Genomic DNA, 59,555 nt, shown 5'->3' on the forward strand with positions numbered 1-59,555 from the left:
AAATCAAATTAACTATCATATTACGAAGTTGCTTTGCAGTTGAAAGGTCCCCCTTTGCGCGCTTGAAGTGTGAAAAGTCGTCTGACGCTCTTTTGTAAAAGCGGCACAACACCGCCATCTCGTGACTCAAATACACCACTACACAGTAGAAACTTTTGGAATGACCAATGGGCCTGCACTTCTTGTTAGTTCATGCCTAATATGTCTAGGTTCATGCACTGTGCTAATGTACATTATATATAATAAAGAGCCAACAAAATGTAGTAGAAAAGATGTTTGGTTTGTGCAGATTGAACCACATAAAAGACATGGATAATTCTATACATGAATACAATTAAATACACACAAGCCTATATGTTTTGTAATAAACATTTGAATGTATCAGCCTGTTCTTAACAAAAAACATTTGCATAATGACACCAGAGACACAAGCACAATCCGGAGTGGATCGTTCATTTTATTTCTCACATTCAGTCTTTGTAGCATGGCCAAGGCAATGCCAGGCATGTTTCATGTAACAGGATTTAGTCAGTTATACAAAGGAGGTCCTCAATGTGTGAAAAAATATATTTGTGCAGCAGTAACCAATGCTTTGATCAACAAAATCTGTAGGGAGCATCCAACAGAGGAGCCAAGTTTGAGGGAGAGAGAGAGTGGTCTGCCAGAAACAACGGTATCACACAGCAGGCGGAAGTCTACTGCAAAAAGTTAAGCAAAATATTTTTCTAACCGTTTTCTGAACTGGTTTTACAAGGAAATTCAGAGATGAGATGTTGTAACTGATAGTCTGACCAGATTTGACATTGAGCTCGTCTCTCTCTTTTAAAGGTAAATATTGTGGCAAAGTCTTTTGAAGATAGCTTGAGGATTTATCAGTAACACGTGCCAAAATACTACTATTTGGTTGGCACTCAAGCTTTGAAGTAGTTGATACTACTGGTATACAATGCCTAATCTTTGGCAATCACATTGTTTGGCTTTAAATTACAAATAACAATGGCGGATTTTTATTAAATAATACTGTTTACTGATGCTGCTGTCTGTACGTATTAAGAGATGCCACAATGCTGAGAGTTTCACTGTTTTGAGCCCAATTGTATCTCCACAGTTTCCATATTACTTGTGTGACAGTTATTCTACCAAGTACCAACATTGGATATTTTTGCTGCAGACTGATGAGGTTTAAATTATTTGACAATAAAAAAGTATGATGCAAATTACAAAATGGACAAAAGTTAAGAGAATAAACCTTTACGAGTTAAGCAACCGTTTTAGTACGACAATTTCTAGTAAGTTCATTACAAAATCACCTTTGTGGAGCTGTAAGGCTTGCACCCCAAAGCGGTAATTTGTTTTGACTTTCTTCTTTTTACTGTTTCAGGTCAAATTACAAGTGCCCTAGTGAAACACGGCAATTACGAGTCAAATTCGTCGGACCATTTTAAGTACACAGTTTACAAACTAGGACTGAAGAACGTAGCACAAAAAAATAACATAAGAGTTATTCAAGAATTACGCTGTATAGTCACCTCTTTGATAAACATGTGCAAAATACATTGACCTCTACATTTCAGCTTTAAAAAAGAAACAAAAGAAAACACAAAAATAGATGTGCACAGCGCTGGGCAGGCCCCATCCTACATTTGACATGTATTCATTCTTAGCCCCATGTCCAGCGCATGTCAGGAGTTGCCATTCATCGCAATAAGACCGTATCAATAGTCGTAGAGTAGATAATACTGTTGACTTGTGCTAAATCCCATCACTCGGCGCCTTGCTGATCCCACTCCTACCAGTAGAGGGCACTGGAGCGATCACTTCAGCTTAACAGCGCTTCATATCGACAGGCGAAGCAGTAACACTGTCTGGTCTCAAAAAAAAAAAAAAAAAGAAAAAAAAAATGGCCTTGATTTTTCCAGAGCTATTTCAAAATGTAGAAAAGCTCTGGAGAACCCCAGCCCCAATCGACACGAGATAATCATGATTCGTACAAAGCAACGTGAATGCGTTATACATAACACACAAGTATTGGGCTTAAAAGGAGAGCCACGACTTTGGAGCGTTGCTAGTAGAAAGAACATTAGTGCAAATGCGATCCAAACATCTAAAAAAGTGGCAAAAACAAACAGTAGCAAGGGTAGCATAGCTTAACATAGAGAGAATATAAAGGGCATAGTGGCAGCGTGCAAGCTCTGTATACAAGCGTGCATCGAGCTATACATCGAGTATATTTGAGACACTTCAAAGACCACATTTCGTTGTCATCCAACACACATTATGCTGGAGTGTGTCTATATAATATCAAATTAGCTGGTAATGACAATGTCAATTCAAGTGAAAAAGGGACACATTGTTGATTCATAAGCAGGGCATAGTTAAGTGATTAAAGAAGCAATGCCCTCACGTTTGTACAAGCGCGAAGGATCTTTGTATCTAAGCTGTGAATGAGTACCTCAGAACAACTAAGCAGTGTAACAGTGACATGCTAACATTTGGCCATGACAATGTGTTTTGTTGGGACCAGCCAAACAAGGTAGATTTGAGCAATGAGTAAAATGATACAAGTTTGCCATATAAGGGGTTAAAGGTGCAGTGTGTTCGCTCTTCTATCAAATCTACGCCAGGAAAGTTCTGAGCAGAGGAGCTTTACATAGTCATAGTCCAGGTCTGTACTTGTAAACCGTTTAAATATCTATTTTGTAGTATTCAAAGAGAAATCATATTGTTTTGATATATTGAAAACTACCATACTTTTTCAATTGAACACACTGCATCTCTAAACTAAAATAAAAGCTTAGCACCAGGTTGTAGGTCATGAGATGGCAACGAGAATCTCGTGATATCGCTCTAAAAACAAAATAACAGAGTTTATGAAATGTCAAGACCATTTGAACCATTTGAAATTAATCTATAATAACTTATTGATAGTCTCCAAAACTATTTCAAATCATGGCACATGCTGCAGAGGAATCTGTACACTATAAAACATAGAGCAGCAGTGACAGAAAAGCTGTGAAGATAAATTCAAGGATTTGAACGAAGCTTGAAGCATGAAATGTTTAGAATTAAATAGGAAGGATGAATTGTAAACTGATTAAAAAGCTTTGATGGGAGAAATCAAACTTTAGTTCCATTTAGGATTTCACATTTCCTGGACGATGCAAAATGAAGACCTTCTTGAAAATCTAGATACAAAAATCCAGATGCACTTTTTGGAAAATAAAAAAAATCTAGGCGCACCTGAAATGCTTGAGCCAATGGATCTATTATCCAAACTTTACAACACAATGCTTGGATAGGGAGTTGAAAAATAGATTGAGGATTTTGAATAAGATGAAATAATGTGGCTCAGTGGTAGTTTTCTTCTGCCTCCACTTCCTCTTTGGGACACTCAGGTGGGCTGGGCTGTGATGATAAACCAGTGTTTGGGGAAAGCTCAAATTCAGAGCTGGTCACACTTGCTGTAGCATTAGCCGTTAGCTCTGAAGAGGAACTACGAGAAACAGAGGGAGAGGCTGAAGAAGAGTCCTGCTTGTTTAATATATCTGGTTGTGAAGGAGGCTCAGAATGGGAGGTAGACGGAGATGAAATGTTGAAATTTGGGGAATCCGTGGACTCAGTTTTTGAAGAATCATAACCAGTATCTGCCTCCACTTCCTTCTCTTCCTCTTTCTGTTCATTTTCTGCAGAGGTACAATCCTCTTCCTTGGGTTCAACTGCCCCCTGGTCCTGTTCAGCTGCTCCCTGGTCCTGTTCAGCTGCTCCCTGGTCCTGTTCAGCTGCTCCCTGGTCCTGTCCAGCAGGGTTGGGGTCAGCAGCAGCGAGACCATCCTGGTTGGGTGCAGTCGCGGCGGGTGTTGGGCACTTGAGTTGTGAGTGACAGAGAGGACAAGTCTCCTGAACATAAAGCCACTTCTTCAGACAGCCAGCGTGGAAGAAGTGACTGCACGGAGTGATCACTGCACTGTTCATCTCCTGCAAACACACAATATAATGCAAGTCTATTAGGCATGTTTTACTGCGCTCATAATATTAGCCTCTGAACAGTCTCTGAAGACTTTACACCCACGGCAGCAGTTAAGCCTAAACGTTAATGGGCAAAACTCAATATGTAACGGAAGTTTATTTGTACAGCACTTTTCACATGACACAAGTCACCCAAAGCTCTTGAAGTCATCATGACTGGAACAGTTACGTTTGAGTCTCAAAAATTGGAGATATATAGAATGTTTGGTGGTTGCACGAAGTAATGAGTTACGTTCCATTTCTTTTATAGATTGATATGTGGATGCTTCCACTTTCATCTTTCTTGATATTCAGATTCGAATAGCTAATTTGAGAAGTGCTATAATCACAGGTAAATTGAAGATAATCAGAGCTGTTATTTATATATGTAACAAAGTCCTTTAATTCACCGTCTGTTCCCTGCCAAAATAAGAGGATATCATCAGTGTATCGTTTGTGAAGTTTGATCTTTGAATAGTGTATATTCCTCTCTGTGCTAAATAGAACATCCTCTTCCCGTCTTTCTATGACCAGTCGAGCCACAGATGGCACTGGCGCTGTTCCCTTGGCAGTGCCAGCTTGTGGAAGGTAAAAACTTGATTCATATTTCATGTAGTTGCAGCTGACTCCCTCTTGGATAGGTAATAGGCTGCTGATTCTAAAGCCTCATTATGAGGAATGCATCCATACAGGTTTTCTACACCAGGAGAGGCCCATAGTGTATCATCATTAGGTTTAGCACTTACAAGATTTGAAGATATGCAACTCCCCTCCCTTGATAATATTATTTATTGCCACAATAATTTGACAGTGTGACGTACGCTTCAAAAACACAGGTTGTATAAAAGCATTTGAAAGTGTGCATATAGATCAATAGGTGAGGATACCTGATAGCAGATAGCGCAGATGTCGTTGTACTGCTCCAGCTGAGTGCTGCTGGCCGTGGGGAGGCTCTTGATCTTGTTGACTGCATCTCTTCGGAGTAGAAAGCTCTGCCAGCCCAGTTGTGCCCTCAGCCACACGTTGTAATACGAGTGCACCAAGATGATGGTGCTGCCCATCACGCTCCACTCCCCGAAAACTGTCTCGGAAACGCCATAGCACACCACGCACACAGCAACCTAACACAACGAAAAGAAGACAACTTTTAGACAATGGTCACTTCAACATTTTAGGCATGAAGAGTTAAGGCCTAACCAGGAACTCCAGCAGTCGGTAGGTGCCATTGACGCAGTATATGACCTCATCCATGTTTTCAACTGGAGCTTTACGGAACTCCTCCACCATAAACAGCACATAGATCAGCAGAGTCCCCAGCACCTGCAGCACAGAACAGCAATTAGTCAAAGAAAAGACATAAAAAAATAAAAAAACATCTATCCAGTTTAAGTTGTGTCAGCGTATGCTACCTGCAGTGAGGTGAGGATGGAGGAGGAAATGATGATGAGGAGCCAGAAGTCCATGTGGAAGAACTGACAGATCATATAGGCCATGTAGGCCGGGAAGATGAGCAGGAAGAGGCACAGGGACACCGCTCGGAAGTGCTTCCACAGACTCCTGCAACACAGACGGCATTTTATGGTCATCATATTTTCCAACTGAAACAAGATTGAATATGCGCTCTTACTTGTCTCTTGATGCACCCAGGGCCAGGACAATGGGGTCTGCTATTTCCAGCATGGATTGTAGAATGGAGGCCACAACTATGAAGAGAATGATGGAGAGGAGGAAGGCTCGATGGATCACCTGCAGCTCAATGAGGCCAGTCTGAACAGCCAGGATCAGGAGCGTGATGCCCTCAGTCATTCCCCTATGAACAAGAAAGGTTTATTAACTATATAAACCTTTTTAAAAACCTTATGGCATTTGCGCAGTATCTGAAGTGAGAAGAGTCCGTCTACTTGGACTCTTAAGCTGAGTAAACCTGAGGCAATGTTAAGAGATTTTGTTGATTCTAACCGGTGCATGGTGTTGTCGTTCATAAAGGCCCTGTATCCTTGCAGGTAGAACTTGCAGAGCGTTAAAACTCCCAAAGCAATGAAGGACACGGTGAAGACCAGCCCGAGTAGGGAGTATGGTGTGCTACAACATTCTGCAACACTGGAGGAAAAAATCAAGAGACAAATGTTAGGTTAAAACACAACTAAGACGAGAGACCTCTATGTGAAATCATTCCTATTGATTTGAATTGCACTGTCCAATTCAATATGCTAGCTTCTAACCAGGGATTGACAGTATGGCTTTTATGTGCACTGACCATTGTAGGAGGTGTTATTCAAATGGTATTAGACACTTTTTTTCTGCTCATAATTTACCCTTTCAAGACATAGACAGTGTATCATAGAATAGGTTAATATCACTTGTTTTTGTAATTCTTCACTAAATGGACAGAACGCTTAAGCAGAATAGTAGGTATTTGAGACTTTTAAATCAAGTTAAGGACATTATGCATAAAACTACAGGCCAAAGGTGTAAGTAAATACAAGCCAAAGAAAACATCTAGTTTGTGGTTAGCGTCAATCTCCCTCCCTGCCTTTGAATACCGATAGAAGTATTGACCTGGTGAGAAACAGGAAGAGCAGTCTCTCCCTGGAGGTGGGCTTGTCGCGGGTGCTGAAGTAGGAATAGATTTGCAGAGCGAAGAGTACGAGCCAAAAGCACATGAAGAGAACAGGCAGCACCAGCTGGTTCCACAGAGACATGCCCAGAGCCAGCAGGCCGTATACCTCCACCACCTGCAGAGAGCAGGGAATTACTATATGTATCAAAACCTAAACATACCAAAATATATTACACACAATCTATGTTATATCCTCATCAAACGAGGTCCTTTGTTTCATTCCTGCGAGTTCTCCGCTAAAACAAAGTTTCCCCGGGTCTGATCCTTTGAGCCCTGCCAATATCCCACTAGTGCGGAGAGACAAGCATGGCTGAGGTGCAACATATAACTCCGCCCCTTTCCCCTTGAGTCTCCACGGAGACGGCTGTCAATCAAAGCCGAGCTCAAGGGGATGAGAATTTTTACTTTTGAGAGCACACAAGGAATATTCAAAACAGAAATAGTTAATAATGATAATGATAATGACAATAATAATAATAATTTTAAATGGGCCTATTTCTAGGCTATATATAAACCTTAATATAAATGAGCAGGACTGAGCAGTTTTTTTCATTATGAAAGATCAAGAGACCTTTTAAGTTTACTTCCAATAAAATCGATTAAAATCTTAATCGACTAAACTGAGAAAAAAAAATCGAGATTTTATTTCACCCAACCCTAACTAAAGTGTATCAAAGTAGATTAAAAGCCTGAATAAAGCATAATATATGATATTTAAGACAAACCATTTACCTGAGCCAGCTCACGGTAGGCAGTTTTGGCAAGATTGTATGGTACCAGCAGGTTAGAGGCCAAGAAGTAAATAACCTCCAGACCGGTGAAGATCATAGAAAACTTATTGATGAATACAATGGTCTCCAGCGGCACAAGACACAGTCTGGCCACAAGAGGGAGCAGATGAGCAGAAAATAGCCAAATCCTCTTGGTCTGCATCACACAGGAGCAGAGCGTGCACACCACCAACTGAGCTGAGGGGCAGAAGCAAACGTCATGTTAACAACCGGTTTACAGCTTGTGAGTACACAAAGCACAGGTGTGAGATTCAAACTATTGTGTGTGGCATGCAGTAAAAGGTTTACATGCAAATTAATATTTAATAAAAATGAAATGGATCATGCAACATATTCACACTCGCAATGTTTTCATGCCTCAGACAATGCTCAGTAGCTTAATATTGCAATACACTGCTAGAATAATGCACTTGCATTGTCCTATGGTATCTCTCTTAAGAAAGAGAGAAAGAACACAGGTCTGAAGTGAGAAGGATCTATTTCCAAATCAGTATTGAGGCCTGAGCAGCTTGCGTCTCCACTTACTTTCTAAAACTCAGTTTTCTCAGATGATAGACTTGTATATTGTTTTTGCATGAACTCCACCAGGTACTTATGAAAAGGTACATGCTTATTGAAGTAGTAATGTTATACCTATGAGTGCAGTGGTGAATCTGTTCATGGACAGAGGTTCCAGGTAGACCGGTCCTTCGTAGCCTGAATCTAGTTCACTGCGGACGTAATCCCTGACAAAGAAAGGTCAAGATGATCAAATTACTTTTCTTTTACACACACGCATAGTAAAATATTGGTGCATAAATTATCCCATGAGAAGTACAGACTAGTTACTAGAGCTGGGACGGTCCACTTTTGTCACGATCTGATACGTATCACAATACGTATTATGATAAGCAACATGTTTACCTTAAAATGTGTAAAAAGTTGTGTGTTTAAAGTTTATAAACCAAATGCCATTTGACATTTATTGAAGCACGAAGATTGAAAAGTGCAATAACACAAAATGTAACAAAGTGCTGTGTGTGTGATGATAAAAATGTCTCCAAACACAAGTATTGAAAGTTTTGCGATTTGCTTGATAAAGTATCGACACTTGGTATTGCAGCACAAAGTATTGTGATCCCATCTTTTATTATCCCAGTTACTGGTATGTTCATTTTTTGTTATTGCCTGAAAACATATGAAACACATCTTCCGCCTGGCGCGAGCACAGCCCTGCTCCAAACGCATCGTTAGACAGGCGTCATCTGGCTGTTGCGCTATTTGTCTGCACCATGACGAGAGGGAGTCACTTAGGCTATATATATATAAAAAAAGAGGTCGACTGAGGCATGGTTTATTACAAGCAGCACTGATCGCTGCTCTCCTCCAGCAGCCTCATATTCTTTCCTCGTTTACATGGCACTGCCTTGTGTTCTTCCTTTAGCATTGACTTTTATAAGCTCCATTGTGCTTGAGTTAAACATTGTCCGTGTCCGGTAACAGCCGCTGTGGCACGGGTCTGCACTCCATCAGCCATAATTGCTTTAATGCGACTAAAACAAAAGCACATGTTCACCCTACCACTCCCCCACCACCCCTCTCCCTTCCCCTTGCGGAGTCTGGTTGGAGGAAAAAGGTTGTTCAATAGAACATTGCCGTTGGCCATGGGAGTGGCCATACACTTTATTTTATCTATTTATTTTTATTTATCTATTTATTTCTTTTCTTTTCTTAAACACCAGCCTCTGTCATCCACCATGGCACTTCCCATAATCAATATTGTTGAAATGGACACTCGCCCACAAAACACACACACAACTTCATGGAAAAACAAAACAAAATATACAAAAGCAAATTCTTCCAAATCCATTCTTATTGTCTTTTGTGGTCACCCCACCCATTAATGTATGCACGTCCCTTTCCTTCAACTCTGTTGTCTTGTTTTTGTCCTGTTTTTCATGTACAATAAAAATAAAAAATAAAAATAGGAATTAAATTATATATAATTATGTTAGTGATCTCAGTAATTATATATGATTTAATTCTATATATATTTATTATTTATTTTTTGTTTTTTGTTTTCCTCACAAAATTGTATTGGACATTATAATGTTATTCACGGATATAATTACATAATTACAGCTCCTTTCGGTTCTACACAGCCATTCATGTTGCTTTAAAAACTCGTTGCGAGTGGTAAATTGATGCGTTGATGCGGTGAATTGGTTCAGGTACTCGTGAATATCAGGAGTTGAAAACTGTGTGATATGAATGATATGACACAAAATCCATAAACCCATTTTAAATGACTGTACCTCGACACTTGGTGTCCAGCGAACAGGAGCATCGCTGTGAGGACGTACAAGTACAGTTTAACCAGGTGCTGCCGAGGCAGAGTGAGCAGCACCAGGCTCAGAATGTAACCTACAAAACACACAGATAAAGTTACGACTGGAACATGTGGGAAAGAAGTATCAGGAAATATAACGAACAGTTTGGTTGTTGCTTTCAGGGTTCTCACTGTTCAACGGCATTTTCCAGTTGAGTCATTACCAACTGCAGCCAAGCACAAAATGAGACCTGAAATAATCACTACACTTTCTCTATTATAAAAATACTGAAGCTCAGGCCAAAAAAAACAACACTAATGGATATGGCTATCATGTCATCACGAAATCCGAAACAAAAAAGTATTACACCATTGTTACTGTTTGTTTACATACTTTCAAAATGCCCATGGTTCACTATATAACTGCTCCAGTATAGAAGCTTCTACATCACACTTTCACTGATAGCAGCGAGACAGTTGAAACACAAGTCTGTGATAAAGAGATACGTCTGATACACTAACTGTAACGTTCCTTCTACAGTGTGTGCGTGTGTGTGTCGGTACTGACCTACATAGTGCAGGTACAGGGCCAGGTACTTGTACTGAAACAGGGGGTTATTGGAGAGGCTGGATCTCTGCACCTTCTGGAAGAAAGAGCTGACGTCCCACCGGTATAGGACGTCCAGCAACATGATGCTGGGCACACGTAGCCCCACATTGAGAACAGACTCCACCCGCTCCTTCAGCGCCATGCTCCTACTTTAGGCAGGCCGAACTGACCACCACCACTCACTCTGCACAGTCAAACAGTACAAACACAGAGGGAAAAATGAAATAAAAACACAGTCTCAACACAGTCTCAAAAACACAAGCTCAAGTCTTTGATATAAGTAGTAAGGATTTGGCAATATACCAGAAGGCAATCAAACACAAACTCTCTCAACTACTTCGTAAATATTTGCATAGACAAGAGGACTGTCACTTAACCCAAAATCTACATTTGCGTCATGTATAATCTATGTGTGCCTTCCTTTCTGTGCAGCTTCCGGTAAACAAAGTAGAAGAAAGTAGTGCTGATCTGATATTTCCATCCAGGTGCAACAACACCTGCACCCCGAGTTTGAGCTTTCCGTTTGTAGAAGATATTTTTCTTTCTGCTTTTAAAGTAGTTCAGTGAAGTCTACAGGGTCATTAGACGAGTGGTGGCTCATGGTAGCTACAGTATAAGAGATCTGAATTCTCATTTCACCTTAGACTTGAACGCGCCACTGAATGGGACAGCATCCTGGCATTACATAACTGAACTTAAGACTATATCGGGCCAAACAGAGATCACAACACTGAATTGCAGATTATATAACCCATGGCCTAGTGCCATATTTAAAACCCATGCAGGTTACAGGTTTGGAATTAAATCGTATGGGAGACAAACATCCGCATTTCTAGTTGAACTTGCAATATACCACAATGGGTGAGCGCAGCATCAATCGAGACGCTCATGAACTCAAGTAACCTCTTAGTCTGTCTGCAAAAAAACTCAACTGCCTTCGCCTTCACCACAGAGTGTTTAACTATCACACAAACTAGCAGTTCGTGTAAAAAATCTCCTAAACGATCGTTCTGTTGATTATCACCATGTTGGGTGAAACGCATTTAAAAGGCAGGTGAATAACACAGCTATGACAGAGTACGTGCCGTGTGGATGTGAGCTGCATAGAGCACACAGGCACGGAGCCAATAACTCGAGCTAACATTAGCTACGCTCAACTAGAATCAACAAGAGAGCACATGATACAAAAATGTTCAACTAGCTACTGATTCTATTCATATGCAAGTATGCAGCAAGCCTATAACTCCACTTTGCAGAGCAACTCCCTATCAACACGATCATGTTTGGCACTGGACAGCTGGCATATCGACAAGCAGAAATTCCAATCAAGCTAGCCAAGGCACACAGCAAGAAGTAGTAAATAAAAAGAACTTACATTTTAAGGATGATATTCGCAATAGATGCTTGGTTCTGTGGTGCTCCTTCGCTTGGACAAAAAACATTTTAACTCGGCGTCGCCCGAGTTAATTGTCCTTTATAAGGCAGCGCCTCAGACTCAAAGGATGCGGCCCATCCGCTCATCTCAGCAGCAGCCATTAGCCCACCACTGCTATGTGATGTACTGAGCATGCGCATTACTTCAAACTCACTCACTCAAACCCCCAACCGTGTGATTTGGCGCCATTTAGTGGCCTGATCATGCCATTGAATGAGAAAGCAAAAGAAAAATATGGTCAAATAATGCCGTTCTGCATTATTTTTTTGCTACATTTTACAAAGTAAATAGTGTTCATTAAATAAGGGAAAGTAATAAGCTTCGCTCATATTGTACAGACCTTCATTCATATCGGTCGAATTATTTACTATATAAATTCGCAATGGCGGTGTTATTGTTGTTAAATCACTCAAATCTAGACAAATATTCAGCAATAAAATTAAATTGTGAAAAATTTTGGAGAGTACTTTCGTCCCCATGGTAACAGAGCTTTGTTCTACGTCACTTCCGGCGCTATTCAGGACGATAGGAAGATGTACCCCGATGAATGAAGTGACCAAAAAAACTTCAATCCTTTATTCTAAATACCTAATAAACTACGCTGTTTGACTACTACACGCAGTGTGGTACCTGTACACGGTAAGGACTGTGAAACTATGTCACTTTATTGGCTACCGTAGGCTCTTTAGCTTATAGTGTTTTCTTTTTAAACGTCGTTAGCCTTGCAATGCTAAAAACATAAACATTATGGATTCTAAAGTGAAGACAAATGAACAACACTATAGCGGTGTCAACTCTTTGCATGTCAGACGCTATTTTGTGCCATGCTCTTTGGCAAATTGAATTATAGAACAAATATTGTCTGGCATTAAAAAATCCCAAATCCCTTTGTTTAACTATTTGTGTGTTTTACAAAGTTTGTTTGCAGATACAGTATTTTGACGTAGGCAGGTGTCTCTTCCTCGTTGTGTCTCTTCCTTCTGCAACTGACAATGTTTTTATGTGCTGAAGATCCCGTGTGGCTATGTCTGTGTCCGTGATCATAAAGTGGGGAGGTCAGGAGTACTCCATCAGCTCTCTGTCTGAAGAGGACACGGTGCTGGACTTGAAACAGTCCATCAAAACCCTGACAGGAGTGCTGCCAGAGAGACAGAAACTACTGGGACTCAAAGTCAAAGGTGACAACACTATTGCTACAGTAATCACATTTTTCTGAATGTATCTCATTTGTTTGCTTAGATTGTTTTGCGATTTAAATATTGGCTATTATTTTTCTCATCATTTTTATTACAACCTATTACATGGTGTATGAATGTCTGAAGCCTCTTTTATGCAGATTTATGCTGTGACCGAGAAATTATGTTCTCAATCTTTTACAATGTACAGACCCCCAAAAGACTCCTCTTTCTTCCTTATGCCATTTTCTCAGGTAAACCTGCAGAAGATGAGGTGAAATTGGGTTCTTTAAAATTGAAACCAAACACAAAAATCATGATGATGGGCACCAGAGAGGAGAGCCTGGTAAGTAAACACAGGTGCTAGAATTAACACCGTAAATGTTAGAACATAAATACAGCAACTCTGTTGTATGGTCTTTTATAGGAAGAGGTTCTTGCCCCTCCACCGGAAAATGACGATGTGGTGAATGATTTTGACATTGAAGAGGAAGTGATTGAAGTGGAGAACAGGTCAGAAATTGTAAAGATCGCAAGTGCATTGCTCAAACTTAATCAATAGGTTGGATTCCGTGACTAAAGCAGGGGCGGGCAACCTCAGGTCTCAGGTGGATAAGGGTCATGTGATTTTACGCGACGTGTCATGTGGCATTAACTTGATTGACAAGTGCTGCATCTTGGCGACCGCTAAGAAAAGGAAGGTGGATCTTGAATGCCGTGTATTCCACGAAAAGTAGACAAATGATTTCTTCTTTGTCAAAGTGAAAGGCAAGCCAGGGTGCCTAGTATGTGGCGAGGGGCTGGCAGTGATAAAGGAGGCAACCCTCCAGCGCCATTACACCTCGAAACAAATGCGTTTGGATCAAATGAATGTGTTTGGGCCCAGCAAGTAGCGTTCACAAGACTGATCCAAACTTGGAAAACTAGCTTCGAGTAGCATCATCATCATCACTGCCAGCTGACATCAGACGCCTCAACAACGATACACAATTCCAGCCATCGCATTGCGTGAGTCAGACATGCAGATCCTCCATACTATCCGTCCGACCTCAATGTTGTATGTAGACCCTTGAAATGCTTTATAAAAAATGATTTGGCCCTTGATGTGAAAAAGGTTCCCCACACCTGTTCTAAAGAGCCTATAGTTTATTATTAGTATTTTTATTGAGTGGAAGAACCGGTAGATTTCAATGGAAGAATTTGCCTTTTTACTGTCAAAACAATGTTTTATCAGGTTTATGGTTAATATATCTGTATCTCCCCACAATAGGACCATATTGGTCAGAGAAATTTGCTGGATATGCTGTCAGAAAGTCAAATAACAATGTCCTTTTCCAAATTTAGAGAAAGATTGTCTGTGTGAGTGTCCTGTAGTTTGTTCAACATATGGGTCATTATTGCCATTTGAAAGACGAGATCAGATACAAGCGGCCAAAATGAGTTTCCTTCGCAGGGTGGCTGGGCGCACCCTTCGAGATCGGGTAAGGAGCTCAGTTACCCAGGAGGGGCTCGGAGTCGAAAGGAGCCAGCTGAGGTGGATGCCTCCTGGCCGTCTCCCTCAGGAGGTGTTCCAAGCATGTCCTATTAGGAGGCCTTGTGGAGGACCCAGGTTGCGCTTGTGGGATTATGTCTCTGAGCTGGCCTGGTGTCACCTCAATGTCCCCCCAGAATAGCTGAAGGAGGTGTGCGTGGATCGGGAAGTCTGGTCATCTCTGCTGAGACTGCTGCCTCTATGACCCATTTTTTGCTTAAATATTTCTTTCAAAAGTGAATCACTCACAGAGATATATACGCCCTCTCCCTCCATTTGAAATTAAGACGTGACGTTTATTGTATTCCTGGAGAATATAATTGCAACCAAGCATCACTGCAGGGTCATAACACTTTATTTGTAACCTGGGACACATTTAAATGCAGAGTTTTATTGTACTTTCATTTATCTTAATGCCGCACCTGGCTATACCACGACATTCATGTCACCCTGATTAGGTTTACTGCTCTCTGTAGCCAAATGAAAGAGCCTAATGGTGAGGAAATTTATGTGCATTTTTATATAAATGAATACCACTATCTGTCTCTAGAGAGGAGAACCTGGCCAAAATAGCGCGCAGAGTAAAAGACTACAAAGTGGAGGAGATTAACCCTCCAAGAGAAGGGAAGAAGCTCTTAGTGCTAGATGTGGACTACACTCTATTTGGTGAGTGTTATAATCTTATGAAGTGTTTTATTTTCTCTACATTTTGCATATGTTGCTCTTATGGTGCCAATTGTTCTTGTTCAGATCACAAGTCATGTGCAGAAACGGGACTGGAGCTCATGAGGCCGTATCTCCATGAGTTTTTAACATCTGCTTACGAGGACTATGATATCGTGATCTGGTGTAAGTGCTGTATTACTGATGATTAACCGTTCATTAATTTCTTAAATATAGCAATGCCAAGATTATGAGATTGCTTGATTCTCATATGTTTGTGCCTAGTCAAAAGAACAATTACATTTCGTATTGGTTTATTATTATTCTGTTTTCTTGATTATTTTGTGTATCGTATCACGCATGTGTAAGGAGTATAATAAGGTACTTAACAAGCTTTGTGAATCACTTTAGCCGCAACAAGTATGAAGTGGATTGAAGCCAAAATGAAAGTGAGTAAAATAATTATCAATATCAACCTGGTGGCAGTGTTAAAGGAGAACACAATACAGTAACGTTGTGTTTGTAGGAGCTGGGAGTGACGGACAACCCAAACTACAAGCTCACCTTTATGTTGGACAGCGCCGCCATGATCACAGTGCACACCCCTAAGAGAGGAGTGGTAGAGGTCGGTGCAAAAGTGTTGAAATATCTGGATCGAACCCATCAACTTCCTGTGTTTCCATGAGTTCGAACTAGTGACTCCTGTTTCCCAGTGTGTCTAAATTACCCAGATCGAATTGTCGTCTATCTGAGTATCTCTATATGTCACCTCTACAACGCTACAGGGTCACTTGTTTTGAAGGTTTACTGATGAGAGGGTCCGTCAGCAGGGAAAACCTTAAAGACCACTGTGATGGAAAGTAAATGGAATAGAAGAAGAAGCTCTTGTCACCCATGTAACGAATGAGAAAGTGAACATTTTCAATGTTATTGTTCCATTTTGAGTCATTACTGCGCATTTCACATATAGTAAAAACAGGCCTTGCCACTTTAGGACACGGTGACAATCATGACAGTCATGTAGACATTGAGTCAGACTCCCAGATTTAGAAATGCCATATTTTTTTATTGCTTTTCTTGCCACTCTCTGCTTCAGGTCAAACCGCTAGGTGTAATATGGGGGAAGTATGAGGAGTTTTACAATAGGAAGAACACTATTATGTTTGATGACATCGGACGCAACTTCCTCATGAATCCTCAAAATGGACTAAAGGTCAGCGCCTCGACCTTTACCGTTTATTTGTCGTTTTGTGATTATGTTCCCTGCACAATGAACACTAAGCAGTAAATGTGTTTGTTTAGATCCGACCTTTCATGAAGGCCCACCTGAACAGAGAGAAGGACAAGGAGCTGTACAAACTAGCTCAGTACCTCAAAGAAATCGCCAAACTGGATGACTTCTGCGGACTCAACCATAAACACTGGGAGAGGTGAGACCGGTTTGATCTCAGGGCCAGCACACAACCAGGGAAAGAGTGTACCGCAGTTTGTCTCGCACTGTAAAACTAGTCAAGGTCCTACTTGAAGCTACACTATTTAGCTTATTTATTTGTGCTGTTCTTTCTCGCAGATATCTCTCAAAGAAGCAACACCACTGAAATAAAGACTGACTTCTACTCCATAAGCTGCTTCAGAAACCAACAAGAAAACACGGCTATTCCCATTTTTCAAACCCCTAAAACGGCTCCTACAACTATCAGTTCTCCGGCTCAGGACTCTATGGGCTTCCCTCTTTATACATTTTTGCATGTTGTCTCTCCTCTGAAGTTCAAAGCCACTGCAACCACGGGATACATACTTGAACGAGGTGCGTTTTAATGCATCTGACAGTATTTTAGATGTTTCCTATTTTCAAAACATATTGCAAACTTTATATCTTTTACAGAATGCAAAGTATGGCAATTGCATTTTGTTTGGTCATTTTGTTTCCGCTGCACCCATGAAGTAAACATTAGCATTCAACGTAAAAAAAAGAAAGGCTAATAGGCAATACTTATTTGTCATTTGTAACTGCACAGAAACGTAACTCTTCTACTGCTATTCCTCTGTTAATTCTACACTCAAATGCATTTGGCAAGGAATATAAAAAAAAATGAACATTTCCCTTATTTTCAATATTTTAGCCCTGAAAATGACGACTAGCACTAATTTAAATTTGTTTTAATTTAGAAACAAATATCTTGGGGTTTTTCATGTTTTGTTTACAGGGCTCCGAGCATTGGGTTGTTCATTTGATGTAAAATAAAACTAGTCTGTTTGTGTTATTATCTTAACTACATCTTTACATGTAAATATGACTAATAAACCGTTTTTGTAATAATATCTGTGAGCTCCATTTTGATATTTGTAAGTATGTTTTGGATCTTCAGCTTTGTTGGGCAGGACGTTCGGTCTATAAATCAGTCTGACCTGAACAGTGGGGAGAGTAGATTGCGAGAGAACTTGAACTTGCATTCATGCGCTGCGGTTTCTTTTGTTAACATGAACTTGAAAATAAGATTTGTCTCAAGGATCTAATCCTCTTGATAATAAAATGTCAATGCAGTTGTTAAAAACTATCACCCCCCCATTTATCAACAGTCCGTTTTTTAACATGCAGGGATAAATATTTAATTGTTTTCATTCGCCTTCGTTCAGCTATGGGCTACCTCTACTCACCAATTTACTTATAATAATACATCAACTGTCTACAGTCTATATGCCACTATGTCTTATTATGTAATAGGAGAAAGTGATTATGAGTAATCTAACATTTGCTTCTACCTCAATATGAAAAGAGCAAGTTTCTTTTGTTTATCAATATAATATTTAATGTAGAGAAAGTACTGGCAGACCTACAGGTCAAATAAATACTGTACATATACATACATCGATATATTCAGTAACACTACGTTTCAGAGCATTTAGAGAGGGAAATACATTTGGAAGCAGCAACAAAGGTTATCAGATGCTTTTACAATCCACAGATGAAGTCATGATTCATAGATGACTGTACGATTTCACGGTTCACGCTGCAAGGAAGGAAATAGAAAAATAATTAAACATGAAAGCCTCGGTTTTATATAGTGGTTTCCTGGACACTCAAAGATGCAGACCAGCAAAGTGGGCTGGAGGTTTGATAGAGAATGGTGACAATTGGTTTGCCTCATCATTATTATGAAATACCTACATGCAGTGGTTCCAGTGTCCCCATGGTCCTCCTGTGTGTTTGTCCTGAGCCCTCACACAGAACACATATCTTTTGGATATAGTGGAGACTTCGTATTGAGTTTTAGAAGTGGTATCATTCTGCACAACATGTTTTGAGATGTCAATACTTTTTTTCCTCCCATTTATCTTATCTTTAACTTATTATTCATGATTTTGAGTCTTACCAGGATGGTTTCATGGTGGTCGCAGGTGTGTCCGTTGTGCACCACTTTGACCTGGAAGAGAAGACTGAAGAAACTACAGGGCCTCTCCCAGGACTCGGGATAGTTCCATTTGAACAAATTGCCTTTAGAGAGTTGAAGATGTGGGAGCCTTGCTGGGGTCACTGCAACAACACCATCAGAGTAATACAACATGTAAGACTTTGGTATAATTAATCAACGTAAGTGAGACCGCTGTCCTAGTGTAAATGTTTTGTACATAATTGTCCTGGTAATTTAGTGACTCACCTATATCTCTGATGTAAAAGGCTTTGGAGTAGCCTTCCAGACGGAACACACTGTACATATAAACTTCGAGAGTGACCCGGTGCTGTTCCTCTTTGTACGGACAGTTACTATCCTCGCACGTCATCCCAGAGCCATCGGGGTGCACCTCGCACGAGACAGACTCCTGATTACTGCAAGAAAACATTCATCAGAGAAAGCCATATTGCACTAATTCAGGTATTTTGTGCTGTCGTCTTGCTTCATGTTTGGATATGTTGTTCTTGTTGTTGTTTCTTTTTTTCAGAAATTTAGGAAAGGTGTCTATTAAATGATGTAATTGTAAATCATGGCTTGGCAGTCATAGCTTTGAGGTTAGAAGACTGCTCGTACAAAGTTGCACAAAAGATAACTAAGCATTAAGTTATTGACCTATTTTTATGAGGCTATTGTTTTATGTACATTGGTCATTTGATCGTGATTATGTGTTTATGTGTTTTGTTTTCCCCTGAATTAGTGTGTTCAGCACTTTGGTCTAAATGTGCAATAGAAATCAAGATTTGATTGATTCAATGTAGGGCTCATAGATTGTAAAAGATTTCTCACCGCTGTCCTCTCACGAGCAGCACAGCGGTGTTAGAGCGATCCTCAGAGCGGCTCCAGCTGCAGTGAAACGAGCCTCTGTAGTTTGGGGTCGAACAGTGAATGTAACCTGTAATGAAAATATATTTCACGTTATCAGTACTTGTATAACTGCAAGTTTAGATACCTTTGTGTAGTATGCTCTTCTAGCAAAACTGGATAGCCTTCAAAATAATGTAACATAGGCTAGATTTTATTCTATTACAATAAGCTTTACATTAAATTCTGACTTTCCAATCATTCTGTATCTTCTTCTTTCTTTATTGCTCTATAAAACTGCCATAGGAATCATAGTTTGATCACTCCCTCTCACCCTGGTCGTGGCCCCTTTGCTCCAGGATCACGGTCCTGTTGTCAGGCTCCAGTTGGATCATGACCAGTGTGTAGTTAAGCGGCGCCCCCTCTGGTCCCAGGTGGCAGGTGTAGTTGCCTCCGTCCCACTCCGCCACCGTCACCTGGATGTGGTTCCCCTGCAGCTCCGATTTATGGACTCCTGAGCACAATTAAGCGCATTGAGACAAAGCTGTTGTAAGTAAGTAAACTCAGGTGTAGTCGAAACAAAGTAATTCAATAAAGAAGTACTGTGAAGTTCACCTAAAATACTGTGAAATGGTTTAGACCAGTGGTTCTCCATCCTTTTAGTCAGAATCAAGTAAAACTAACAAAAGCAACTGTAACCCCGAGTATTGTAAATAAACACAATGCTTTTTCACATAGAATAGAGTTAAAGTTTTACCGTCTTTCTTCCAAGTCACTGGTTGACCTCGAAAGGCGTCTCCACAGCTGATGGGCACAGTCACTGGGTCATAATCGATGTCTCGCACTCTCAAAACCACAACTGTAACACACACAAAACAACTCAATATTGTTTTCATTCATTCCTCTGCTTTTTCTGCGGTGGGGACTGGGAGGGGAATACCCTGCCTCTTGGACATAGCATGATGTTGGCTCAGCGTTATTTACTACAGGCAATGTGTTATATCAGTGTAGATCAAAGCAACAAACAAATGCTCAAGGTAAGTTATTAAAAGCAAACATCTGTGGTCTTTGTTCAAATGTTTAACTACTACAGGCTATTTATATCTAGCCTCTTTTTCCCCCACTTTTAACAGGTTTTATGTAACACTGATCATCAGAGGCAGGTAGTGCTCAGTTACATTTACTCAAGTACATGCACTTGAGTCACTTTTTGAAGGAACTGTTCTTATGCTAGTAGTTTTTTTCATACTTTTTACTTCTACTTGAGTAATATGACAATAAAGTATCTGTTTCTTGCTTGAGTAAAAAAAAAGTAACACGGCCATTTTAGTAAATCTTTAAGTGGCAAATCTTCATTTTGATTCATATTTTGTGTTTTGTTTACTTAGTTCTTTTATGTTTTTATTGTATTTTCTTTGAAAACATTAACATTTAACATTTTGATTTCAGGTTTTTGTCACTACTGAAAAATGAATCAAACGTTTATTCAGCACTCACACTCAATTTTCTTAAAGTATAAGAAAGTAGTAGAGTAAACTTGGGCCACTGCTTTTTACTTCTTGTAAAATTATGGAGTAAAATGATCTTAAAGTAGCATTACTGTTCATGATATAAATTCAGATTATCATAAAAATTACAAGATTTTTGAATGTACCATTTCTGTATATTACAATTGTTATCATTTAACCAGGATGAGTCCCACTGAGATTGAGGATCTCTTTTTCAGGGGTACATGTTTTATTGATAACCTGCGCGCTCCCCACAGAGACGCCTTACACATGGTCAGGGAATCACGCCTGGGCCCTTCAGTCTGTGAGTGAGGCGAGAGTGCCAAGTACTGCGCTGGCTATAAGACTTTACTGTGAATTCTAGTTCCAAAAATATAAACTTACCATTGTCCATGAGCGTGTCAAAACGTGCTGATAGACTTTTTGAGGAGAAGCAAAGTATCCCCAAAAGACCAAGGAACACAAGTTTACACATCTGGAAAAAAACAAAGCAAAAACAATCTTCAATCTTTCATTTTTGTTTCATCTTGTACTGTCCATTTCATCTGTACAGTTTTCACTTGACACAATGTAAAATAAAAAAGCAGCCGCTAAGAATCTTACCTTATCTGATCTTTGATTTCCAACTTTGAAAGGTGTGCAGTGCTGCTTGTTGTTGCCTTATCTGTGTGAACCTTTATGGTCTGGTATTTAAGCGCGAGAAAGCAGAAGGCAGAAGGAAAAATCCCCAATAGAAGAGGAACTGTACATACGTCGGACACTTCAGTGAAATGAATACACCTGAGAGCAGAGGGTTATAATAAAACACAATAAATGGGTCATGGGAAGATCCAAGAATAAACTTGATATTTAATTGTTATTTTCTTCAACATCTTCTATCAATGATTCATCAGTCCTGAGGGAAGTTGTAGTTCAGGCTCAATCATGATTAACCCCTGAAAATAAGTTGTTTGTCATCTGACAATGAGCTCAGAAATGAAAACTGACGTGGAGCATTGAAGACTTTAGTATAATTTAACTTTTAGCTGCTAAAAAACAGTCTCTTGTCCTGGATTATGATTAATGTCTGTAATTCCAGGGTTTTGTCACATGAAACAAAAACTGGTGCAAAGTTCAAAGTCTTCTCTGTTGACACATATGAACAAAGTTGAAATAGAATTGGAAAATATGGTGTCTTTATTCTGAATGTTAAAATGTTATGGTAACATTTTATTTTACACTACCCTTGATACATTGTACCTGCCACATTAAGTACAACGTAATGTGCTGTGTAACAATGTGTAATCACTTGTGCCCATGGGTTACATACACAATGGAATAATGTGTAATTGTATTTTGGTGTTACATAATGCAATAAGATATAAGACCCAAACTCTAACCCTAATGCACCTAAGTACTGATACACATTATTACATTCTGTATGTACTGCATAGATACAAATTAGTACACATTGCTACATTACATTATAGTACTAAATTTAGTTGGGTACAAGGTATCAAGGTGTAAAATAAAGTGTTACCAAAAATGACTATGGCACGTTTGTGGACCCAGCACATTATTAACTATTGAAGTGTTCAGTTGCCAGAAAAATATTTCAGTTCTATTTTTTGTTTTTTTCAAACACATCTGCAGGTTTTTTTTTTCCTCTCCCGGATCTGCCACCTTAATGTGGCGGAGGCCGGGGTTTGAGCACCTGAATGATCCTGCGAGCTCTGTTGTCGGGGGCTTCGTGCCCCTGGTACGGTCTCCGATGGCAAACTGGTCCTAGGTGATGGGTCAGACAAAGAGCAGAAGAAGCGGTTCAGAAGCCCCTTATGAGAGACCAACAGGCCTGAGAATCGTGAGGCCGTCCTTCTGTGGACCCACCACCTGCGGGAGGAGCCATGGGAGAGGGTACAATGTGATTTGGGCAACTCGGACAGCTGCCCCATGACCACGGACGCCTCCACCGACAAGTGGAAGAAAAATGGATGAATCTGCTGGTTTATTCTAGTATAAAGAGATGGGACTTCATTGACCCATCTTGCCTCCAGTGTACATTGGTTTATGGATGAGTGAGTGGTACCTTACTGTGAGGGCCTAATGTAAGTGGAAAAGCGCCATTTAAGTTGAGACCATTTACCATTCATATTATTCATAGTGTAGAAACTATTACAATAAAACTATTATAATGCACATATCCCATACCTACATACTCGGGTGGTCTAATTTATGACGTTCTAATTTTTTATTTTTTTAGATCCTCTAGATTAGAATCCTGCATTTGGTTGTTTATCTGACTGTCTAATAACCAAATTATTTGGGTCCAAATTTTAAGCAAATTGAATGTTGCTCTTTTCTATAACATCGTGAACAACGGAAAACTTCACGTTACTTTATTGCTTTATTGGCATCACAAAGATGTTCCTGTGCTTTTTGATAATGCAGAGTCATTTCTGTGTGTTAAAGTCTTAAATAAGCCTCACCCCCTTTCAGCAACATCATTGACAACTTTATGTAAAGAGGTAAAAGGGAAAATTAATACATTCCCATTTTTTTCACTATATTAACCTGTGACAGTGCTCTGCTCTTAGTACATCCATGGACAGCTACTAACTAAGATAATTGTCCTCATAGAGAGACATTTATTTTCCTCATTAGATCCATCCTAATCTCCACATATTATCCTATTGAAACTAAACCAGACACCATACTCTATATAATCTAGTTATAAATCAAAAACAAATACAGCTGACATTCCAAGAGGGAAAGGTTAGTGTGTCTAAGCACTTTATGTTGAGGAAGTCCACGCAAACAAAAGAGACAGAAACCTTTTAAACAGGAACTAATAGTGCTATATTGTGCAGGGTTTACATGACATGGGTAGTCCTCCCAACACTGCAGGCTTCTTTGGAACAAGAAAACAAAAAATTCAGGCACAGATGACGTAGCCTCTATGGAATATGAAAGAAGAAGTCAAGGGGGAAATAATACAGCAAATAAACCGATATTATAGATCATATGGCAATGGTTTGAAGTCTGGGGAAGGGCTTGCTCTGCCGCAGCCCATTGATGGATGCTCAGACGCAAAGGAGAGGAAACTAGGAGGTCCAGGAGGTTAGTCTGCAGTAAACCCAGGGAAAGAATTGAGCTACTAATGGTTTAGCCGACTGTAAGACATTAAAACTTGACATATTTGAATTCCTAGTGTTTAGTCTTGTCAATTCTTTACAGGTAAGATACTCTTGAATGGAAAAACCAGGGTCTTGTTCAGTGACTCAGAAGGGTAGTTTTTACATGTACATTTAGAGACGAGTTCGGAGTTTTTATCATAAGTCTTAATATAACTTGATTCAGTGCGTCCTCCTAAATGCTGACATGTGGCGGTCACTGAAAGAATGACTGTTCATGAATGATGTTTTCAGGGAAAGTAATGTAGACCAATGTATTGTGCGGGTTTGTGGTAACCTGCCCATGTCATAACACGTCTCACTTTCACTATACCTCTGACTGAATGCAGTCGCTCAAAGGATTTTCAAAGCTACAGGTAGCTGGAACATGTGAAAAATTTCAAATATTTAAGATGAACAAAATACTTAGTGTTGAAAACTTCAGGGTTGTAATAATTCTCTTATCTTACTGAAAGTGTTAACGATTCCAATTTCAAAAGACACAAGTAGCAAAACGTGTGCAGTATACAAAAATCCATGTGTATAAAAAGTAAGACAAACCATTTAGAAGTACGACCTTTCAAGCCATATCTGAAGTTGACAGTTCAATTGATATGTCCAAAGCACAGGAGAGTTTGCTTTTTATCAGCATTTGGAATTGATATGGAATATTTTTTAGCATCTTGAACAGATTTCACTTTAAGATCTCAACACCCACATAAACAAAATATTTTGCTTGAATTATAATTATTATGTTTTACCTCAGTTTTTGGAAAACACAAACATATAAAAAGCTCTTAAAATCACTGTATGGCCTTGGGGAAAACCTAGTTATGTAATTTGTAGCAAGCTGCGAGTTCAGACACCACTGAAATCTTATCTAATCTTTGAGTAATAAAAGACCTGCTTAGGTCTTTACCCCATTGTGTAGGCCTAGTTCTCATCGCTACTTAACTCAATGTAAATGTTTATTACACCTGAAAAGCCCATGTTACTTCATACTGGGATAAGAGTTAAAAGGATGCAGTACAATGTTTTGATTGTCCAAGATACACACAAAGGAAGTTAACTAGATTCAAGATATATCCAAAAAGGAAGTTTATCACCATCCAAGGAAGTTCAATATGACTTTTCTGGTACACAACAGGGCAAACTGTATTGTCAGTGAGCTGTGGCCACTCAAGTACATTTGCTTTAGTAACTTTTTCAAGGAAGCAGTTTTATCACATAGTACACCCCGTTCTGTGACAGTGTCATAAAGGTTAAAAAAAAAGAGTTTTTCAATTAAACTCATGGATGGTATTGTGTCTCAGGGCTCTTTGAATCACTGACATCAATCTGACACCCGGGATAATTAGTTGTCAGGCTAAGCCCAGTTAAGGGAAAAACTACTGAAAAAAGATGCTCCACATTAAACAGACCGAGATTTTCAAGCAATATGGAAAAGAAAAAGGATCTCTGCTGATAAAAAGCATGGAACGGTTGAATGCCTTGGACTAGGTATAAAAACCTTCGATGTTTCATGAAAGATGAAGCGTAATCATCGTAATGTTAAGAGATTAGTGGCTGATTCAGACACACATGGGTTTGTGTAGATAAAGGCACAAAGAGGACGGTTTCTGCCAGACAAATACATCAGATTAAATTTTGCTGACTCTCATAGTTCAGTTGATAATTTAGAAAATCTTAGAAAAATATCATTTGCATAATAATTTGGAACGCAGTGTTTCATTTATTCTTGAGTACACAGTCCCAATATGAAGTGATAAGTTTTATATTAGGAAAAATGTACGAATGTAAGAATGTACTGTATATGTTGTACCTTATCTTTAGACAGCAGACAAAAATGAAGTGACACAGCATATTTAAATGAAGGTTAAAAGGTGCTTCCGTTTTGACATTTGTTGTTTGTTATGAAGAATCAAAACCTCTGTTTTGACGCTATAATCCTATGTTCCAGTTTGAGTTCATTATGGGGATCTCTTTAACAGATGACATTAACAAAGGGATTAGGACTTCCACTTCTGTTGACATTTGTTTTCGCTGTCTGGCTGAACAGTTATTTCTATAACAAAAATAAAACTCTAGCACCTAGCTTGTCCTAGTCCCACCCCTCCTTTTTCAAAATGTAGCTAAACAGCAAAGCACTGGAGCAATCAAATATTCAGTTTTTAAAAATGTTTGTGAGACTGAGGAAGTACCTCGAGTTTTTCTGTCTTTGCTGAGTTGTTAACGGATAAAAAAAAGTGAATTTGAATTTTTAATGAGTATCTAAAAAATATATATCTGAAGTACTTGCTATTGCCAGTAAATGTAAAACCTGCCCACTCGTAACAATTGCATGCAATTCGTCCGACTACCTGTGGATTTGAGCTTTAACATATCAACTCAAGCCTTTCAAGGTGGATTTTTGTCAGACTGAAGTTATGGTTTCCCAGCTTGTAGCGCAAGGTTCATTTTCTGCCATAGCTTCACGGAGTGGCCACTTTTGGCCACATTTGTTTGTTAATGTTATCTTTAAACTTTTAGATGGCTTAACATTTTGGATTAAACTGTTTCAACAGCACAAACCATGCTCGGAATAACCAGTTAGATGAAGATCAAAGAATTGATTTGGAATAGGACCGAACCTATTTCAGTCTCATGTCTGACTGTCTTTTTGTCAATATCTCCATGGAGGCGAGCTGAAGACGTCCCTGCTCCCAGTCAAGAGATGATCCACTCATAATAGACATATGTTTGTTTTGTCTTTTTTTTTTTTTTACATGTATTTCAACGATAAAAATATATACAATACAAAAAATGCCTGTATTTTATTATATTTATTGGGTGAAATGTTATGCTGTGTGGCTTTAAAGCAGTACTAAGTAACTTATCCTTTTTGTAGTCCCTCTGGGGGTAATACAAGTGTTAATGGAATGATTGGGGGTCTTCATCTCCCCCTGGTGTCTCTGGCCAGAAAATCACAATTGCATCTCCCCTGCCTTGGAGGCCCCAATACACACTAATGGAATCACAAAGAAGAAGCTAGCATGCTAACAGGCAAAGCTAACTGTGGGCTAGCGCCACTTAAACAGTATTTACAACCAAGTTTGAGTGAAAAAAATATCTCCATTGTGTAATTGGATGAACAATATCCCTCTCTCCCTTTGTCTTTTCTGTCCGCGTAGTATTTGCTCTCACAGACAATTCATTAGTAAAAAAAAATGCAACATGCCACGACACTTGCAGTGTGTAGCATGAGTTACTTAGTACTGCTTTAATATAGCATTTTTATAAATTTTTTACTCATTAATTGTCCATTAGAGTAAATACTACGCTGACAGAAAAGACAAAGGGAGAGAGTGATATTGTACATCCAATTACACAATGGAGATTATTTTTTTCACTCAAAGTCGGCTGTAAACACTGCTAAAGTGGTGCGAGCCCACAGTTAGCTTCTTCTTCGTGATTCCATTAGTGTGTATTGCGCCTCTGGGTCGGAGCAGGGAAAGTTGTAAGTGTGGTTTTCTGGCCAAAGACACCAGGGGGAGAGAAAGACCCTCCAATTATCCCATTAGCACTTGTATTTCCCCCAGAGGGACTACAAAAAGGATTTATTAAGGTAAACAAGTTACTTAGTTCATCTTTAAATTACAAATGAGGAACGCCACATGATAATCAGACTCCTCTGCAGATCACGTGCTTTGTGACTGTCACTTGCACTATTCAACCAAATGCCAGTGAAGGCCTTAAAATACATTTGAGTGGGCTGAATCATTTCCCATTTTAACTTTCTATTTCATGCCATCATAGGTTTAGTGTCACCGTACTGACAAATCAAGGCCAAGGACCAACACGAGGCATGATGAGAGTCACATTCTCAATCAGATCACCATCTGAATTTTCAATTGTTGCACTTTGCTTGCGACTTGATCTTGTGTATAATTTTTATAAAGTCTGATAAATTGAGATCGCTGAACAAATCTTGCTACTTGGATGTTCCTGTCATTTAATGGGTGAAATGTTAAGCAGTAGAGTTTAAAATAAATCCCATATGATTCATACTTCACTCAGTTTTGAAAAGAACACAGAAGTCGAAGAGTTTACGTAAAAACACTATTTTAATCAAAATATGCAGCTGTGTTCCCGGCGTTCCGTCTTTCGGTCACAAGAAAAGTGATAGGATCGAGTTGTGTAAATGTGTAATTGTGTTGAATGTCCCTAACACAGCATTTGACAATATTAACTGATTGTTTTGTGAAAGGAGTAAAGCGTCTAATCCAGCAGCATCATACGTGAAGTCCCGCTCCCACAACGGATTTTGAAAGTATTAAAGGGAGACATAACTTTTTATGCTAAATTTAGGATCTCAGCTAAACCTGCACATTATTTGAAACTGACAGCACAGTGATACCATGGAAATAGGAGGATGATTTATGGAATACAGGGGGATTTTGCAGCACTGTTTCCATATTATTCGAGAAAATACCAAGAATCATCCTGGTATTAGACAATTTTTAATACTGGTTTCGGAGGATTAGCCATATTACCATAAAATTAATTTGTTTCCATGGAATTACCATATGTGCCATTTCTATAACACTTTAAGGTAGGTACTATGCTATTTCCATTCTATTACCATGGTTCTACTGCGCTACACACTTTTTATTCCCGGATTTGAATATTTAAACTCAAAATGTAAGTACAACTAGGGCTGCACAGTCGAATCACAGTTTCAATTTGAATGGCTGTAATTAGCTGATTGCAAAGAAAATATTCTGTCTTCATGACTGAAAAACCCTGTAATTATGACCTGAAACATAAGTCTTGTATTACTTAAGTAGTTCACAAATTGCACATTTTAAACATGTCCAGAAGCATTTGAAAGAAGACCAATCTGCATTTTAAAATAACACATATTAGGGGGAGAAAAATAGACTTTTTCCACAATTGGGCAGCCCTAGGTATAACCCTTTCCCCGATACAGCATGTGCTGTGGCCCCAGTAGCAGGACATGGATAGAAACTAAAACGTACAGATTCCTTTAAGCCTTTAAGCCTTTAGACACAGTTCTCCTTTTGTAGTTTGGTTTCCATAGGAACAGTTAAAAAGATTGAAAAAGGTCAAAGTGTAAAATCAAAACGAAAAGGAGTCTGTTTTTTTGTAAGTATTCCTCAAGGTCCTCCAGCAGACAGCCCGGCCCCAATGAGGATCATCTTCTGGCTCTTTCAAAACACAACCCAGAAGAAAATAACTCGAAAACATTTAAATTCAACTGTCTATAGCAGCCAGCTCTCTTCACGCGCAAGTATTTCGTTCTTAGTCAGTTTTCTACCGGAGTGGGCTCTTGAGACACCACTTCTTCTACCTCCTCCACCACCACCCCTTGACTTTGTCCCAGGACGGGAGAAGAAGCAGCCGGTGCAGGGGGCTGACTCAAAATGACCTGCACCACATAGTCCTTGGAGATATTAAGCTGGTCCAGCCGTAGCCTGTCCGTGAGCGGCCGCCCTGAGAAAAACCAGCGCTGGGTGGAGGCCGCGACCCCCTCCTGGTTTTGCAGTCTGCGCTTCATCATTCCCACCGTGTCCGTGGACCGGACGGTCAGCCGCAGGTCCCGCCCCGTAGAGAGTCGCAGTCTCAGCTGGGACTCTCCGCCGCCTGCTACCGGGTCCCCTCCTCCGCCCCCTCCCCCGCCCGGTGTGGAGTTGGGGTCGGCCGCGCTGGAGTCCGGGTCGGATCCATCTGGCTCGTCGGACCGCTCCTCGATCATGTTGACGGGAGGCGACAGGCAGTACACCGGCAGCTGGTACCGGTTCCCCAGCTCATCGTAACACTCAGTCAGAGCTCCTGAGGACAGACGGGGAAATGTCAGAGACGGCTTTGGTCACACTGGTTTATAAACTGCCTCTTCAAAAGATTTCACACTCCACTTTTGGTCTAATTAATGTCGTAAAGCCTCATATGATAAAACACGTTGCTATGGTCAGTTACTACTAGCTCAGTGTAATACTTTTAGTCTGAGTCTCAGTGTTGTGACTCAGGTACAGTCAGTGCACCATACACCTATGTTACTGCCCTAAACTCCTCAGACAGCCTCATTTCATTCATATATAATAAAAAAAAAACTTTAAATATGTTTATTAGTATTCTGCTGTTTGATGTCGATTTGCCATTTCTCTGATCCACGTTATGACAAAGCCCCTGGCCATCTCTAATAATGAATATTCTTTCAAATTTACTTGCCCAGAGCAACTGCAGGTTACTATAACCTTTATTACGAATAGGATACAGTCAGTGTCATTGAAAAGTAGAATATGTACAGCAAGCCACGACATGTACATACAGTATTATACAGATATACAGTGGACTTGATCAGTGTAATGCTTGGGGCTAACTTCAAACATAAATAAATAAAGATAAAACAAAACAAAAAAATTGGTTTGTGTTGCAATACTTTTCTTAATGAAAAAGCTTTAAGTCTAGCCGTTTGGGTTACAGAAACAGAAAAAGAGAACCTCGCATCATCTTTCGTTTTGTCATGAGTTTCAAGAAGAGAAATGAAAGCTTTTGCTGAAGAGCAGGATCAGAGTCAGGATTGAGAGAAAGTCATGGAGTCACGCTGACGTCAGAGGTCACTGATCCAGGTAGAAACCGAATATTGCGGTAGTAGTTGTACGGGGGGGCTTCCCGGGGGGTCCATAGGGGGTTTTGTGACAGGCACCCTTCACTTCACACGATTGCACCATAGGCTAAAGAAAGAAACATGAGGTAGTTTTGTTGAAAAGCTCTGTGGCTTTCACATAATGGAGTTGCATCCAGGTAAGGTCAGTTTTTTCCATCGTTATTTACAGGTAAATACAGTAACCAAATTGAAAGGTCACCAGGACATTTTGAGGTGGTTTATGTCCCATGAGACCAAGTGTAAAACGTCTTTGGCTTCTGCACTCAAGGTTACAGAACTGTGGTCAAACCCTAGTCAATCACATTCATTTCAATGGTGATTGAGTATAGTAATCTTATCTTACTTATTTCTTTTTCATAGATTCAAACTACCGATAGATACAATACACAGGACTTTCAAAATTGAGCGGCATATTTTTCATCCAGCGCGTGACCGGGATCATGCCGTCATGTTTGTGCTGATCTGTGGATACTTATGCAAAGCAGACTTGTACTACTCCTGACCCAAAACCGCAAGGATGCTTTTAGTTACATCAACATTTTCAGAGAAACTCCTGGATTCGCAGAATAATGAGAAAGCATTGTGCTGAAATGTGCCGCGTCAGCGTTTTTACCACCATTCAAAACACACTTCGAAAACAGAGAAGCATTTTTTGTGTTTTCCTAACAATGATCGGAGACAAATACCAGATAATTCAGAAAATGGCACGTCACAACACACCACAGAACATTACTGTTGAAAACTCAGCCAAATATTAGCATTGTTTCACATTTGTTTGTATTTTGTAATCTGCATGAGGGTCACTGCATAAATACAAAAGCATGAGAATGTGAATGGGCAACAGTTGCATGTGAACTTGGAGGAATTTCCTCCCTTTGTGATGCGAGGTTGACACTGTGTCGGACAAAAAAACAAAACAGCAATTTGCCATCAACATCAACATCATAAACATTTTAACAACATTTATATCTATGTGTCCATTTATTCAGCCACACACACACAACACTGCACAATATGGGCTGCACATTTTTGAAACATTTCTAAGAGCGGTCGTGAATAGATTAAGAAAAGGTACTGTATATGAAGAAGACTGAAATAGGAACTGCTAAACTAATACCCAAATCACATGCATTTCTAGAGGTTTAAACTATGGGGTAAGCAGGATTTAAATGAAGACCCCATGGAGACAGGATATGTTTATGAAGGATATTGCACTGTAGGTCTACTGCACACTTTGTACTGTGTTTTCCCTCACTGCAGCAAAGTTCAGATCCTCCTCCGCTACATTCACAAGTATTTGGGCTTCCTCTAGGCCAGGGGTGTCTAAACTTGTTTTCACCGCGGGCTGCATATTGAAGTCTGCAGTATTCGGCATTACGGGCCACAAATGGTGTTGAAACATTCAACTTAGTGCTTGCACAAGACAAGAAGTTGTAACTGTGTCCCACACCTTAATTTAGACCTGGAAGATTAATGCAGCTCAGACTCACAGACAAATGTTACTCTTTGAGGCTATATTTGTGAAAGTACCATCTCTGGGTCCAATTCAACAAGCTTGAGGGCCACCAAAAATTGGTGTCTAGGCCTTCATGGACATCTCCTCTATACATACCTAAACAATTTCAATATGATTTAGTAATAACGGTATCACGCACAAATTTACTAGATCAGGAGTGTCAAACACATTTTGAGTCGAAGGCCGAAATTCAGCTCCCACAGCAGGTCGCGGGCCGCATATAATAGAATTTTTTTTCTTCAATAAATGAATAATAATAAGCTGTGATTTGGTCAAAGTGGTCAAAGCCCCAACTTGACAGTAGCTTCATTAATAACAACGGTTCAAACTTGTATTGCACTACAAGCCTGTGTCACAAGTTCCTCAAAGTACTACATAGTAGTCATTATTCATATACTCCACACTTGGTGGTGGTACGCTGTTATTGAAGCCACAGCCACCCTGGGGCAGACTGTCCATTTACCACGTGGCTGTATAATGAGTTGTTCATATCCTGGGCTCTTATTATGTCAGTGCCCTCTGCTGGATACTTGTGTAAATCTTTATTTAGTTTTTTAATTTAATGCCCCCTAGTGGCTAGAGTGAGCATTCTGGTTATTCTTTAACAATTCATAACTCCGCACAGGAATGGCCTAGAGACACTTTTTTTTACATACTCTGGAATTCATGCTCTACAGACCAGGGTCATTTTTTTCTTGCTCGTAACTGCAGGCTCTATATTGTCCTTGTGAATGACGGCACTTCGGACCCAAATTAACACCTTTCTGAGTGACAGTGCAGGATTGTAGAGGCAGTTGTGGTGAACAGGGTGGACTCATTCTACACATTAGGACATGGCTGGAACATGTAGGGGGAGGAAAATACATAATTTTAACATTTTTTATCTCCGTATAGTCCCTTTAATTAAAATGTAACAATAAAAAGCATGTAATAGGTAACACTTTCCTCGCCCATATCCCACCCGTAATCATTTTTCCAGTGAACTCCACCTCACAGTTAATGGTAATTGCTTCCAACTGTTGAAATGACCTCAGTAAAACACGCACAAGTACAGCAAGAGGGAAATGTGTGCGCACAATCGCCAGCTGCTTTGACATCATTGTTTGTGATCAAATAGGTCTGTGTGGCCATTATACATGTACTTGTTGTTGTTCACGGCCACACACAGTGGTGGACAGTAGGTGGAGTTGTTTTGCTTTCAACGCCCGGTCATGAAGTCAATACAATAAAACAAAAAGCAAAGAAGTGTTTTATGGGTTTATCTCTACACGCGCCAGGTTTTGAAATGATCTTTTTGTGAGTAATTAATTAAGTGTTCTATATTTCAGAAATATACTCAAACACACTGAGTAAAGCCGACTTATAAATGACTTACACTACTGTCCAAAACGTTAAAGTCCACAGTGAATTCCCAGGGTCGACACTGTATTTTACTTGGACAGAGAGCCGTGATATATGGAGAGACAGAACGGATAACATCTCAGGCCCTCCCTGTGCGCCGCAAAACAATTATCCAAATTGGCTTTCTGGCGCTTCTATGTTGATAAATCTGTGCCAGAAATGACCCTGTATATTTTGCATGTCAAATGATGTACACACGATGTGAAGTGGCAGAGGCACAAATGCACCAAACGCAGCCGTTGTTCTGGCTCGGTTAAAGTAGAGCAGGGCGTGATGGCGGGGTGATAAAATGTTAAAAGTTTCCTGTCTGGCTGTGATCTCTGCAGCGCTGTTGAGTGACGCACAAGACTCTGGTTAATCCACAGCTGCAGCGTCTGACCTCAACACAGCAGCAACGACTGCTGTGAGGAAACACAAACTGTCATTTCAAATGGTCGGTTTAAGTTTAAAAATCAAGCTCTGAACTTTTGGTTATGTTTGTTTAGTTCTGTAGTCTTAGTTCATTCATTCATATTTATGTTTTGTTCCTTCAGCAACAAAACCTTACACTGACCAAAAAAAAGACAAAATAGTTGGCGAAATTACACTCAACACCACTATTTGTTTTCATAATACAGGGACCCATATGTCTGTAATTATGAGACATGTACAGTATATTCCCATAAGTCATCACATTAAAGTGTCAGAAAAAGAGTGGCCCATGTTTACACTTCTTTGCACTCACAATCTGGACTGTCATCTTAAATTATCTAGATATTGGAAAAAGTTGTACTACGATTCATAGTGTATATATAAATTGACTTGTAATGTGGGTGATTTTAGTCAGGAAAAGTAGGTGTTTGCTTTGCAGACCAATGTTATCTGTTTTATTTTCTTTCTTCTGAAATATCAGCACAATGGTCAGTAGTTAACACATAGCTGAGGAGCCTTTGTTGTGCTTTTAAAATCGTCTATAGAGATTTTGAATTACTACTTCGTTACCAGGTGGAGCCTCGACTACAGAGAGGAGGGAAGAGGAGAGTTCAGCTTCTTGACAGCCTGGTGGAGGAAGCTAAGTGGATAAAAAAGGGTACTGTATGGTAAGACGTAATAACACTTTAGTAGCACTCCGACGTCCGCGCAGTAATATTTTCACTTTACTTTAGTGGATGTTGAAGTGCTCCTAAGTTATTACGCCTTGCAATATAAGTACCCCCATCCCTATCGACATGTTTAATTTTGTGTGACTATACTTGGATCGTGTAACTATTCATGTAAACGTATTTAAATAGGGGAAATGTGAAAGAGCTGGGTCGCTTCAAACTTCACCCCCATTTGGCCCCATAGAGGAGAGGAGGAAATGCTTCTCTGGTCTTTTTGCGTGACTGAGCGAACGCGTCAAGACCAGACAGTTATGCATCAGCTCGTCTCAGGTAAGAACATATCTCAATATGGAAAAACGGTTACCTGTTCCTTTAAGTCAGCTAGACCTGGACATCTTATCTTGTAATACAATATATACAGTATACTGATAGCAATAGACTGTACGCAAAACATATGCATTTCTTAAGTTGTTTTGGTATTTTCATGCCTCATCTTCATTATTAAAATCTTTTGCAATTTATATCAGCTCTCCACCCTGTACTGTATTTATTACCCTCAAGGTGAACATTATTACATCAAAGCAATTGCTCAACAATGAAAACATCTTTTATCATATCATGTTTTCCTAGTGTTGTGCAGAGGACACCGCCCTGATGTTTGTAATCATCCTAAAATGCCACCACTTCACAGACTTGAGACAGACCCCCTCTCCATGACATTGACATGCTCTTAGCTAAAACAGTCGCCACTTGGTCAATTTTGACCTGCTGAATAGGCATATATCCTACTGGATGTAACACTGTTTTGACGAGTACTTTATAACAGCGCTTCCACTCTGACACGTGGGATGAAGCCATGAATGCCGATTCAGCACAAAACACAAAAAATAGTCTTGAGCTCGAATAGGATACAGTACGGAAAGACTAGAGATGCAGAATACATTTGCAGTGCATAAGGTTTCAGTGATGCCAAATTAGTCATATTCTGAATGGTCAATTGTTCTCAAGGTTTATGCTCATAACTTATTCATCATACACATAATGGTGAGGTGCAGAAGTTCCTTAATGCATTGAGACCATCTCTCTTGTCATTTAAAGGAACGTGTAACTGTGTGAACTGAGGAGAGAAGGTCTGTTCACTCAGAGAAGAAGGAGAGCTTTATTTGTATAGCGCATAGATAGATCGAGCTATATAGAGCTTTATTTGTATAGTCACAAACCACTTTTACATGAGACATAAGCCTAAATAAACCGTAATGTATAAGACTGTGGTTATATTATGCAGTTGTGCAGTTTGCATGTTTGATTTCCCCGACTACTAAAAAAGTACAAGGATTAAACAACGAGGTGCCGTGCATTCTACAGTTTTAATGCACGATGTGGAGTTCCTCCGCGAAGTTCATTAAAACTGTATAATGCCCGCGCGAGATGTTTCATCCACTTACTATATACCATGGTCCCACAAAATGAAATTAATAATTTGGGCCTGTTTGCTTTTTTTAAGTCCTGGGTGGGGGGCTGTTTTACCTGAATCTAGTTCCAGCTTAATTGTTTGTCGTTACCATGGATACAGCTGCAGTGGAGTGATATAGAACGTGATTTAACAGTAGCCGGACTAACTGTGCATTGATACAAAAATAATGTACGCCAGTTTGCATCAGAATTCTCACTGATCATGCTGTGACATGAGTGAATGGTGGTGGTCAGAGGGACCGTTGGCGCTGACGTGTGAAGTCGTGCTTCTGTCAGTCTATCCCAGGGGAAATTGTGGTCTACATACGTAGCTTACCACCACCGTGTGTGGAATGATTGAATAAAATCCCCTGAAGCGCTCTGGGTGTCTTGTGTCAAGTAAAAAAGCGCTACACAAATAAGTTTCCATCCCATTCATGTTGCTCCAGTTATGAATAAGTTTAAAGCATCTACACCTGTGAAGAGAAGCTGAAAAACTTTAAAATGTTAAAGATGGGGTATTATGCTTTTTTCAATCACATAGCACCAGTCTATATCACACTACAATGATGACGAAACCTTCTATTGGTCTGTAAATGCAGTAAATTAAAATAACTGCCTTGTATAAAATTGCTCTCTCAAAATGGCTGTAGTGAATGTCTTGAAATAGGCCTCCGTCTCTTTAAGAACCTCTGAGCCTTTCCGACACGCCCCCTCCACACGCTGTCTGTGGCATCAGTGGGGAGGGGGTTCTGCTGAGGATCAGTGGTTGGTTACTCGGCTGGTGACGAAAGCTCGGAGGCGTCTCCGGGAGGTGGGGGCGTTCCTAGAAGGACTCAGGCAAACCTATCCCAAAAATGGCCGCCATCAGAGTTTTTACAGATTACTCAAAAATACGTGAATGTGCCAAGGCAACACTTCAGGCATGTTTTTAATGAGGGAATGACATAATAACATGATGTAAAGCTTGAAAAAGTCGATTTTGCATAAGACCCCCCCTTTAATGTTTTATCAAATCTAAAACACAAGTGACAAAGCATATGGGGGGATTCCTGGTTTAAGGAGTGAACTGGGACTCACTCATAACCCATTGATTGAAATTGCTGTTTTGCAACAATACAATATCATCATTGCAAAAATGGTAATTAACTGATTATTTGTTTTGAGCAACACTTAAACCTTAACTTTTACGTGTGCATTTCAATCACATTTCTGATGTGCAAAGACATCGCTGGATTGTTTTCAAAAAAAGCTTTTAATATCCGTCCATAAACTGCCACTCTAGAAGCAGCACTTCTTCTCCGCGGATAAGATAGATTCTTTGCCTCAGAGTGTACGGTCATAATGAGAGGAGAGTGACGCGCTTCTACTGAACACAGGACAAACAGGCAGATCATTACTGAGAGGAGACACTACAATTATATCGATTCACACTGTCAAAGCTCCTGAGTGCCTTTTACTGCTCGCCTTTCTCCTCCTCTCCCTCCATTGTGGACACTGTTTTAGAAAATAAGGCAATTTTCCTGTAAGCAGCCAAAATGAAACAGTTGGTTTCAAACTTTTTAGACAAAGTTCAAGGCAGCTAAACGGAGGAAGGATACAAGTAAATACGTATAAGAAGCATGAGGACTAATTTTCTATACCAATACAGTATAGGAGATACACAACTAATTAGGGCTGTATACCTTGGAGAACCTGGCGATACGATACATACCTCGATACACAGGTCACGATTCGATATGTACCTCGATATGGAGCTGTCTCGATACGATTTGATACAATGTGATACGATTCGATACGATTCAGTAAAAATACATGGGCCAGAGCTAATTAGTTAATTCTGAACACATTGACTCAACAGAACTCTGCATTTTTCTTCAATTTATTGAAGACAAAAGTGCATTACAAAAAAGTGCATTTTGCTTAAATGTTTGCAACTTTGAGTGCTCAGATTAATTGTAGACAATTGTAGACATTGTAGACAGATCAATCTGAAAATTACCACAAGTCAACATTTAACTTTCCAAGGTACAGTCTGATCTCAAACAATCACAAAATCTTGGTGATTCAATTCTTTTTTGTGATACAATGTACTGCCATAAAATATTCACTATTAAATCACTCAAAATGCTACATCTTGCTTTACCATTTGGCACAACAATAAATCCACCTCATAACGTAATGGATTTTAAAATCAAAAGGCTAAAACCAGGTTTGTCCTCAAAAAGGCAGGTTGAACACAAACTACTGCAACAATAAATATATAACTCGAGGATACTCTTGGTAATGCTAGCTTTATCCTATGACCTGAGATTTTTGTTCAGAAACAGAAGTTGGTCAACATGGTTTGAGCTTAGTACACTTCTCTGTGCTGTTACAATATCGCCTGCCGTAGAGAAAACCCGCTCCGAGGAGACACTAGTCCCTGGAATGCACAGGTACACTTTGGCAAGGTGTGACATTAGTGGATATTCATTCTGGTGCTCTTTCCACCAACTGAGTGGACTTCCCTCAGCAAGAGACAGGGGTGCTGCCTCCTTGTACCTTGACATCTCTTCTTCTGCCTGGGCCTGTGTGGTTTTGTGTCTCACAGCAGGGCCTGCACTGTAAGTTGAACCAAGCAGATCAGCCAAACAGCACAAGTCCTTTTTCTTCTTGGGTGGTGGGCTGGCAGGAATGTCATCCTTGTCTTCCACATGATTGTGCTCCTCTCCTGGCATCCCTTCAGCCTCTTCCTTTAATGCAAAATACAGATTTGTTATCAATAAACCCATAGTTAATTCTATAATGAGCATATTCAAGAACATAAATTAATTAGCCTTTTATTTAATGCAATGAACTGACAAACCTTTATAAATATATTGTTTTACTAGTATAGTGCTTTACTTGAAGTATATTATAGAAACCATTTTGGGTTTTTTAAGCTCTAACATATTATGAATTTGAAATTATGAACAAAATATTTCATTTTATTACATTTGGTGTATAGGCCTATATGTTTTTTTTAAATGTTTTTTAACCAAGTAATGCTAACACATTATGCTAATGTTATTTATACAGTGAAAGGGCTTACCTGAAATAGTTCTTGAATTCTTCTAGCTTCTGCAGTAATTCTCAAGTATATTTCCTCTCGTTCATCATCAGGTAGGAAGGGCAAAGCTTTGAATCTTGGATCCAGTGCTGAACATACATACATGGTCTCTTTCTGCTGATCCATGTACCTCTTGCTCAAATCTTGGCAAATAGCTGCTTTGATTTCTCTCACTATTTCACTATCTGCTCTGCACTCTTGGAAATCCTGGATGAGCTGAGCATGAAGAGGGGCCACAACAGACAGTGTTGGAGAGCTTTCTTTTGACATTACAAGAGTAGCAATCTTCATGGGCTTCATTGCATCCACAATCTCCTCCGCAGATGTAATGTCCGACTCGCATAGGGTGCAAACCTCTTTCTCGGTTTTTCTCAGCTCGTTGGACAGAAGAGCAGCGGAGACAGCAGGTTGCTGCTCAAGAAAGCGCTCCAGCATATCATGTGCACTATTCCAGCGCGTCACAACGTCATTGATCAGTTTATGTTCAGGTAGCTCGAGCAACTTCTGCTTCTGTCGAAGTACGTGGCTGGCTGTGGTGCTGCGCTTGAAGAAGGTGGATATGCGTCTAACACGCCCCAAAAGACGAGCGACAGCAGGAAGCTTCAGTGCACGCTGCGAGGCCAAGTTTAACGTGTGAGCGAAGCATCTGAAATGTAACATACCAGCAAGCTCCGCTGCAACGCTCATATTTGCGGCGTTGTCAGTGACAATAGCCGGGTCTTTGGATACGAGGTCCCACTCCTCCAGCGCCGCTTTCAGTAACTCCGCAATGTTTGAGCCCGTATGGCTCTCGTGCATGGCTCGTGTTTGTAAAACGTGCGACATCAGTTCCCACTCCTCGTTAACGTAATGGCAAGTTATTGTAACAAACGCTTCCGTGGCTCGCGATGTCCACCCGTCACACGTCAGTGCCACTCGTGAGGCAGAACTCAGGGCCGACTTAACATTGTCTTTGACTTTGTCATACATCCTCGGTACTGCTTTGTCGGTCATGTAGCTGCGGGTAGGGATCACATAGCGAGGATCTAACGTGTTTATCATAAAGCGAAAGCCTGTGTTCTCGACAACACTGTAGGGACATAAACCTTTGCAAATATAATGCACCACAGAATCCGTAATCTTCTGTGCACGGACTGAGTTAGATGGAAGCTTGGATGTTGCGTTGTCCAGAGTAGTTTGCGTGGGGTCCCGTATTTTTTTGGGCTGCGGCGAAGCTAGCTGGTCAGCGTGGTGTCTTTGCAGGTGGGCGCGCAGGTTAGTTGTATTACCGGTGTAGCGTATAGCAGCCTGGCAGTGCTTGCAGATGGCATTTGTTTTATCGATCCCTTGGTTTCCTTCCTTTGCTTTAAAACCAAAATGTGTCCAAACGTCTGCCTTCAAAGACAACGGTGCTTCTAAAATCTTCGACATTTTCCACAAGTATTTTTTTTCTTCTTCTTCTCTTAGCGTCTTTAGACGCGGGCGCCGCTGCGCCCCCTAATGGCTGGGCGGAGTATCGATACTAAGGGCTAGAATATCGATACTGTATCTTTTTTAATTATATCGGTATATATCTAAGAATCGATATTTTGAGTACACCCCTACAACTAATACAACTCTGGTAGTCAATTTACTGTGTGTCACTGACAGAAAACAATACAATGCTGGAACCCTGTGCAACCAGGTAGGGAAACACATGGGCAAATTATCGTTATCGCAATATTAAGTGTGACCTTTATAGTTTGTACGGCAAAACAATACAACAAGTCAGCCGGGCATTGGTCCAAACCGAAACTTACATACATGCCTGACACAATGGACTTCCTGCTTCAGCCCTCAACAGGACACAATACTAACACAACAGGGGCTGCAACTGACACTTCCTGCACACTGCAGATCTGAAAATATCTATAACTGAAGCTGAAGATACTGTTAAGGTTGTCTGAATTGGGGGGCTTTGTTAACGATGTGTATCCAGGATCACTATTTGAGAGAACACTGAAATATGACCTGGATCAGGTGCATTTTGGAACATATTTGTAAAGATGTAAACTTCAGTGTTGGTTGATTTTCTACGTCACAAGCACAATCTCATGAGTATGGGAATTGTGTAGTTTTCAGAGAAAATTATATTTCCTTACTAATGCAGCTATTGTGAAGTACTGGCACTCACAACATCAGGTTGGCAGATGTTAACATTGCCACATTGTGCAACAAGCAATTTTAGTTGGACTGTGCTTTAAATTGCACCACTAATCATAAGCACTTTCAATTGGTTTACACTGCATTTTTGTAGTGTTCTTAAATCAGAATAAATTTGTATTTATTTCTTTGCAGCCATAGAAAAAGCTATTGATGGTGGATGACAACAGCACACGTCCATTCCGGGCACGCTTATCGAAACGTCCACCAAACTACAGTTCCTTTCAATTAAACTCTAAACAAAACACAATGAGAGGTTGATTCATGATGATCATTAGCAAGACTCCATCACTGTCAACAGCTGGGATTTTCTTCTGTGAAACAACAACTTAATGTTGCTTCAAACAGTTTATTTATCATTCTTCATTTCCAATCACTTTTGGACTAAATGTTTAGTGAGTGAGTCAGCAGCAATGTTATTGTGTGAGTCACCAAGATTTTTTTTAATGGCAGATCAGATAATATTGAAGGATGGGTGATGTTTAATTAAAATAAATGTGTGTATCCATTTCTTTAATCAGGAAGCCCCACTAAGATTAAATCTCTTTTTCAGGGTAGTCCTGGCCCCAAGAGAAACCTACGACTCTTTTCTACATTTTTCTGGTTGTCGGGGAAACCTGAGCAGTCAGGAAAACTCCAGGGCACAAGCAAACGCTACTCAGAAAAGCCCCATCTGGTCCAGGAATCAAGACTTTCTTCATTCACACAAACTTCATATAAGACAAGTGTATGTGTTGTTTTCTTCCCGCTCCCGTCTGCTCAAACACAGAATGAATGAGAATAACATTTGTTGTGCATCGATGACGTGACGGTCGGATGAATGTAACATGGCTGTTCAGACTGAAGTCGCATTACATAGAAAAACAACAGACACATATCACTTTGGGAGGACACATACAAGTGGCCTTTGAAAAAATCAGACCTCTGTTGTTCAGACTGTCATAAAAAGATCAGTTACGCTTTACAAAGGCACAACGAAAAACATATTATGGGTCACTTAGGATTCATTCACCTGAGACAAAAACCTGGTCAAACCAGATGAATTTGTGTCAACTTTGTCAACTTGTTCTAATGAGCCATCGGTCACAGCCATTATAGAACTGGTTTCTTTTAGGTCATAGGTCATGTCGTGAACAGCATGTTAGGTGCGCATGGACTTCAGAGAATAAAATCAATTAATTCAACTAATTTTGACCCATTATATGTGCGTTGCCTTTTGCATTCGGAATACATACAAAATATGCATCAGTGGAGCCATTTTCCCATGTCCATTTAGCAGCCTTCAGTAGTGTAGCTCACGATGCTGGTGTGGTCACACAATCTCACGCACATCAACACTCTCGAGCGGTGTGTTGGAGCACTTAGATGTAGGGCAGGAGCCAGTATTTATGTTGTAGTATGTATAATGATATGTTAGTTTTTATAGAAAGATCAAAGAATAAAATGTACAAATGTTGAACTTCAAATATCTAAATGTCAAAGTCCATAATCTGCATATTACATTGGCATTAGAAGGTTTATTCTAATTACATCTATTATACAAAGTAACAGTAAAGTAACAATTTTTTCCTGTTCCTAAACGTACCGTGGGGCAGGGTGATGCTGGCCCCGTCCAGGATGGCCTGAGCCAGCAGGTGGTCGTTGCTCTCGAAGGCACTGGCCGCGGCTCGGAGGGCGTCCCAAATCTCCTTGCGCCCCTCGAACGCCGGCGCCGTATCCCAGAATTCATCTCTCTTACTTCGCAGCTGGCCCTCCGTCATTGGGTAGTCGCTTTTCCATTTGGGCCGCTCGCGTTTTAGGGGCTGGTTTCGCCCTAAAACCACTGAGAGTGACATAATAGACGGGAGGAAGCAAACAAAGCCATAAGTGATCGCACAAATGAAGTCAAAATTATTTATGCAAAATATAAAACAGCACTTACCAGGAAATGAGCAGGAAGTGGTCAGTAGTCACATGGTCCGGACATAACGTGTGGTCGCATATGTGAACAGAGAGAGGGGGAGACAGAGAGAGAATGAAACAGGATATCAGCCATTAACCGAGTGGAAGTGATTCAGTAAAGCTCAAGAGGCGCTTCAAACTAATGTTGTTTTATCCGAACACAGATAAACGGCTTAAGGCTGGAGCTCGGTCTGAGGCAAAATCAATAACAACAACAGAAGGAAGGCCAATCACAAAGGTGTCTCAAACAACCTCAGCCTGTGATGACTCAGGCTTGCCTTAGTTAAGGATATTCATTTAGGTGACTTTTCCTCTCTTTCACTCAGTCTATTATGATGACAGCAACAGTGTTATCATAGACAGTGTAGCAGCGACAGTGTCTTTCCAAATGCCTCATGAAGATCACAGTGGGCCCCGGGAGAACTCCTTCAAATAAGATCCTGGAAACTTTACTTGTTTCTGTGGGGAAAGGTTGAATGGTATAGCAGCAGCTGGTGCAAAATGCAATGACAGAATCAGACAGATATTTAACATGAAGGGAAAGGTGGTCTTTTGCACAAATCAGGTATGAAATGATGACTAGTGACAAGTGACAGACCGCCGATCGTCTCGTCATCTTGGCACCTGCTACTTGCAGGGTGAAAAAAGACATTTACTGAGAGTTTGACAAGGTACAATTGTGCCGACAATAAAACTGAACAGGGCAGTGCGATAAGAGAAAATCTGCAAGATTCACTTACTGTAACTGCCTCGAATATTGCGATGACAAGGACTTTATTAAAAGTACTTTCCATTAAATTTACAACAAATAACATTACATTTATTTGTTTTTTTCACCAATTTGTGTCAATAGTAATACAACTCGAAACTCAAAACAAACTTTGTTTTGCGAATGAGCTCTTAGATGCTCCACAGAACTACTGGCAAAATATTCTGTGGACTGATGGACCCAAAGTTGAATTGTTTGGGTGGAACACACAACGTCATGTGTGGAGGAAAAATGGAACAGCACATCAACATCAAAACCCTGTCCCCACGGTGAAGTATGGTGCAGGAGAACCATGGTGTGGGGCTGTTTTGTTGCCATCAATGGAAAAATTAACTCACAAGTTTATCAAGATATTTTGCAGAAAAACCTGAGACATTCACAACAGTATGTGAATAAATGAGTACACCCTTGTATTAAATAACTGGCTGATCCTTCTTTTGCAGCAACAACTGCTTTTCTGTAGTTGCAGATTAGACGCTCACGACGATCGGGATGAATCTTGGACCATTCATCTTTTCAAAACTGTTGCAGATCAGTGAGATTTCTGGGTTCACGTACTTTTTCCTCCCTCTCCTGTGAATGTTTACATGCTATGTTCATTAAAAATATGATAACATTTGTTTGGGTGATGTTAGTCACAGCATGATTTTGATGAAGATCAGACCACATTTTATGACCAATTTAGGCAGAAATGTTAGAAATTCCAAAGAGTTCACATACATTATCCTCCCACTGTAGATATTGCGTCCACTAATGTAACAATAAAGATAATTCAGCTATAGGGCAACACAATACACCATCGAAATTATCATCATTAGGTGTATTAGGTGCAATTTATTTCTTCATGTATCCCGAATGCACGTAGACTTGTTCTGTCATTTTTCCAGCTCATCCTGCCTGTCTAATCTATAATTTGGCAAACCCACTCCTGTCTACAGCTCTGGTGCAAGCTGAGCTGATTTTACACGTGCCGAGCCCTGTGCGCCGCTCCTCCGTCGCGCGGTGTCAGATCGCAGTCGTGTTTTGACACAGCGGGCGTCCTGTTACTACACTTTACTTTGACATCTGATTATAGGACACGCAGGAAGCACTGGAGGCCTCCGCACAGACACGCCGAAACAGAGGCGACGTTGAGGAAGTGTGTTGAGGTTTTTGTTGGGGTTATACGTTTAACGGATGTGAGATTTTACTTTATGTCTTCTGTTTTTTTTCCTTCCTGATTTAGATGTGGTTATGCACGTAGTTTATGGGACATAATGTAGTACAATTTAGGTCAAATTGACTTCCTTTTAGACTTGGTTTAGATCTTTCTTGAGTGAAAAGTCTGAAAGCCACCAACTGAACTGATTAAGGGCTGGGCGATATATAACAAAAAATTAAATCCTTTTGTCCTCCTCTTGTGTGAAAAACAGAAATTGAAACAGCATACCCCGGCAAGTGAATTGTGCAGCAATCGTAAATTCATCCACGTAGAATATTGTCTGAAAAGTAATCTCGAGGTCACCACTGTAAGTCCTGTGAACCGATCCCTTTTGTAGTAGCTTCCCGTCAACTGACTCAGCCGATTGTCAAATGGGTCAATATCTCCAGCCCTTTCTGCACAGCCACTATACCGTCTGTGTGGGTAGAATTTTGCAATAGAAATCCACATGCAGCTCATCCTGGACTGTCAATGTCAAATGAACTGCAGGAACTGTACTTTATGTTCAACAAATACTATGGACATGATCATGGCCTTTACTGCACAGCTACAATGCCGTCTCTCAATCCATTATGCATAATCCTTGAAACTAGGCCACAGCTTTTGTATCAAAACAAAATATTCTTCCAATGTGTCTGCGTGACTGAGTTCATAAACCTGTGATTGACCCACAAATGGTTCCCAAGCTGTGGTATGAGGTCTTTTGCAGATTTCTTATCTCCTGTTAAAGTCATGTTTTGGTGCTGGGCAATATTGGCAAAAAGATCCATCTGAATATTATTTGAGACTTTCTTGAGAACAAGCATAAATTATGCAGAGCCTCAGAAATGTTGTTTTTAAAGCAGTACTAAGTAACGTGTTTACCTTAATAAATCCTTTTCTTAGTCTCTATTGGGGTAATACAAGTGTTTTGTGTCTTTCATCTCCCCCTGGCGTCTCTGGCCAGAAAGCCACAATTGCAACTTCATGCCTCCGGGTCGCAGGCCCCAATACACACTAATGGAATCACGAAGAAGAAGCTAACGGGCAAAGCTAACTGTGGGCTAGCGCCACTTAAACAGTATTTACAGCCAAGTTTGAGGAAAAAAATTATCTCCATTGTGCAATTGGATGTACAATATCCCTCCCTTTGTCTTTTCTGTCAGTGTAGTATTTACTCTCACGGACAATTAAAGCGTAAAAAACCGCAACATGCTTCGACACCTGCAGTGGCACTAATGGCCTCCAGGGGCATGAGTTACTTAGTTCTGCTTTAAAGCTTTTGGTTGGTTTCTTGTTATTGATATAAAACTCAACTTTGTAACTCTCTGCTGTATATTGCCCAATTGCCCACCTCTATCTGGGGGTTAAATTTGAAGCATTCAGTCGTGTGGGGTTTTCCTATAAGGCATGAGCTGCATGCTCCTGCCTCACAGCAAGAAAGTCTCTAAATTCAAATTGCGGAGTTCACATATTCCTCCCGTGTCAGGTGGGTTTGGTTTTCACCCATCAACCCAAAACATGCACAGAAGAGTTATCCTCCTGCCAGGTGCACCTGCCAAGGACACCCAGTTGCTGAAAATCTGGAGATGGATCGCCAAGCAGTGCAAATGAGGAGTTGGTCAAATGTAAAAAATAAAAAGAAACATCCATATGGTGGCGACGAAACACCTTAATAAATATGAAGCAATCAAAGATCTGCTTTATTTTATTTTTCAGTAATAGCAGTTCCACACACAGTAAATACACTGCCTGTCTAACCGAAAAAGTGCACCTGGATCAAACTAACTGTTATGATCTGGGGTTGCCACACACTGCAAAACTTTCCAGGTTGAGAGCAATTAAACATCCACAAAACTCAAAAGCACTGAATCCTCAGCCGGACACAGACAATGTTATTTAACCAAAGCAGCAGCTCTCTCTGGGGATGTCCCATTAACAATAAAACCTGACGAAAGTATTCAATCATTGCAGATAATTTATATTCATTGCATGAAATATTATGCAGTGTGGTTTTAAATTCACACATGTTTTTGTACGTACTTTCTTTGGAGATGTTTAAATGGCTGTCAAGCCTTCCGAGTAGTGACAATGTTCTTGTTGATGTGGTGATGAGGCAGAGGTCAGGCATATGGACATAACAGGTCTGTCCGACTGATCACAGCTGAGAAAAAACACCATGTCAACAAGAGCGGCGAAGAACTTCTGAGCATGACGAGTAGTTTGCAGGGAAATAAATGTCTATAATTTGTCTGGAAATTTGTCTTTTTCTAAAACCTGCCACTAAAACCTCTCTAATTCTGACATGGTTCGCCCTTGTTGAGACCTGGGTAGTGCTGTCTTAACTTGAACTACCTCCAATTAAGTCCAAGTGGGCTTCAGTTGTTGAGTTGCCTTATATTGCCTTATACCTGGATAAAAAATGTGAGTTAATCAACCATTGTCACACATCAACAGACTTCAACCGACTCTCATCCTCCTCTCAGTTGCAACATTATTTGTCTTTTGCCCGATCTATCGCGTTAAACTTCCTCTGCACCTTCACAGACACACAGCTGAATATTATCTCACCCATGACCTTGGCTCTGTGCTTGCATCACTGTCTCTGTCGCTCTGTAGTGCGCCCACATTAACCCAGATATCTATCCTCTCCACCTCTCGCTTTACATTGTGATGCTCTATTCCGCCACTCAGACTCAAAACAACCGCAGCATGTTTCACCATGCTTTGCACTTCCTTCCTCTGTCATTTAGAAGTTATGACACTGTCATTTTAACAATAGGCCTGCGATTATTTTTGACTTCTTCTATGTCAATGCAAATCAGACTAATAACAAGGAGCTGCCAGTCAAAGGGAACCTAATTATACTTGAAATGTAAAATAGTCCTTCTGCTGGAAGATATGTTGTCATCAAGGTTTATTATTTACAACACAAATTAGGGCTGCAACCAACAAATCGTCGGAAAAACACGTTTTCCTTATCGCAATGAATCAGGTGGTTAACACACTCTGTCCCGACCAAATAAAGAGATGAATTAAGAAGTAACACATAATATATAAGTCTGTCTAATTGTCAGAGGTGATAGGCGACGCTGGAGGGCAAAATTAAACAAACATCTAAGCTTGGCCAAAATGTGACTGAGGAAACTGTTATATCAGGCTGACAAAATGTTTTGCTGATTGATTTATCTGGCAACTATTCTTTTGATCATTTCACTGCAAAGACGTGATGTCGCTTAAGGACATCTTGATAGAGCACACTTGGTGACAATAAAAAAAAACACACACAAAAAACGCTGCATTTACACGTTTCCTTGACTGATAAAACATCAGCGCTCGTCATTTTTTTGGAATCTGTTAAACACTGCTTAAATACTAACTTTGTTGATGAACCAGAGGACCTTATATTGTTGAAACACGAGGCTTAGGCCAACGACTTGATTGACTTGGCAATACTTTTTAAAGTATGACGTACTTAAGTCTTGCTCTACTAAAACAAATGGTTGGTATGCATTTGTAATAAGAACTGACTACACTAACACATTTGTTTATTAACTAAATTCAACTAAACAAAATGTCCAATGTTGAGTTTACTGTAGTTGACTTTTAAACAGGGACTATAATTAATCGCCGAAGTTAGTTTACAATCTGTTTGTGTTCCACAGTAACCAGACTGTACACTCTGCAGTCCAAAGTCTAAATCAAAAGAGCGTGTCATTTCTATAGGATCCTCACTCCCTGGACACAGCCTGATAACATCAACCAAATCCATGATTGCAGAAGAACACCCTACTGTTGTTTTCAAAGGACTTTTTAACAAGTCACAACATGAAAGTACATACGTTAGGTATTCAATCAAAAAAAGATTAAGCCTAGTACTTGCAGTGGTAGGATTTGTAATAGCCTAGTAGTAGTAGTTGTAGAAGTAGTAGTATACAAATAATCCAATATATCTCTTTTCTAATGGACTGCTGATCGTCTCTAAGGCTGGAACACTGCTCTGTCCTCAGAGTCTTCAAGTCCCGACTCTGACAATTTGCTGAATGACTCTCCCACCCTGTGATGTCCACATGAAAAACACCTATGATACATTTTTTTTTAAATTAATAATAATAATGACTTCTTCAAAACACATACACGCATTTATGTTACTTAAGCATAATAAGCAGAGGTAAGTATAGCAGAAATAAAGAGTACAAAGTCATCCAATACTCTTAGTAAAAGTAAAAAAAAAGGACTTGTGCTGATTTAGCCAATGTCATGATGTTTAACAGTATTTTATTACATTATTATAACATTTGCAAACGGTTCCAAGAGATGCAAGGAATGAAACATAGGCTATGAATTCATTTCAGGGCAGCAGATCCACGACTGTACAGGTAAGTCAGAGACCATGACTAATAGAAGACCCGAAAAACTAAATGAAACAAGATTGCAAGCACAAATTAAAGAAAGCATGACTGTTCTGGAAAAAAGACACACACAAAAAAAAAAAACATTGCCAAGAACTTGAACGTTGACAGGAGGGAACGGGAGAGAGGAACCGTAAAAGCCCGTCTTCAAGTAAACTGTGCACAATGCAAGCTCGTGTCGTTCATGTTTTTTTGCACCGGGGCCCACTGTAATCACCAAACGCCACTGCGCGTCTGTGACCCACATATTTGTTATGCAGAAGAGCTAGCAGGCTAACTGGGCTACTACGCTTTAGCCACAGCTAGCACCGTCAAAGAACAAAGGGTGGCAGCGGCGATCACTTAATAATAGCTGTACTTTATAAAGTGGCGAGCAGACGCGCCATCGGGGCCCGCAGCGGGGACGAGGCACGGGGGGGAGTGTTGTCGTGTCTGCCCCCTCGGCTCGGATTTAAAGCACCGGAGCGATCGCCAGCCTAGGACCCCTCCAGCAGCAGCAGCAGCAGCAGCCAGGACACAACATGCTTTTAATCCCCAAAGAGAGCCCACTTAAACAGACACCTTCTCAGCCGCCGAAAGCTGAGGATAAGCTGTCTGCAAGAAGTTACCTCCAGTGCCGTCCGAGTTCTCGTTGAGGCTGCCCGAAGAGTCGTGATGGCTCCCGACGCAACCACCCATGGATGTTTTGGCGGAGCAGCCCGGGCGTTGTGGTAGCTCACCCTAGCTACATCTACAACTAGCCCCTCTCCCTTCTTTTTTGCCTCCTGTGTACTCCCCCCTCCCCTTCCCTCCTGCTTCCTCGCTTCCTCCACCTCTTTGCGTCTTCTTCCCAGCGTGCGTCCGCGCGTCCTCCTCGCTGATGCTGTCCGGCAGGAGTCAGCAGCATTTGGGTCGTCGCTGCTGCGGGTTGGTGTCCCGTGCGTTGAGTTGAAGGGGGGGTGGGTGTGTGACGTGGGGGAAGGGGGTGAGAGGAAGTCAAGCACAAGGTGACCCATAAAGTGTCAAAGACCCCCCAAAAAAAACAATAACAAAGCAAGACGATGAGTGCAGATGCTGTGATGAAGTGGTCACATTTCATTTGATAAAGTTGTCAGAATATCTTGTGTTCCCTTATCAGAGCGCGGATAGTGTTTTACAGCACAGAGGAGATGCCTGCCAGGTCAAGTGCTTTGTGACTTTAAACAATCTTTGAAAAGTTGCAGACCAAAATGTTACACATAGGTTCTGATTAAGCCTCCAGGAGGGTGCATTTTTAAAGTGACTGAGGGCTGTGAAGCTTTGAGTCAAAACTATCTCACATTGTAGCACGAGGTGTGTCTTATTCAATCTATGCTGTGCCTTGTTAAGGTATACAGCTGAGAGCTTATACATTACTGTGTATGCCTGTAAGTCCAAGGACTCGCTGATTGTCAGGCCTCTATATTCTTTCCACCTCAGTCTCCCTCATGCACAGACTTCTGTGACATCATGGTCGGTCTCAATGCTTTCAAATGCTCAACTGCCAAATGACCTTAAGTCGTTTATTTCCTCTTTAAGTGCATTCATTATCTGCTCCAGCTTATTGTTAACATGTAAACGAGATGCAATCGGTCCTGCCTGAGCTTTACTGTCTCCACTGCCAAGACACGCCCTGTCTATACAGTCCTTTGAGCTAACTGCAGTTATGTGACATATATCTCTGAATCATTTGCATATGTGACAATTGTACTTAATAGCAGACCCTCATATTCACTTAGGGCTTTGTTAGAGCGTTAACAGAGCCCCATATGAAACAATGGACAGATGGTGAACGAGCGTCAGCTTTTAAATGTGTCCGTGGAGGGAACTTTCTTGTGGATCAGTCTTTTGGTGTTTCTGCTGGAAACATGTTTGTGCCACTCTCGGAACAAAACCCATTAATATTTGTTTTTTTATTCATAAAGTCTTAAAAGGCTTTGGCCTTTAAATTTTCATTCACGAGTTTCTGCACTTTGTAGCTTGTGGTGCTGAGGAGGAGAGATAAGAGGAATAGTAAAACATGCACATTTGCAGCGCCTCAAAGAATGAAAGGATCAAAGCACTGCTAAGAAATGCTGCTTGTTATCAATGGACAATACAATGAGGAGACATTATTGTGCATCACTTAAAGAATAGCCTTGATGATGATTTTACATTTAGCACATTGTGGACAAGTCTGTTTATTTATGGTTTGCTTTGTTCTTGCAGGAAAGAAACAAAGCTGGAAACATATGATTAATGTAACTGATTTCTCGCATTTGTAATATCCATAGACCCCGTCTGTTTCAGCAGTTTTAATCCTGACACTGATGCATACTGCCGTTGTACTCATGGGCAAGACACTTCACCCTCCTTCTATGAATACAATGATTTGTTGGTGGTCTGGGGTGTTTTTATATGAAAATAAGGTATTTTATTAATGGGTAAAATAGCCTAAAGTGGCTACATAACCTGAACTTCAGAGTTGGGCTTATTGTTTTAACATATAGATATTGTTATTAGATATTAGATATAGATATTATTACAGGGGGGTGTTTGTGTCCTGTATATAGTTTTACTTCTACATTGCTTCTACTTTGACCTTAGTGGATAAAAATCTGTAGCTCATTGACATCATAGATGGACTTGACAAGGTTAGAGCCTCTTCTCACGATGGCTTATACTCTTGGGATTCTATACATAGTGTTGTTTTCCCATTGAAACACATTAAGCTGTGAAATATTTACACTGACCTACAAGAATAGACTGTTCCATGGACACAGAGGTGCAGGGATGTGTCACAGTGACCTCTAGTGAACCTGAAATACACAGGACTACACGTGCCCTTTTCCAAAACAACTCTCCATTTAACCTCTTACCACCTGCCTAAAGCGAATACATTCTGTCCTCTTTGGCTATTATGGAGGCCTGTGTAACACCTCATTTGAAAGCTAAGACCCACAAAACTGATCTTTTTCCTTGCGTTGTTGCTGTGTTGTGTCACCTTTTTTATGTTTTGTTTTTTTTGGTCACATTTTTGTTGAGTTTTTGTCAAATTTTTGTTAAATTTTTGTCACTTTTTGGTTGAGTTTTTGTCACATTTTTGTTAAATTTTGGTCACTTTTTGGTTGAGTTTTTGTCACATTTTTGTTAAATTTTTGTCACATTTTTGTTGAGCTTCTGTCACTTTTTTGTTGAGCTTTTGTCACTTTTTTGTTGCGTTTACATACTTGTTTTTGTCTCATTTTTTGTGGCTGTTTTGGTGCTTTTTTCCCAAGAAGCTTTTTGATTAGGGTAAAGCCAAACTGGGAAAAATGGCATCCGTTCAGGTGGGAGTTAAGAGGTTAAAAGGCCCTGCATCTGATTTCATCATTTAAACACAATAAAAGTGACAGCGAGTAAAGGATGAACTGTTAGTCTGAACTCGTAACAAATTACATCCTCGTTTTTTCCATATATGTGTTTGTAAGCTCTTTATTATGCCTTTAATATGAGTGTTTGCACTAAACCGCTGCACCACATGAGAATTAAGGCTTGATCACAAACTTGACTGCGATTGATTTTATTTTAACCAACCTTACCTGACCATATTCTCTTCTCATTTGCAAATCTTCAAATGGTATTTTTTAAATCCTTCGACCTATTGTTTAGAAAGGAACTGGCTGAACCAAAGTGATGGCCTACAAGAAAAGGTCAAGCTCGATAGAAATATTTCAACATCCCACCTTAGTGAGCATTGTAATTACTGCTGTGAAATCATACCCTAATAAAAGCTCAAGTCACACTTCATTTTGTAATGCTGCGCTCTATGCTTTTACATCCATTGCCCAGGAGAGGGTGCTGCAGAGTTTTGAAAGAGTAAGAAGCACATTTATTACTGTTTTATTACCTTTAAAAAAAAAAAAATCTTTTGGTCTATATGTTTCTCTCTGACTGTAGTGCTTTGCTTGAAGTTTTGAATGTGGATTTTAGTAGCTTTGATCTTAAGAACCCCTGCACTGTGTCACAATTGAAAAGAAAATTCCCGATCAAATCTCACAAATTGTAATAATTGTTTGAAAGGAAGCCTGGACTGTGTGAACTGAGGTATTTTGTTTATTGATCAAAAAGAAGATGTCTTAAGATCTTTGTGTTTTTCCTCCTTTATTTAATCTCTTAACCCCCACCTGAACCGAGCACATTTTCTCCAGTTTGGCTTTACCCGAATCTAAAAGCTTCTTGAAAAAATCTTCAAAATAGCAACGACATTGAGGATGAAAAAATGAAAAGAAAAAAAAAATTCAAATCAGGCATTACACTGTTTCTTTCAGATTTGGGTAAAGCCGAACTGGAGAAAATGTGCTTCAGGCGGAGGTAAAGAGGTTTTATAGAGTAAAGTTAAACAGAGATCAGCTGTTTGTTTGCTCATGATTAATAATAGGCTTTGGGGTTTGTGAGTGACTGAGCTTTCTGCAGAAGCCTCTGTAATCGTCATGGGACTTTATAATCGTCAGGTTTACTGTACAGAGATTTCTTTGGAACTTGGATGAGACAATGGAGGAAAGAATTTGTTATTGTTTGACCTGAGGTTTGTATAGAAGATACGTCCAAGTTCATGAATCAGCTACATGTATTTGTTTTTATTATGAAAAAATTGAAGTGAATCAAAAATCAAGATCGATCAATATGACCAAAAAGGTTAAATGACTTTATTTTGGCCATCATCATTTTTTAACCATTATTTTTTTTAAATTATTATTATTTTTTGTTTTTAATCCACTGAAATATATCTTATATTATCACCCTGCTTGGTTTATCCACAAATTGGCATCCAAATTGTTTCCTCAAACACTCGCGCCTCAGAAAACAGCTTTAGAAGACGTTATCAGATTTTCACATTGATTTGCTCTTAACTGTCATTAACTTTTTCATGCTCTGCCTGCAATTGTTCGGCCATTTTAACTTGTCCTATCTCCCCCAATCAAGTCCAGGGAAAATCTCTATTGATTTACTGTGTCGGATGTGCTCTCTCCGGGCGAGGACTGGATTTGATGTTGAATAACTCAAGTGTTTAAGATGGGTTTTTTGGGTTTTTTTTACACTGAATTATACGCAAAAAGCCTTTGGCCAAACTTAAATATGACTATTCCACATTTTATTGCATTTTAAGTGTGTGTCAGATACAATACGCTTGTTTGTTTTCCTTGGCCGCAATACAAAATGGGAGAATATCTCATGAACGAAGAAGGCCCGGCATGAAAACTTGAGGTTGTTGAAAGGGCAGGTTGACTCTGTAAGTAAACAACTGTAGAATATAAGCATGATAAATGTCAAAGGAGTGTTCAAACCACATGTCTTTTTTAGTGTTGTTCTAGTTTGGACATGCCTTGAATATTTGTGGAGTCGATCAGTGGATCCCAAACTATGGCGTGTGCACAATTTGCTTTTTAAGGTGTTTTGATGTTGTTCCTTCCAAGATTTTATATGAGTGTGGCCGCCAGACCATCACTGCCCATCATCTTCGCCTCCCGATCAATCCCTTCACAAGCAGTTCATTGGCGCCAGGCCTGGTATGCTGATGGCTTTCTGGGTTTCCGGGTCAGGTGGAAACCCACATGTCCTCGTGTTTGACCGTGGACATGTGAGGATATCTTCTGCTGGCATGGCATGGTTAGATTTCTTCCCATTTTGATTTGCCCATCTGCTTGACCCTTTTGTACTTTATGCTAGTTGTGAGGCATTTTCCTTTTAACAATCCTACCATGCCACTTAATGCCAGTCTTAAAACGTGAACACACTGTTTCTAGTTTGGTACAATACTTAGTTAACTTTATTTGGATGCAGACTTGGACTTGACTGCCATTTCTTACAGTATTAGGTCATCACGGTATAAATGCATTGTCTCTCCCCTCCTACATTTCAATTTAACTTTTTAGAAAAAGAATGAAAGGGTTACAAAAACAACTCGAAACTAATATTTTAACCGAGCAAAGATATGACTCTATATTCCTATTGAAAGTATAGTCAACTATACTTTGTAGTCTGATAATCGACCACCACTCTCTCTTTTGTGTTAAAAACGTCAACTTCTACCCCTCTGGCAACCCCCCTGCATTTAAAAAAACACTTAAGTTTACACACAATCAGATAAAAGCAGGTATAGGGCATACTCCGAAAGGGACAGTGTGGGATGTAACAAGCCGAGAGCGGGAAAGAACAAGCGGACTGGGCACATGAGGACAATCAGTGCCACAGCCACTCCCCAAACAATATGCCAGGCGGGAGGAAGTCCTGTGTCACCCAAACGCTGTTGAAATGTGTGGAATGAAAAACAGACGTCATGGGTGTTCTTCAGTGTAATTGGGTCTCAGAGGGTTAAAGGGAGGAACAGAATAGAAATGCATTGATCACAGGCAAAGGAGATTGTCCTGTGGGAGTGTTGGGATCAGGAGGCCATAATGGAGAAGCAAAAACAATACTAAATTGCAGGTGAAAATCGACTCATCGTAAATGCACGACTATAGCGTGAAATACTCTCTATAAATTTTACATTAGCCCTATATGGAGCAAAAATGTATAACTTATCACGCATAAATCATCTTTTACTTGAAGTCTTCTATTCTACACTATATACTCTGTTCTAATTTAATGTTTTATATACTTTTTTTTAAATCAATGGATGCTGACTAACTTTGGGCATTTCAGCTTCAGCCTGTCTTGTGCATGTTGTCAGTGCAGTGTCACTCTCTGTTTTTAAGTTAAACCCCCACTCGGAGAGACAAGGCTTTGTTTGGTAAAGTCCTTCTGCATCTCTGTGCTGTTGGCCGAGCTCCGCATTTCCAAACACCCCTTTGAGCGCAATGCCTCAACCAGTGCAAACGGATATTGTGTTTATTCACACGTCACTTAAAAACACATACCTAAGAGGCAAATGCTGGGAGGACAAATGAGGTATTTTAACACGTCAAGCACAGTAAGACTAGCCAGACCAAAGCATGTGGAGAAGAGCACTTACAATGGCTTTTACATAGAGCAGCAATATGAATTTATCACTGGTCACACACTCAAGAAAATATGAATTCATCCATTAATCCTTTCCTTTTACACATTAAAGACCCTTAGACTTACAACTATCAGACGTTTAATGTGCATTTCAGGTGTGAAGAATGTACAATGTATCGCCACATTATTGTTACCGCAATATTAGATGACACAATATCGCAAGAAGCCAAGACATACCGCATAATCACTAAGGTCATCTCACCCGGATCACCTCAATCACTGCCTATTACATATCAAAACCTGGCTCACATTCAATTTTCTCAACAGCACAAAGACTGAAGTCATTCTCATCGGTACCTCCTCGACCCTGTCCAAGGCTCCCATCTTTGCTCTCTCCTTAGACAACACCACGATAACCCTCTCACATCAAGTAAGAAACCTTGGTGTGATTTTGGACCGCTCTCCTCCCAGGACCTTCTCCACACTCCGTCTGCTCATCTGTCCACCATGGGCCACAGTAGAGCCTTCAGTTACTCTGCACCGTGACTCTGGAACTTCCAACACATACGGCCCTCATAGACCATAACTCAAGTTCAAAACCCTTCTTAAAGCAGCACTAAGTTACTAGTGTACCGTAATAAATCCTTTTTGGTATTCCCCCTGGGGGTATTAAGTGTTGATGGGATGATTGGGGGGTCTTTCATCTCCCCCTGGTGTCTCTGGAAAAAAAAAAACACAATTGCAACTTTCCCTGCACCGGGTCAGAGCCACCAATACACACTAATGGAATCACGAAGAAGATGCTAGCAGGCTAATGGGCAGAGCTAACTGCGGGCTAGCGCCACTGAAACAGCGTTTACTGCCAAGTTCGAGTGAAAAAAATTATCTCCATCGCGTAATTGGATGTACAATATCCCTCTCTCCCTTTGTCTTTTCTGTCAGCGTAGTATTTACTCTCATGGACAATTAATGAGTAAAAAAAACGCAATATGCTACGACACCTGCAGTGCCGCTTATGGCCTCTAGGGGCATGAGTTACTGGGTACTGCTTTAAAACATACCTGTTCAGACAGACCTCGTGACTCTAAATCCTTCACTGTATACCTACTTTTAGGCTTTTATCTTTTATATGCTTTGTGACTTTAATGTTGTAATGTGTTGTACGGCGACCTTGAGTGTCTTGAAGGCGCCTCAAATAAAATGCATTATTATTATTATTACTGTTGTTTTGTTCATCATATTGCAATTTTCCTTTTATTGTGCACGCTCATTATGTACTGAGTTAACTATTATACCTTTCTATGGACCTGAAAGTAAAGCCGCTGTAAAATCCACTGTGAATACTGACTGTGGCACTGTGGCAGCCCTTCGTCCTGACATGTGATCGATCAGCCCCCTCTGTGCTGCATGTGTTACTGCAGATACTTGGGCTGCACTTAACCAATTTCACCTGTGAGCAAAGTGTTAGTAGTCTTCGAGAGTACACAGAATGTTGTTTCGATGGAACCGTGGTTTGTGTACAGTCAGTGCTGATGAGACTGTGTGATGGGAGCATGGGATCACACTAGGGATGGGCGGATCGATACCAAAGTATCGATATATCGATACCAAACGGCTACTTTTTAAGTATCGATATTGAGCAAAAAGTTTCGATACTAATTTGCATATGTAAAAGGTAGGCGGGGCAGCAATTATCAACACAAAAGGATGATTTATTTCTTTGTTCTGAGCCAAAACAGTCACAGCAGCAAAGGATTGAACTGAGCCAGGCATATCATTCTGGTTTAGGTTCTATTTGTCATTTAATTTTAAATGTTTATGTATTTGATTTCACATTAGTATTGTTTAATTAACCAGTTAAAGTTATATAATTTTAATTGACCAATTAATTATGTAAAACAACCAGTTTTAGAAATGTATATTGATTGAAATACATTCACCCATATGAAATGACCAGTATCGGTATCGACAAAAAAGACCCCAAAAGTATCGGTATTGTATCGATTCCAAAAAATGTGGTATCGGCCATCTCTAGATCACACTGAAGGCTTTACACCAGACGCGGGTGGAGTAAATGCCCCGTACAGAGATTTTGCAACAGCGCAAAGTTTGTCTAGGCAGTTGTACACGCCTTTTTTCCACAAATGTTTCAATGCTTGTCTGTTTGTTGCGTGCCAGTCCCTCCACCATGAGCTCCGCATTGCTGTGAACAGGACGTCTGACAGCGAAGCACGATCAGTGCTCAGACAATGTGTTACGGGAACCATTTGGGCGCACGGCCACTCAGGGTGCTCTGCCAAATAACTTACATCAAGAACAACTGCACATGAATGAAGAGGCGTACCATACAACAAACATACGGGAAAATTGAATCCATGTTTTGAGAAGAACTATCGATTAATTACTGTAATGTAGAAGATAATGTTATTTTTTAGAGATTGTCATACTTTTCACAAACTGAATTTGGTTTTGGGAAGTTACAAAAATACTTTCTCTCTATATAGTGAAGACTTTTCCTATCATACCTTTATAAGCAGGCCTTTAAATGCAAGATAGTTTATGTAAATATCGAAGTCGAAGTAGACATGTTCAAATCTGTTGTTCATTTATTAAAAAAATAAATCATGAAGTAATGATGTTTACATATTTTGTTTTAGTTCTCAAGAGGATTATAAAATGAAGAAGCAGAACTCACTCACCACACTCATAGGTTGCCAGATCGTACGCCTAAAACCACCTTGGAAATGTTCTGACATCACTCATTCAGTAGCAGTTCAAAGGTAATCTAATTTCTAATCCCACTCACAACCTGCTACTTGTAAGACTCGGCCTGTATCACATGTTGCGCTTCATCT

The 59,555-nt window shown here is 40.2% G+C and overlaps 4 protein-coding genes across 5 annotated transcripts; 1 reads left to right on the forward strand and 3 right to left on the reverse strand.

The window, feature by feature from the left end:
• Nucleotides 1-794: 794 nt before the first annotated feature.
• Nucleotides 795-11,880, reverse strand: LOC306969952 (RING finger protein 145-like). The gene is made up of 12 exons (XM_079565747.1): nucleotides 11,710-11,880; nucleotides 10,293-10,518; nucleotides 9,711-9,819; nucleotides 8,050-8,141; nucleotides 7,358-7,593; nucleotides 6,565-6,740; nucleotides 5,965-6,105; nucleotides 5,633-5,815; nucleotides 5,415-5,562; nucleotides 5,203-5,325; nucleotides 4,893-5,126; nucleotides 795-3,975 (listed from the first exon to the last, which is right to left on the reverse strand). The coding sequence occupies exons 2-12, from the start codon at nucleotides 10,474-10,476 to the stop codon at nucleotides 3,349-3,351; spliced, it is 2,253 nt and encodes a 750-aa protein (XP_079421873.1). The 5' UTR covers nucleotides 10,477-10,518; nucleotides 11,710-11,880; the 3' UTR covers nucleotides 795-3,348.
• A 399-nt stretch (nucleotides 11,881-12,279) lies between these two features.
• On the forward strand, nucleotides 12,280-17,188 carry ublcp1 (ubiquitin-like domain containing CTD phosphatase 1). The gene is made up of 11 exons (XM_079566549.1): nucleotides 12,280-12,408; nucleotides 12,781-12,947; nucleotides 13,199-13,290; nucleotides 13,372-13,457; nucleotides 15,026-15,141; nucleotides 15,226-15,324; nucleotides 15,550-15,587; nucleotides 15,665-15,763; nucleotides 16,235-16,351; nucleotides 16,441-16,568; nucleotides 16,709-17,188. The coding sequence occupies exons 2-11, from the start codon at nucleotides 12,794-12,796 to the stop codon at nucleotides 16,734-16,736; spliced, it is 957 nt and encodes a 318-aa protein (XP_079422675.1). The 5' UTR covers nucleotides 12,280-12,408; nucleotides 12,781-12,793; the 3' UTR covers nucleotides 16,737-17,188.
• An 858-nt stretch (nucleotides 17,189-18,046) lies between these two features.
• il12bb (interleukin 12B, b) lies at nucleotides 18,047-21,373 on the reverse strand. The gene is made up of 8 exons (XM_079566430.1): nucleotides 21,287-21,373; nucleotides 20,152-20,253; nucleotides 19,729-19,908; nucleotides 19,380-19,485; nucleotides 18,798-18,967; nucleotides 18,513-18,673; nucleotides 18,308-18,426; nucleotides 18,047-18,149 (listed from the first exon to the last, which is right to left on the reverse strand). The coding sequence occupies exons 1-8, from the start codon at nucleotides 21,294-21,296 to the stop codon at nucleotides 18,092-18,094; spliced, it is 906 nt and encodes a 301-aa protein (XP_079422556.1). The 5' UTR covers nucleotides 21,297-21,373; the 3' UTR covers nucleotides 18,047-18,091.
• Nucleotides 21,374-28,932: 7,559 nt separating this feature from the next.
• ubtd2 (ubiquitin domain containing 2) lies at nucleotides 28,933-50,664 on the reverse strand. 2 transcript variants are annotated; one of them, XM_079565756.1, is made up of 3 exons: nucleotides 50,352-50,664; nucleotides 43,027-43,254; nucleotides 28,933-29,883 (listed from the first exon to the last, which is right to left on the reverse strand). In XM_079565756.1, exons 1-3 carry the CDS (start codon nucleotides 50,419-50,421, stop codon nucleotides 29,357-29,359), a joined length of 825 nt encoding a protein of 274 aa, XP_079421882.1. In that variant the 5' UTR covers nucleotides 50,422-50,664; the 3' UTR covers nucleotides 28,933-29,356. The 2 variants fall into 2 exon arrangements, with proteins under 2 accessions (XP_079421882.1, XP_079421883.1); XM_079565757.1 differs by lacking the exon at nucleotides 50,352-50,664 and adding an exon at nucleotides 43,363-43,520 and having other exon boundaries at nucleotides 43,027-43,263.
• Nucleotides 50,665-59,555: the final 8,891 nt, after the last annotated feature.

The sequence above is a fragment of the Gobius niger genome, assembly GCF_951799975.1.
Source record: "Gobius niger genome assembly, chromosome: 11".
NCBI lineage: Eukaryota > Metazoa > Chordata > Actinopteri > Gobiiformes > Gobiidae > Gobius > Gobius niger.

Coding starts and splice junctions, on each gene's coding strand:
- LOC306969952 (XM_079565747.1), bottom strand. CDS start 10,476: ATGGCGCTGAAGGAGCGGGTGGAGTCTGTTCTCAATGTGGGGCTACGT. Junction 9,820..10,292: donor CCTGTACCTGCACTATGTAG/GTCAGTACCGAC, acceptor TGTGTTTTGTAG/GTTACATTCTGAGCCTGGTG. Junction 6,106..6,564: donor CTCTTCCTGTTTCTCACCAG/GTCAATACTTCT, acceptor TTTTTCCTCCAG/TGTTGCAGAATGTTGTAGCA.
- ublcp1 (XM_079566549.1), top strand. CDS start 12,794: ATGTCTGTGTCCGTGATCATAAAGTGGGGAGGTCAGGAGTACTCCATC. Junction 15,325..15,549: donor CTATGATATCGTGATCTGGT/GTAAGTGCTGTA, acceptor GAATCACTTTAG/CCGCAACAAGTATGAAGTGG. Junction 16,569..16,708: donor AACCATAAACACTGGGAGAG/GTGAGACCGGTT, acceptor TCTTTCTCGCAG/ATATCTCTCAAAGAAGCAAC.
- il12bb (XM_079566430.1), bottom strand. Junction 19,486..19,728: donor GCAAAGGGGCCACGACCAGG/GTGAGAGGGAGT, acceptor TTTTCATTACAG/GTTACATTCACTGTTCGACC. Junction 18,674..18,797: donor CTTTTACATCAGAGATATAG/GTGAGTCACTAA, acceptor GTGTTGTTGCAG/TGACCCCAGCAAGGCTCCCA.
- ubtd2 (XM_079565756.1), bottom strand. CDS start 50,421: ATGGGTGGTTGCGTCGGGAGCCATCACGACTCTTCGGGCAGCCTCAAC. Junction 43,255..50,351: donor GAACTCGGACGGCACTGGAG/GTAACTTCTTGC, acceptor CAGTGGTTTTAG/GGCGAAACCAGCCCCTAAAA. Junction 29,884..43,026: donor CAGCATCACCCTGCCCCACG/GTACGTTTAGGA, acceptor GTCTGTCCTCAG/GAGCTCTGACTGAGTGTTAC.